General features: G+C 40.3%; 1 protein-coding gene across 3 annotated transcripts; it reads left to right on the forward strand.

The window, feature by feature from the left end:
* On the forward strand, positions 946-49432 carry WDR89 (WD repeat domain 89). Of its 3 annotated transcripts, XM_013967231.2 has the most exons (4): positions 961-1028; positions 15577-15728; positions 19493-19617; positions 47901-49432. In XM_013967231.2, the coding sequence occupies exon 4, from the start codon at positions 47931-47933 to the stop codon at positions 49089-49091; it is 1161 nt and encodes a 386-aa protein (XP_013822685.2). In that variant the 5' UTR covers positions 961-1028; positions 15577-15728; positions 19493-19617; positions 47901-47930; the 3' UTR covers positions 49092-49432. The 3 variants fall into 3 exon arrangements, with proteins under 3 accessions (XP_005686015.2, XP_005686017.2, XP_013822685.2); XM_005685958.3 differs by lacking the exon at positions 15577-15728 and having other exon boundaries at positions 946-1028; XM_005685960.3 differs by lacking the exon at positions 15577-15728 and having other exon boundaries at positions 946-1028; positions 19493-19557.

Here is a 50665-nt window from a genome sequence, read left to right on the forward strand (position 1 = left end):
CCTGGCGGGTTACAGTCCATAGGGTCGCAAAGAGTCAGACACGACTGAAGCAACTAAGCAGCATCAGCAGAGGCACAGTAGTAAAATGTTTTAAATACTAGTATTTACCTTTACATACATGAAGACCTTCTAGTTTTCCTAAGTGTCCTTTGGCTTTAATACTACTGATAAGCGAAAGGATAAGAAAGCACAACGGAAAACAAGAAAACCACAGTAACTATCAGAGGTTGTTAACATGGAAGAAGTAGCAACAACAATCACATTCAAAGCTATGGGACACTTGCCCCCAGGACCACAAATCCCAGGATTGCCTGGGGTGGACGCGGAGCTACGTTCAAACTGATAACTTTTTCAGCCAATGACACAGCCAAGTCAAAGACCGCGAAAAGGCCAGACTCCTCTGCGTTCCAATACTGAAGTCATTATTTAAAAGTTCTGAGTGTATATGGGTGTTTCAGGGCCCGATTCGAAGTACTAAGTATTTCTCACCCGCAGAAACTTAATGGTCAACGTACCAACTGTCTACCCGAGTCTGGCTCGGTGGTAGTTCTAGCGTCTAAACGCTGAAAGGAACTCACGTCGCCTTCTGTCAACGGAAGGACCCAGTCGCCCAAGGAAGAGGCGGAACTCGCTTTCTTCTTGCCCTTTCTTGGACACGCTGCCAGGAGACATACGTCTTCTTTACAACCAATGAGTTATTAAAACTTCCGTTAACGTAACGTACTTCCGTAACGTAAAGGGCGATGTTGCCAGTCCCTATACGGAAGCTGGGTCTACGTCTGCGCAGATGTCTAGCGTTCTTCCAATCCGGAAAGAGGCCAACTCCCGACATTTCTCCTCACCTCCCCGCCCCACCTCTTTCCCCGCCCCTGGGCAATGGCCCGCCTCTCTGCTGTTGACCAATCCTCTGCGAGCTCCTTTGCACGTTTACCCAATCAGAGAGATGGAGGGTGGAGTTCCGGTCGTCGGCTAGGCTACGAGTCTGTGCTCGAGTTCGTTCTCGCACCAGTCGTGGGCTTCCTGGTCAGGTATATTTTTCAGGCTTTGGGTGGGTAAGGTTCTGGGGATGGGCAGCTGTCTTGACGGTCGGGGACAGTGCCAGCTGACTCTAAAAAACCGAAGTCGCTGAGCCTGTAGCACTAGGGGCAGAAGGAAATTAGGGGAGGCGGTGAGAGGAGGGAGCCACGTGTTGGGACTTCTGGTGCAGTGATCCGAGCCCCTGGGTCATACCCGTGCTGTCACTGCTCCGCCGATCTTCTGAGGGTTAGGTTGGTGTCGCCGAAGCCGTCCTGTTTGGGTAAAAAGTAAGCCCCTGTTGGTCAAGTGTTCAAGGAGAGGTAGCTGGGACCTATTTTTCCGCTACCCGCACTCCCTCCCCTCGCATTCTTTCCTACCCACCTCCTGGATTGGTTAATTTTCGGGATCAGAAAAGCAGATTCTCCTCTGGGAAGAGACGTCCTGGAGTATGTAGTACGAACTGTGAGACTAGCTACTCTGATAAGCACTTTACGTGTATTATGTCATTTAATCCACACAGCAACACCTGGAAGGGTAGATACTCATTTTCATGCGGAGAAACACATTACTCGTCTACGTGTTCTCTTCAGCTTCTTTCTAACCACTTGCGTGTGATATTCGGTTTCTATGCACGTAAAATTAAATTATGGTATTGCTTGTAAAATGTTGGCCTTGTTTTCTTTTCTAACTTGAAGTTATTTTAGAAGTTAATACAACATACCTAGACGTAGATCGATTGCTGTTGTCGAGGTAAAATAATCTAGTAGAAAGACATCGGAGTAGGAGCCATCTACTAACCTTTAACTGGGCAAGTCACCCTCTCACGCTGCTGCTTTTTCCACTGCAGAATTGAATTCAGTACCAGATTTGACTGCTTCCTAGAGTTGTGAGGATCAAATGAGATAATGAATATAAATTATTGATGTTAACTACATAGGACTCTCTGATTTTCAGTTTCTTTCCTGTAGAAGCTAGACTACCTTTAATATGCAATATATAATATACTTAAAATATTATACACACACACAATACAGTGGATAACATGCAGCCTATTACCACTTGAGTTGAAATACCTCTTAAGCCTATGTAGCCCACTTAGCTGCTTATCCAGGTTTCAGGATCTTATTCCCTATTAATGCAGAAATGGTACTTGTCTGGTTTGTATTCTTATCTTGCACTGCTGTAGACAGCATAAAGCAAAAATAGTTCAGCTCATTTAACTGCTTTTCTGAGTTCTGATTACTTCTGGAGACTCTGAGAGGAAGTCCCATTTCTTTGCTTTTTTTCAGCTTCTAGTAGCCACTTATATTCCTTGACTTGTGGCTCCTATATTTTAAAAGCACATCTCTGAAATCTCTGGCACCCTCTGCCTTCCTCTTAATGGGCCATTTGTGTTTACAAATAGGTCCCACCTAGATCAGTCAGTTCAGTCACTCAGTCATGTCCAGCTGTTTGCAACCCCATGGACTGCAGCATGCCAGGCTTCCCTGTCCATTACCAACTCCTAGAACTTGCTCAAACTCATGTCCAGCGAATCAGTGATGCCATCCAACCATCTCACCCTCTGTCGTCCCCTTCTCCTCCCATCTTCATTGTTGCCCAGCATCAAGGTCTTTTCCAAGGAAAAAGTTCTTCACATCAAGTAGCCAAAGTATTGGAGTTTCAGCATCAGTCCTTCCAGTGAATATTCAGGACTTATTTCCTTTAGGATGGACTGATTGGATCTCCTTGTAGTCTAAGGGACTCTCAAGAGTCTTTCCAGCAACACAGGTCAAAAGCGTCAATTCCTCGGCACTCAGCTTTCTTTATAGTCCAACTCTTACATCCATACATGACTACTGGAAAAACCATAGCCTTGACTAGATGGACCTTTGTTGGCAAAGTAATGTCTCTGCTTTTTAATATGCTGTCTAGGTTGGTCATAGCTTTTCTTCCAAGGAGCAAGTGTCTTTTAATTTCGTGGCTGCAGTCACCATCTACAGTGATTTTGGAGCCCCCCAAAATAAAGTCTCTCACTGTTTGCATTGTTTCCCCATCTGTTTGCCATGAAGTGATGGGACCGAATGCCATGATCTTAGTTTTTTGGATGTTGAGTTTTAAGCCAACTTTTTCACTCTCCTCTTTCACTTTCATTGAGGCTCTTTAGTTCTTTGCTTTTTGCCATAAGAGTGGTGTCATCTGTGTATCTGAGGTTATTGATGTTTCCCCCGGCAATCTTGATGGCAGCTTATGCTTCATTCAGCCCAACATTTCACATGGTATAATCTGCATACATGTACTACTCTGCATATAAGTTAAATAAGCAGAGTGACAATGTACAGCCTTGATGTACTTCTTTCCCAGTTTGGAACCCGTCTGTTGTTCCATATCCAGTTCTAACTGTTGCTTCTTGACCTAGATTTCTCAAGAGGCAGGTCAGGTTGTCTCGTATTCCCATCTCTTTCAGAATTTTCCACAGTTTGTTGTGATCTACACAATCAAAGACTTTGGCATATTCAATAAAGCAGAAATAGAGGAAGGAAGTTCACGGTTCACGTACAGTTGAAACCTGGCTCAGAGAATTTTGAGCATTCCTTCACTATTATGTGAGTGCAGTTGTGTGGTAGTTTGAATATTCTTTGGCATTGCCTTTCTTTGGGATTGGAATGAAAACTGACCTTTTCCAGTCCAGACCACTGCTGAGTTTTCCAAATTTGCTGGCATATTGAGTGCAGCACTTTGACAGCATCATCTTTCAGGGTTTGAAATAGCTCAACTGGAATTCCATCACCTCTACTAGCTTTGTTCGTAGTGATGCTTCTTAAGGCCCACTTGACTTTGTATTCTGGGATGTCTGGCTCTAGGTGAGTGATCACAGCATCATGGTTATCTGGGTCATGAAGATCGTTTTTGTATAGTTGTTCTGTGTGTTGCTGCCACCTCTTCTTAATATCTTCTGCTTCTGTTAGGTCCATAGCATTTTTGTCCTTTATTGTGCCCATCTTTGCATAAAATGTTCCTTTGGTATCTCTAACTTTCTTGAAGAGATCTCTAGAATTTCCTGTTCTATGGTTTTCCTCTATTTCTTTGCATTGATCACTGTGGAAGCCTTTCTTATCTCTCCTTGCTATTCTTTGGAACTCTGCATTCAAATGGGTATATCTTTCCTTTTCTCCTTTGCCTTTAGCTTCTCTTCTTTTCCCAGCTATTTGTAAGGCCTCCTCAGACAACCATTTTGCCTTTTTGCATTTCTTTTTGTTGGAAATGGTCTTGATCACTGCCTCCTGTACAATGTCACGAACCTCCATAGTTCTTCAGGTACACTTTCAGATCTAATCCCTTGAATTTATTTGTCACTCCCACTGTATAATCGTAACGGATTTGATTTAGCTCATACCTGAATGGTCTAGTGGTTTCCCACTTTCTTCAATTTAAGTCTGAATTTTGCAATAAGGAGTTCATGATCTGAGCCACAGTCAGCTCCTGGTCTTATTTTTGCTGACTGTATAGAGCCTCTCCATCTTTGGCTACAAAGAATATAATCAATCTGATTTCAGTATTGACCATCTGATAATGTCCATGTGCAGAGTCTTCTCTTGTGTTGTTTGAAGAGGGTGTTTGCTATGACCAGTGCATTCTCTTGGCAAAATTCTGTTAGCCTTTGCCGTACTTCATTTTGTACTCCAAGGCCAAATTTGCCGTTATTCCAGGTATGTCTTGACTTCCTACTTTTGCATTCCAGTCCCCTATGATTAGTCAACAAAGGTCCATCTAGTCAAGGCTATGGTTTTTCCAGTGGTCATGTATGGATGTGAGAGTTAGACTGTGAAGAAAGCTGAGCACCAAAGAATTGATGCTTTTGAACTGTGGTGTTGGAGAAGACTCTTGAGGGTCCCTTGAACTGCAAGGAGATCCAACCAGTCCATTCCAAAGGGGATCAGTCCTGGGCGTTCATTGGAAGGACTGATGTTGAAGCTGAAACTCCAATACTTTGGCCACCTCATGCGAAGAGTTGGCTCATTGGAAAAGACCCTGATGTTGGGAGGGATTGTGGGCAGGAGGAGAAGGGGGCGACAGAGGATGAGATGGCCAACTTGATGCACATGAGTTTGGGTGAACTCCAGGAGTTGGTGATGGACAGGGAGGCCTGGCATGCTCCGATTCATAGGGTCGCAAAGAGTCGACACAACTGAGCGACTGAACTGAACTGATGATAAAAAGGACATCTTTTTGGGGTGTTAGTTCTAGAAGGTCTTGTAGGCAGATAATCCACCTAGAGAATTCAGAGTAATCTGTCAATCTCAAGATCCTTAGTTTAATTACAAAATCCCTTTAACTTGTAAGGAAACATTCATAGGTTCCAGGAATTAGAGAAAGGATGTTCTGGGGGTGCATTATTTTCCTTGCCACAAAGGGTATAAAGAAGGGTAAAATAGGTTTTATACTAGCGCAGTGTAAAGACTAGTAGGATACGCTGAAAGAAAAAATATTAAGTGACTTCTGGATTGCTGTGAAAAGTGCTTCAGCTTTTCTACTGTGGAATAGAAGAGGTAAATGAGTATTCCTGTGATAATGTGAATACAAAGCCTGAATTAATCCCTTAGAAAAGTGAAATTTCTTTGAATTCTAATCTGCTGTAAAAGTCAATGTGAGTTTTGCATTCAGTTTCATAATATTTGTGTTTGATACTGTTTTGAACTGTTGCCATATCATAATCTTGCTATTCTAGGGAGAATATAGTTTATTTTGTAACTTCTTATAATAGCCAGTTTACTGTAGTCATAGGTGTGTCCCCTAGTTTAAGAAGCATGACCTCAGAAGATGGAGATGTATTATAAGGAAGTCAGCAAAGACTCAGTCTCATTCCTCCTAAGGCTAGAATATGTGTGAGTCTTCATGGAGACCTGGACTGATAGTCCCTCATCATTAATACCCTCCAGTCCCCTCAGCAAGGAGACAGTAACTCTGATGACTTCAGTTTTTACTCGTATCTTCAGAAGGTAACAATCTGTTGCTCTTATGTCTGGTTGGAATTAATAATTCTCAAGAGACAGAATCTGATGAGTGTGTTACCATCCAAGTATATATATATTGAAATAAGATAATATATGAAAGAACTCAGTTCAGTTCAGTTTAGTTGCTCAGTCATGGACCTCAGGGTCTATAGCATACCAGGCTTCCCTGTCCATCACCAACACCCATTCCCTTCTTCAAGGGATCTTCCTGACCGAGGGATCGAAACTCTGTCTCCTGCATTGCAGGCATATTCGTTACCCTCTGAGCCACCAGGGAAGCCCAAGTCCTTTTTAAGTTGGCTCCCTTCCTGTGCCATCATCAACTCCATAGGAAAAAACCTCACATCCTTTGCCCTGAAAATAATGCATTGCAGTACAGCCATTTATCCTTGTTCTGTTTGAGCAGGTATCTAGCCACAGTCTCTTGGACCTTTCTAGGGATGGCTCTTGTATCAACAGTTAGCAAGGTACCAGATCAAGGTCTGAGCTACTCTCATAAAAGTAGGCATGAAGAAAAAATTCCGCAGTAGTTTTCCACAAATAACTTTTATTCCAAAAAATTATTTTTCATCTTCTTCCGTGCTTTTATTCCTTAAAATGCATGTCATGCTACTGATTACAAAATTAGTTTTAGGCTACCTTCTTCGCAAGTCCAGTGTGAGTGGTCTGCTTCCTAACTTAGGACTGTGAGGGTATAGTACACAGTCTTAGACTCTAATATATTTTTGTACACTTAAGGTACAGTTTATTGGGTATTTTCTTGGTAATTTTAACTTTTTTTTTTTTTTTTAATCTCCCAGTAGTTTGAATTAAAAAAAATCCAAACCTAAGGTATTTCACTTGGGAGAAGGAAACGGCAGCCCACTCCAGTATTCTTGCCTAGAGAATCCCGTGGACAGAGGAGCCCGGTGGGCTGCTGTCCGTAGGGTCGCACAGAGTCAGAAATGAATGATGCAACATAGCACACATGCAACGTATTTCACTTACTAAATGTTTCTCTTTGGTTCACCAGTCTTCTGTTTCTTTGCCCTATAGTAATTCATATGAAATAAATATAGAGGAATGAATATTTTTGAAACTGTCTTTGAAACTGATAATCTCTGGGAAGCTAACATTTAAGTGATTGAGATGAATGATAGAAGTGTTATTTTTTTTTAATCCTAGAAGATAGTATTATTGTAGAGTTACATTATTTCACATTTATGCATTTAAAATTGGATTTATTTAGCTTTATTTTATTTTTTATTTTGTGGCCATGCCACGCAGTATATGAGATCTTAGTTCCCCTGCATTAAAAGTGTAGGGTCTTAACCACTAGATCACCAAGGAAATCCTCGCTTAGCTTTAAATGCAGATTTTTCTTGGATTCCAAGTTTATTTTAGCTGAATTAACTAGTTCATCATTTCAGTTAGATAACTTGTACATCATACAATAATGAGATTTTTAGCAAATAGACCCTAAAACTTCATTATGTTTTCTACTGTACATTTTCCAACTTTTCTTGGCTATAAAGCAACTTGAAAAGTATAAAGCTTAAAATTTTGGCAGCAAAATGTGATAAAAGAAGCACTTGGAGTCAGATCTATCTAGACCGTGTTAACTGTTTAACTTCTGTGAGCTTCTGTTTTCTTATTAAAATGAGGATAATAGTATTTGTCCTATTTCAGGGTTTTGAGAAGTAGATGAAATGACAAATACTGTAGTCCTTAGAAAAATGTGGTTCTTTCATAAAATAGGTTATATTAAGTATCGGTAGTGCCTTGAAAGAGTTCAAATATAACACTGATTCTATTGGGAACTCCACTAGTTCATGTGATTTTTGAAATTTTGCTGTTTCATAAGTTGACTGGACCAAAATACAATAAAAATGCTGTCTGTCAAGTCTTTTAAGTTAATATTAGTGTTAGTTAATATTTGTCTCCAAATTTCATTGTTTTGCTAACAATAGAATTTTGTAGGAAAACTAAGAGCAACCTCTGTGCCATTATAGTTAAAATTGTTTCTCTGGTAGTAGATTAGTTTCTCATATCAGTTAATGTATTTCTTTTACATGGTCCTTTGTATTGGTATATATACTGAGGTAAGTGATGGTGCCATTCTCTCTGTGGACGTTCATTCTGATCATTATTACTTCTTATTGGCTTCTTTAAAAAAGAGTGTCACTATTTCTTTTTTATTATTATTTAATTGGAGGAAAATTGCTTTACAATGTTGTGTTGCCGTACAACAATGCAATATAGCCATAACTATATATATATATCACCTCCTCCTTGAGCCTCCCTCCCGCCCACCCCCATCCCACCTCTGCAGGTCATCACAGAGCAGCAGGCTGGGCTCCCTGTATTACATAGCAGCTTCTCACCAGCTATCTTTCACATATGGTCCTCTGTGTATATTGATGTTAACATTCTCCATTCATCCCACCCTCTCCTTCCCACACTGTGTCCACAAGTCCACTCTCTATGTCTGCATCACCGTTCCTTCACTGCAAATAGGTTCATCAATACCATTTTTGTAGATTCTATGTATATGAGTTAATATACAATATTTTTTTTCTCTTTCTGACTTACTTTACTCTGTATAACAAGCTCTAGGTTCATCTACCTCACTAGAACTGACTCACATGTGTTCCTTTTTATGGCTGAATAATATTCCATTTATATATGTACCACAACTTCTTTATCCATTCACCCTTTGATGAACATCTAGTTTGCTTCCATGTCCTAGCTATTGTAAGTAGTGCTGCCATGAACGTTGGGGTACATGTGTGTTTTTCAATTATGATTTTCTCAGGGCATATGCCCAGTAGTGGGATCAGTGGGTCATATGGTAGTTTGGGGCTTCTCAGGTGATGCAGTTGTTAAAGAATCCACCTTCAGTGCAGGAGACTCAAGAGACTCTTTTCCTGGGCAGGAAAGATCCCCTAGAGAAGGAAGTGAGAACCTACTCCAGTATTCTTTCCTGGAAAATTCCATGGACAGAGGGGGCTGGTGGGCTGCAGTTGATGGGGTGGCATAGCATTGGACACAACTGAGCATGTATGCACATGTGTAGTTCTGTTCCTAGTTTTTTAAGGACTCTCCGTACTGTTCTGCATAGTGACTGTATCGATTTACATTCCTGCCAACAGTGCAAGAGAGTTTCCTTTTCTCCACATCTTCTCCAGCATTTATTCTTTGTAGACTTTTTGATGATGGTCATTCTGACTGGTGTGAGGTGATACCTCATTGTAGTTTTGATTTGCATTTCTCTAATAGTGATGTTGAGCATCTTTTCATGTTTTATTGGCCATCTGTATGTCTCTTTGGAGAAATGTCTGTTTAGGTCTTCTGCTCATGAAGACTCTTGAGAGTCCCTTGGACCGCAAGGAGATCCAACCAGTCCATTCTAAAGGAGATCAGTCCTGGGCGTTCACTGGAAGGACTGATGCTAAAGCTGAAATTCCAATACTTTGGCCACCTCATGAGAAGAGTCGACTCACTGGAAAAGACTCTGATGCTGGGAGGGATTGGGGGCAGGAGGAGAAGGGGACAACAGAGGATGAGATGGTTGGATGGCATCACTGACTCAACGAACATGAGTTTGAGTGAACTCTGGGAGTTGGTGATGGACAGGGAGGCCTGGCATGCTGCAATTCATGGGGTCACAAAGAGTCGGACACGACTGAGCAACTGAACTGAACTGAATAGTGATGTTGAGCATCTTTTCATGTTTTTTTGGCCATCTGTATGTCTCTTTGGAGAAATGTCTGTTTAGGTCTTCTGCTCATTTTTTGATTGGGCTGTTAATTTTTCTGATATTGAGCTGTATGAGCTGCTTATGTATTTTGGAGATTAATCCCTTGTCAGTTGTTTCACTTGCAATTATTTTCTCCCATTCTGAAGGTTGTCTTTTAATTTTGCTTATTGTTTCCTTTGCTGTGCAAATGCTTTCAAGTTTAATTAGGTTTCATTTCTTTATTTTTTATTTCCATTATTGTAATTCAGTTCAGTTCAATTCCTCAGTTGTATCCGACTCTTTGCAACCTCATGAACCTCAGCATGCCAGGCTTCCCTGTCCATCCCCAACTCCCGGAGTTCACCCAAACCCATGTCCATTGAGTTGGTGATGCCATTCAACCTTCTCATCCTCTGTCATCCCATTCTCCTCCTGCCCTCAGTCTTTCCCAGCATTAGGGTCTTTTCAAATGAGTCAGCGCTTTGCATCAGGTGGCCAAAGTGTTGGAGTTTCAGCTTCACCATCAGTCCCTCCAATGAACACACAGGGCTGATCTCCTTTAGGATGGACTGTTTGGATCTCCTTGCAGTCCAAGGGACTCTCAAGAGTCTTCTCCAACACCACAGTTCAAAAGCATCCATTCTTCAGCGCTCAGCTTTCTTAATAATCCATTTCTCACATCCATACATGACCACTGGAAAAACCATAGCCTTGACTAGACAGATCTTTGTTGACAAAGTAATGTCTCTGCTTTTTAATATGCTGTCTAGATTGGTCATAACTTTCCTTCCAAGGAGTAAGCATCTTTTAATTTCATGGATGCAATCACCATCTGCCAGAAGGTGATGACACCCCACTCCAGTACTCTTGCCTGGAAAATCCCATGGACGGAGGACCCTGGTAGGCTTCAGTCCATGGGGTCGCTAAGAGTCAGACACAACTGAATGACTTCACTTTCATTTTTCATCTTCATGCATTGGAGAAGGAAATAGCAACCCACTCCAGTGTTCTTGCCTGGAGAATCCCAGGGATGGGGGAGTCTGGTGGGCTACCGTCTATGGGGTCGCACAGAGTCGGACACAACTGAAGAGACTTAGCAGCAACTGCAGCAGCAGCCATCACCATCTGCAATGATTTTGGAGCCCAGAAAAATAAAGTCAGCCACTGTTTCCACTGTTTCTCCATCTATTTGCCATGAAGAGATGGGACTGGATGTCAAGATCTTAGTTTTCTGAATGTTGAACTTTAAGCCAACTTTTTCACTCTCCTCTTTCACTTTCATCAAGAGGCTCTTTAGTTCTTCTTCACTTTCTGCCATAAGGGTGGTGTCATCTGCATAACTGAGGCTATTGATATTTCTCCTGGCAGTCTTGATTACAGCTTATGCTTCTTCCAACCCAGTGTTTCTCATGATGTACTCTGCATTTAAGTTAAATAAGCAGGGTGACGATATACAGCATTGACATACTCCTTTTCCTGTTTGGAACCAGTCTGTTGTTCCATGTCAAGTTCTAACTGTTGCTTCCTGACCTGCATACTGGTTTCCCAAGAGACAGGTCAGGTGGTCTGGTATTCCCATCTCTTTCAGAATTTTCCACAGTTTATTGTGATCCACACAGGCAAAGGCTTTGGCATAGTCAATAAAGCAGAATTACTGTAGAAGATGAGGCGAAGAGGCTCTTGCTATGATTTATGTCAGAGTGTACTGCCTATGTTTTTCTCTAAGAGCTTTATTGTTTCTGGTTTTACATCTAAGTCTAATCCATTTTGAGTTTATTTTTGTGTATGGTGTTTGGAAGTGTTCTAGTTTCATTCTTTTACATGTAGTTGTCCAGTTTTCTTAGGACCACTTATTGAAGAGGCTATCTTTTCTCCATTGTATTTTCTTGCCTCCTTTGTCAAAGACAGGGTGCCCATAAGTGTGTGGGTTTATCTCTGGGCTTTCTATCTTGTTCCATTGGTCTATATTTGGGTCTATGTTTCTGTTTTTGTCCCAGTACCATACTGTCTTGATGACTATAGCTTTGTAATATAGTCTGAAGTCAGGAAGTTTGAGTCCTCCAGCCCCATTTTTCTTTCTCAAGATTGCTTTGGCTATCTGGGGTGTTTTGTGTTTACGTACAAACTGTGAAATTGTTTGTTCTAGTTCTGTGAAAAATTCCTTTGGTAGTTTGACAAGGATTGTATTGAATCTGTAGGTTGATTTGAGTAGTATAGTCATTTTGACAATATTGATTCTTCCAATCCAAGAACATGGTATATCTCTCCATCTGTTTGTGTCATCTTTTATTTCTTTCAACACTGTCTTATAGTTTTCTGCATACAGGTCTTTTGTCTCTTTGGGTAGGTTTATTCCTAAGTATTCTTTTTGTTGCACTGGTGAATGGGATTGTTTCCTTAATTTCTCTTTCTGATTTTTCACTGTTAGTGTATAGGAATACAAAGCATTTCTGTGTATTATATTTATATCTTGTGACTTTACTGTATTCATTGATTAGCTCTAGTTTTCTGGTGGCATCGTTAGGGTTTTTTACATATAGTATCATGTCATCTGCAAATAACACCATTTCTTAAATTTCAACAGAGCTAGTGAGGTTAAGAGCACAGATTCTTAAACCAAACTACCTAAGTTGAATACTGGCTCCAATTATAACTACTTTGTAGGCTGTTAGGAGAGTTAAATGGGTAAATATTTGTGAAGTGCTTGAAACAGTGCCTGACACACACTATTTTTTTTTAATTTACTTAGTTTAATTAGAGGCTAATTACTTTACAATATTGTAGTGGTTTTGCCATACATTGACATGAATCAGCCATGGATATACATGTGTTCCCCATCTTGAACCTCCCTCCCACGTCCCTCCCCATCCCATCCCTCAGGGTCATCCCAGTGCACCAGCCCTGAGCACCCTGTCGCATGCATTGAACCTGGACTGGCGATCTGTTTCACATATGATAATATACATGTTTCAAGGCTATTCTCTCAAATCATCCCACCCTCACCTTCTCCCACAGAGTCCAAAAGACTGTTCTATACATCTGTGTCTCTTTTGCTGTCTTGCATATAGGGTTATCGTTACCATCTTTCTAAATTCCATATATATGCATTAGTATACTATATTGGCTGACACACACTATTAAGTAAATTCCTTCCTTGAGGATTTTATTCATATATCATTCATCAAGTATTAATGTGAAATAATAGCAAGAAGAGAAGAAGCTCTAGATGATGACATATTTTAAATTATATTTTGTACCTGACATTATTTTAAATCTTTCTTTAAGCCTATAAATACTTGGAAATTTGCACATCTAGGCATCTAAAATTGGCACTGGATTTCACATCATTGATATTGCCACCATCTTTTTAAAAACTTCCTTAGTATGAAGGCTTTCCACATATATATGCTTTAAATATTTTAACTGTATGTCATTTGGTTGTATGAATTCATTTTTGTTAGTGCCAGTAAGAATTATAATAGCACCAGTTTATATTAAACTATTTATTTTTAATTTGGCTACACTGAGTCTTCATTGCAGCATACAAAATCTTTTAGTTGCAGCATGTGGGATCCAGTTCCCTGACCAGGGATCAAATCTGGGCCCCCAAGGAGCACAGAGTCTTAGCCACTGGACTACCAGGGAAATCCTGAATGGCCATTTTAAAATGCTTTGTGAAATATGTTCTTTATATCATTTGAGAGGTAGTATAAGGAAGTATTTAAGACTGTGGACTCTGAAGCCAGGTTTGAGTTCCAATCCCTGTTCTACATTTGTGAGCTGAGTGACCTTTGGCATGTCACCTACCCTTTCAAGCTTTACTTTCTAATTGTAGAATAGGGAAAGTAAGCGTATCTACATTGTAGGGTTGTCTGGGAGGGTAAATGAGATACTCATATAAGGCATTTAGAACAGTGCCTGGATTATAGCATCAGTTCAGTCTATCCTTAGTTACTGTTAATGTCACTGATGTATAAAGAAGAATTGGTAAACACAGTAAGTAGAAATGTGAGGAAACTAAGATTGAGACCGAATCTGTGATTTACTGAGGGTCACATGCAAAAAGAAAAAAGTGAGGGCCCTCACTTCTAGTGCAGATGTTTTCCCATGAAAAGAGTGTCTCCTTTTCTACCGTTAACACCTTTTTGCTCACACATAATGACTAGGTACATCCAAGAGGCATGTTCCTTCATTTTTCATTGTGTTTCCAACTCTTGGCTGCTTGTTAGAATATTTTTATCTTGGTTCTAACTCTGTCAGACTGCTGCTCTTTCTCCATGAATCCGTCAGTCCTGCGGCATGCATGACAGGCATCTGTTTTCAAGAAAGGAGAATAGATATCGAAACGGAATTTTTCATAGTTAGTTTATTTTAAAACATTTGACTTCATTAGCCTATCGTTAATTTGTATTTCATGTAGCACTGAATTATTTTTGCAGAGCTATTTTATTCTCTCTAAACTTACCCTCCCCCACCCTGCCCTGCAATTACAAAGTCGAACTGAAGTTATTTCTTAGGAACTAAGAAAGGAGCTTGAAAATCACACAAATACCCTGAGCCATTCTAAAAATAGGAAGGATGCAATTTGTGAATCATCAGTTTATTTTTTAAAATTTTGAAAGATTATAATTTGGATGTATTTTTTTGGCATCAAAAACATGTTTATATCATATGAGCAAACTAAGTAGTATTTAGTGCTCTACACTGGAACTTTGAAATTTTTTTGATCCTGTAACATGTTTCGTGAAGGAAGAGTTGCATTTTGAACATTTTTGCTCCAAATTTGGGTGTGTAGGACTAGTTATTAAATTACATTCAAATCATCAGGTGTTTGTTTGCTAAATACTTTACACATATAGGGTGTTGTTCCTAAATCCTAGCCCATTCTTCAGTTGTGCTTTCATGGTGCTTTCTAGGAGGTCAAGTGAATTGACCTCAAAACTGTGGTTATGGGTTGTTGTTGTTTAATCATTATTGATAAGATTATTACTATTTTTAATTTCTCTAGAAAGGGGATAGCTACTTCTAAAGGTTGGTCTGTGTGTGTGTGTGTTTCCCGTCTTTGGCTATCATTGTTTTACATCTGTGGGTAGTTCCTTATCTTTGCCACCTTGTCTGCCTCTCTTGAGTGTGTTTCGTATGTGCTTGTATTTTTACACACCTCTCATGGGAAGTAGGATTTCCTGAGGCATGCTGTAGAGTTAGTCTCCAGCTGATAAAAGATTGATATTAGAGGACTGAAAAATATAGTTCCTGTCCTTAAGAAATTTATACTTTATACTGGGGAAAGAAGCGAATATAAATATATAACATATACAACTAGGGATAAATAACATTTTAGTATATTTAGTATGTGATTGCTAAATGAGTAACAGTTGATATTTTGGCATTCAGAGTAAGTAGAAACACTTTAGGTTGAGTTAAGAAGGATTTTGTAGTACTGGTGAACTTTTAGCTAGATCTTAAAGAATGGGTATTATCTAGGTAACTCAAAATGATGTAGGATTCTTGGGAAGAGTAGCAACTCTTTTAGCAGCTGTATTGTGGAGAAAATATTTTGCCTATTAAAATGTTGTTGAGTCTCGGCTTGCTATAAAATAGACTGTGTAATTCACATGTTCAAATGTCTGCAGCCCATGTGAAACAACAATAGAATGTATGTCATACTTTATGAAAGTTATTTAGTTGAACTTAAGAAATGTTCCTGAAATTATATATTTGCTTTTATTTCTGATATACTGAATGTCAATATTTTTTACAAGATGAAGTTGGCATCTAAGAATAAAACGCTTACATGCTGTTTCTCCTGTGAGAAGTAATTTTCCCATTCTTGCCATCTTTGTTCAGGAGTCAGTTAGCTGTTGAATCAAGTGTTTCCTGTCGTGCTCTGTATCAGGCATGAAGGAAGTTATTATAGTTGCAGACGAGAGGTAATGGACAACAGGAAGACAGTGGCAGGACGAACAGTGAGGAGGTGGATGTGAAGGGCGATTTTCAAGGTAGGCTTTATTAGCTGGTGGAATCTTGTCCTTGGCCTCCCTTTAGTCAAAGGTTATTCTGAGATTTTGAGTCTTGGTGACTGAGAAGACTGTGCAGTTAACAGCGATGAAGAATATATGTTCGAGTTACATTTTTCAGTATATTTAATTTCAAGTTTTAGCAGCATGTTCGCCTGGTGGGCTACAGTCCACGGGGTCGCAGAGTCGGACACAACTGAGTGACTTCACTTTCACTTTCACTTTTCAGGGGTAGAGGTCTAGGCAGACATTAGAAAAACAGGATTAGAATTTTGAAGAGAGATCAGCGTTGAGGATAAAAGCTAGGAGTTCACATAGAGGTAGTAATTTATTATTGCCTGGGGAAGAGAGGAAAAGAACAACTAAGAAAGTCTTAGTTGTCCTGGGAACAGTTTAAATTTCTTCTGTTTAGAGACTTTGTAAATGATGTTTTTTGTCATTCTCTAATTTTTGCAGCTGTTGCTTTTTTTCCCTAATAAATTACTTTAATTGGAGGCTAATTACTTTACAATATTGTGATGGGTTTTGCCATACATCGACATGAATCAGCCACAGGTGCACATGTGTCCCCCCATCCTGAACCCCTCTCCTGCCTCCCTTCCCACCCCATCCCTCTGGGTTCTCCCAGAACACCGACTTTGAGTACCCTGCTTCACGCATTGAACCTGCGCTGATCATCTATTTCAAATATGGTAATATACACGTTTCAACGCTATTCTCTCAAGTCATCCCACTGTCGTCTTCTCCCACATAGTCCAAAAGTCCGCTCTTCACATTTGCGTCTCTTTTGCTGTCTTGCATATAGGGTCATCATTATTGTCTTTCTAAATTCCATATATGTGCATTAATATACTGTATTGGTATTTCCCTTTCTGACTTACTTCACTCTGTATAATAGGCTCCAGTTTCATCTACCTCTTTAGAACTGACTCAAATGCATTCTTTTTTTTATAGCTGAGTAGTATTCCATTGTGTATATGTACCACAACTTCTTATCCATTCATGTACTGATGGACATCTAGGCTGCTTCTATGTCCTAGCTATTGTAAACAGTGCTACAGTGAACATTGGGGTTCATGTGTCTCTTTCAATTCTGCTTTCTTTGTGCACCTGTTGCTTAATGGTGCTAGTCATTGGTGCCAAGAGCAAAGTAGGCAAGTATTAAAAAAGAATTTGATAGTTTAAGTCCAAGCTAAATGTTTAGTTAGAATTGACAGTACATTATTTTCAGTCCTTTTTATCCTTCACATCAGATCTATATAGTAAGTGTGGAATTTTTTTTTTCTCTTAATATCCGGCTTTTGCAGGATGGTTCAAGAATTAGGCCTTTTGTTGGTTATTTCTCTGATATCAGGATCTTTCACTATGTTCAGAGAAAAGGAAATGAGTTTAGAACTTAACTATGTTCTTATCTTCCTGTGATATGGCACAGAGTGATTAAGAACACTGGTCTGTCCTATTGAATCTTTACACAAACATAAAACTATAAATATTTATGTTTAAGGGTTTTTACCACTCTTTTGATTTCTATTTCAACAGATCCCTTTTGGCTATTCACCTAGACTTTGAAATGTAAAAGATGTCTTTAACTATCAATTTATAAATATTTAGAAAATATAGCCTTTTGAATGAGAGATATGGTGACATGATTATAAGCTCTCCAGTATCAGGAAGCCTCATTCTGGCTTAATCTTATTTTAAGTACTGATTAACAGTGGAAATTAAAAGAATGTTAAGGTGTTCTTCCTACAGTGTGTATATTCAATTTGATGTCAGTTGTCATGGTTAATCATGGGCTTCCCAGGTGCTGCTAGTGGTCAAGAACCCGCCTGCCAATGCAGGAAACGAGAGACACAGGTTCGATCCCTGGGTCTGGAAGATCCCCTGGAGGAGGGCATGGCAACCCACTCCAGTATTCTTGCCTGTAGAATCCCACAGACAGAGGAACCTGTTAGGCTATGTATGGTCCATTGGGTCACAGAGTCAGACATGACTGAAGTGACTTACCACAAACACATTGTTAATAGCATAGGTATGTGTGTGTGTGTGTGTTTATATATGTGTGTAAAATCTAATAAGTTATCCTGCAAGTTTATCATTTGACACTTGCATTTCTTTGAAATTTTCTATGTTGACACTTACTAGTCTTATGGGCCAGCCATCATTTTGATCACTTAATATGTAGTAGTTAATTTGTATCTTATAACAACCCTAATAGGTTGTCTTATAACAACCCTATTAGGTTGGAACTGTTAATCCCTGTTTAAAGAATAGAAGCTGAAACACATAGCTAGTGAAGTCAAAATTTGAACCTTGACAGTCTGGCAGTGTACTCATCCTCTTAACTATTGTACAGTATCTATTTCTCTAAGTCTCAGTTTCCTCACCTAAAGGGCAGTAATAAAAAGATTATTTTTTAGAGTTACTGACTGGTAGGACTAAATAAAGCAATGCTTGTGAAGAGACTGATTCAGGATCCTAGATATCAATGATCAGTTAATACTTATTTGGCTACTTTTTGGGGGTTCGTCTGTTTCTTTTTTCTTTGTCTCCTTTAGAGTTTTTATTTTTCCTCTGCCCATTTCTTTTAACTGGTGTTTCAGGGTTCCATTCTTGACCTGCTGTTGTATATCATTCTGTATAATTCCCCTTCAGGAGGTTCATCCACTTCCCTAGTTTTTAACTACTGCCTACTTCCTATAGGTCAGTGATCCAATTCTATACTTTCCTCCTGAGTTGTAAGCTAATGTATCCAAATGTCTGCTGTACATCCTCCTTTGCCTACCCCCACATGACCCTCCAGCTTGACGTGGATAAAACTATAAAAGGTTTTAATCTAAAATGAAACTAAAGGATGGAGAAGGCAATGCACCCCACTCCAGTACTCTTCCCTGGAAAATCCCATGGGTGGAGGAGCCTGGTAGGCTGCAGTCCATGAGGTCGCGAAGAGTCGGACATGACTGAGCAACTTCCCTTTCACTTTTCACTTTCATGCATTGGAGAAGGAAATGGCAACCCACTCCAATGTTCTTGCCTGGAGAATCCCAGGGACGGGGGAGCCTGGTGGGCTGCCATCTGTGGGGTCACACAGAGTCGGACACAACTGAAGTGACTTAGCAAAGGATATGAAATGGAGAATGTCACACTTTAGCTCTTAGAACAGCTAAACTTGAAGACTAAGAGACTGATTTTCCATAAATGCCTGATTTATAAAAGATTTAAACTTAACCTCTGACCAATGAATTGCTCCCCATCTTTGAGCCAGTTAACTCTGCATGGCCCCTAATTGGGCTCTCCCCTTTCACACTCTTGCCCATGAATGCAACCCATTCTTAACCTTCTTCAGTGGACTCACCTATAGCTCACTGCAGCTTTGTGTCCTGAATTACAGTATCTCCGCTGCTGCTACTGCTAAGTCGCTTTAGTCATGTCCGATTCTGTACGACCCCATAGACGGCAGCCCACCAGGCTCCCTCGTCCCTGGAATTCTCCAAGCAAGAACACTGGAGTGGGTTGCCATTGCCTTCTCCGAATATCTCTGCTACTCCTGAATGAACTGGATTTTTGGTATCTCGTGTAGAAGGGAATGGCAATCCACTCGTGTTCTGGCCTGGAGAATTCCATGAACGGGGTAGCCTGGCAGGCTACAATCCATGGGATCACAAAGAATCAAAGATGACTGAGCGACTAACATACACACACATTTGGTGTCTTGAGTTTGCCTCAGCTTACCTCTTTTCTTTTAGGTTGACCTTACATGGTGTCATAAGTGGGATCTGAAGGCACCAACCACTTGAACCTCTGGAATCAAGTGAGTTTCCTGTACTTGAGTCCTTTGCACTGTTAGCTTCTGTGAGCCATTCTAACTTTGGTAAGTCTCCTCAGAGCTCAAGCTGCCTTCTTTTGTTTGAGCTCTCCTATTTTATTTAGGATCTAGATAGAGACAGATTGCCCTTCTGGTAAGTACTCTTGTTTCTGATGATTGTATCTAGTCATCTGAATGTGCTAAAGGTACATTTAGTACTGAATGTACTAAAGTATTCCCCCACAACCACCGCCTTGAGGGATCCTAGCTGGTTTTATGTTAAAAAAATTTATGGTCTTTCCTCATGTGCATGTTTGACTAAATAGACCAATTTTACTAAGGATGACACAGAACTCCAATGGCCATTATGTGGATACTTTCATCACTGCAAACTTGTTTTCTTTGAACTAGTTAGAAGACCATGGCTACAATATTAAGCAATCTGAGTAGGATAGTTATTTTAATTGGTATCTAGAGGCTACTAAATGTTCATGATTCTAAAATTGCCTCCTTATTGTTTCTAAATTAACTGAAGCAAATAAACAACCAAAGATGGATTTAAAAAAATCCCAGGTCTCTTCCTCAGGGCTAACTAAGGTCCTTTCTAACCCCACTGTTCTGCCTCCTCCATATCTCCCTTTACCCTTCCTGAGTCTCTTCTCTGAATTTACTTTCCTTACCAAACAGAACCCATTAAGACCTTCTTTTTCAAAATTAGACCTTCTGAGGATCCTACTAAAAACTGCCCTAGATTTCCTACACCCCATGGACAAAGGGCAACATAAGGGCTGTAATAAAGGATTTCCCCTCGGTAACTGAAGATCCCAATATATTTGCTGAAGAATTCAAGGCTATAACCCAAACCCACCAACCTCATCTCTCTAATCTCTGTTAATTAGTCTACTTGCTTGTTGGAGAAGGTCAAGCCCCACAGTAGATTAAAACTGCAGCTTGGGGAAACCCTGAACAATTTCTAGGGTTTAAGTTAAACCAACCATTAGTCCTTTTATATGGTTAACCTCACGACAGAGCCAAACGGCTACACAAAGCCATCCCTGGAGCCTTCCCAAAACCTGTGGACTGGAATTAAAGTCAGGCATGCATCCAAAAGCCTGCTGAATCCTTCCATGACCATTACAACAAACTCCAAACCATTTCCAAAGGAAATTCTGGACTCTCTATAGCTGTTGAGTCCTCTCAGGTAGCTTTTAATTCCATGTGTATAAATGGCCTACATAAGGACTTATCTTTATTTGTCAAAAGAACCTGTATCAAAGGGGAGAGAGTGTTCACCCCTGACCTTGTCAATCTGGCTAATAAATTAGCTCACACCATATAAGATGACTCCAGAAAGAAAAAAAAAATGATAACCAAGATTTTGAATCTACAGCACCAATGGATGGAAACTCCAAAGCAAATCTATCCTACAAGAATGTGTCATTGTAGAAAACCTGACCAGGAGAAAGGATTGCTACAAATTGAACTCCAAATAGTTACAACCTCAGAACCATGGCCAAATCCAGGAAGATGGTGGGGCTTCAAGGACACACGGGGACTGTCCCTGTTCTGCCATTAAATAGACTGGGGAAAACTACTCTCCAGACCAGGGACAAATTCCTTACAGTGTTAACTGACACAGGGGCTGCTCCTGTCAGCGCTCCATCCCACTGCAATTGAACAGTCCTTTCTCTGGAGTACTATATATGTTCAAATAGTGGGAGTCTTAAGTGAACTGCAATGTAAACTGCAATGTGTCCCTATTTCTCAGCCCATATTTTTTGGTCTGGACCTTTTGTAAGGCAAATGTCTGCTTCTTCTCAGTGATTTGGGTCCCAAACATTTATTGGGATGAGATTTTTCTGGAGAAACACAATGCTGCCATTTTTTTCTATCAAAAGGTGTAAGTAAAAAAAAAAAAAAAAAGGTGGAAGTATCTCTTGAGATTAAGTTCAACACTCAGGAAAATTCAACCCCCACTGCCATTATTTGCACTCTACAAACCAAGGCAGTCCAAACTTTGCGCTCATCTGCTCTATTAAACCTAGAATTCCCTGATCTTTGGGTAAAATCCTTAACTGAAGGCACAATTCATAGTGCCCTTCCCATTATGATCCAGGTGGACCCTCCGAAACCGCTCCTAAGAATAAACAAATACCCCATGAATAAGGAAGCTTACAGGTCATAAGGCAAATATAGAGGACCATAAGGCCCAGGCACTTAGTATTCTTTGTACTATCTTTGTGTTAATAATACCCTTATTTTGCCTGTTAAAAGAAAAAACACCAGTGGCTGAGAATGGAGATTTGTGCAAGACCACAGGGCAATAAATAGCATTGTAATTCTCTGCCATCCCGTGTTTTCTAATCCCTGCGTGCTATTAGTATCCATCCATGCTGGAAGCACCTTTTACATTTTAATCAGTTTAGGCAGTGAGTTTTTAGTATCCCTGTTGAAAGGGATAGTCAGTGTCTCTTTGCCTTTACCTGAGAAGGACAACAGTACGTCTGGACAGTCATGCCTCAAGGCTCTAATGAGGCCTTCTTACTTCTCACAATTTTGACAGGCTAATTTAAATGACATAAAATTCTCTAGGGGCTCCACCTTACTACTACATTTGGATGAGCTTCTTTTTTGTTTGCCCTCCTAATACTTCTTGCAATTTGCTGAAAATCTCAGCCCTTAAGGGACACACAGTCTTGAAGGAGAAATTACAATTTGTCCAAACTCAGGTTCAATCTTGAGGACATTTAATCTCAAAACAGGTGCTATACCTAGATGCTGATAGGCTTCAAGACTTTTTAAACTTTTCAAGCCATAAAAGCAAATGTTTCTTGGTTTTGGTCTTTTGGCCATGCCATGCAGTTTGTGGGATATCAGTTCCCCGACCAGGGGCTGAATCTGAACCTTGGCAGGGAAAGCCCAGAATCCTAACCACGAGGCCACCAGGGAACTCCCAAAAGCAAATGTTAATTGTGAGGTTTTCTTGGGCTAGCTGGCCATTGGCATAATTGGATCCCAAATTTCTTTTTGTTAGTTCAGCCCCTGTATACCCTGCTAAAGAACACCAGCCTGACCTCATAGTTTGGGATGATCAAGATAGCTTGGCCTTTAAGATCTTGAAGGAAAGCTTAATAAGTCTACCTGCCCTTGGACACCTAAATTGTCAGCTACCCTTTTCCCTTTTTGTATATGAGAAAGAAGGGAATACCCTCAGATTACTTACCTAAAACCATGGGGCTATCACCAACCTCTAGGTTGCACAGCCAACAATTAGATGCAGTGACCTGAGGATACCTCCCTCCCTCCCATGCCTGAGAGCTATGCCTGCTTCCACTCCTTTAGCAAAAGCTACTGAAGAAATCGTTATAGGATCCTCTTTAATCATCTTTGTACCTTAGCCTGTTGAGCCTCTCTTAAATTTCATGCCACACTAAACATCTTTCAGCGAGCCATCTTACCACCTATGAAATCCTCTTACTTACCTCCCCTTGTGTCACTCTTATTCACTCTAACAGTCTCAACCCTGCTCTCCTTCTTCCCTCTTGCAATGATGAAATTCCCCATGTCTCTTTGACTTTGATGGATCACCTCTTGACCCCTCATGATGACTTACAAGAAAGATGTAAGATGTAAGAAGAAAGAAGAAAGATGTAAGATGTAAGAAGAAAGAAGAAAGATGTAAGATGACTTACAAGATTCATAAGCTCTTACCCTTTGAAATAATTACAGGTCAGTCCCTGCTTCCTTTGACCTACAAATAATAAATAGGGGACATACTTCAGTTTTGCAAAGGTGTAATTAAATCCACTGAGAATAATAATGCTTTGGAAAAATCATCTTTCTATGGCATGCTCCCAGGAGACAAAGATGTGAAATACCACATTTGCAGCCTGGCCTGTGGGAAAAGGCATCTCTATAAAGTTTCCTTCCAACTTTGTTGGAAGGGCCCCTCACAGGTGTTGCTGACTAATGCCTGTGTTACTAAGCTCCGAGGGGTGGACTCCTGAATTCGTGCGTCTCTTCTATAAAAAGTGGATCTGCAACCTAACTGATGATTCAAAGGTAAAATTTTCTAATGACTGAAGCGAATGACATCACAGATAGACAGCCTTCCTGAGATAACCAGACCAGGCCTGTTTCTTGTTGCTTAAAGTTCTAATGGTCCTTTCTCTGGATTTCTTGCTGCCTCCACATTTAGCTTTAGCACATCCTTTGGTTCTCTGCTTAGAAAAACTCCCAGATTCTACCAACCTTACTGATAGTTTGACTTGTGCCAGAGCTAATAACACTTGTGATGAACCTGAACTGGTAGCCTGGGTATTATCCTTAGAAGGATGGCAAGGTCTCTCTGGCAGAGATATAGTATTTTCCTTTGGTCCCTTTGAACTGTTACACATTCTTCCTTCTGGCAAATTCGCACCAGATGTTACAACATTCCACTGGGTTGCCCCCCACCCACAGAGGTATGCCCCTCACTCAAGTCTGGACTCTTACCCATAATCTTCCTTTGTGTTTCAAAAACGTTAATGGGACTTGTAAAAACTCTGTGGTGGGGTAACAAAAATTATAACGGTACTGGGGGATGGACAGCGGATGTCCTTCCATTCAATGGTAATTTGGTTGATATGAAATCTAGTAAGTGGTGGGAACGTACCTTCTCCCTGGAGATTCCCCAGAACTACATCAGAACCTCACCCACAACACTCCAACTCTCCCATTCTTCCAAATATATAGAAATTTAAGATGTTCTTATAGCCATTTCCACCATGCTGACTATCATGAGCTATATGTAAATGACTGTTTTGGGTCATGAGAGCTCTTCTTTTATCAGAGGAAAAAAAAATACCTGGACTAAAGGGCCCACTTATGCCCTTTATTCAGAAACACTGGTTATTTCTTTCTGTGTGGAAGGAATATGCATTCCACATTCCCGCTTGAATGGAAGGGACACTGTGGAGTTGTTTCCCTCACTCCTGACGCCAGAGTCCGGAAAACCCTCCCCTCCACTGGAAGAACCCACTTGGGTTCTTTCTCCTCACAACTTAAAGGAGCATGTGAACCTTTTGTTCAGTTAAAGTTGTAAAGCAGTTGTGGGTTTAAAATATGTCCATAAATTCTTAAATATTCTTCCTTTCAATAGGTGGAACCTAATTGTCCTACCTTAAGTGGGCTGTAGTTAGTGACTCTCATCTATCAAGTAAAATGTGTCAAAAGTGACAGTGTGGTTTTCAGGACCAGATCGTGAAAGGCATAGTGGCTTTGTGTGTGTGTGTGTGTGTGTGTGTGCTTTATCTCTGTCTCTCTCTTGGATCACATCTTCTGGGGAAAGTCAGTTGCTACATCTTGAGGACACTCAAGCAGTTCTGTGAAGAGGTCCATCTGATCTGGAATTTAGGCATCCTACCAATAACCAGTAAAGAGGTGAGGAAGCATCCACAGTGAGGAAGCATTCTGGGGAAGAAAGTCCTCCAGCATCAGTCAGGCCTTCCACTGACCACAGTCTTCGCCACCATCTTGACTGTAGCTTCATGTGAGACCCTGGGTCAGAAAAACTCGTCTAAGCCCCTCTCTTACTCTCAGAAAATGTGTGAAATAACGAATGCTTATTGTTTTAATCTGCAAAGCTTTGAGTAATTCACAATGCAAAAAAATTAACATGCCATATTATCGTTGTCATAGGGGTTTAATTTTAATAAAATGTGAAAACTAAGAAATCAATGTGAAAACAAACAAAAAAACTAGGATGGATATAATTTTGGATGGATGCCCTCTAATAACCCTGTAGTAGTTAGAAAAGGATTTGAGTGTGTCTTTGGCTGTCTTTTCCCCCTTGGGTTAGAGTAATAAACTGTGAAAAACCAAGTCGAAACCTCTCCATAGTCATGGGAACTACCTTCAGTGCTTCTCTTAGAGCTTTTGAATAGCAGCAAACCCAGATAGATAGCCTAGCAAAAGTAGTCTTACAAAACCACAGAGCCCTAAACCTTACTGCACAGTAGGGAGGAACCTGTGCCTTGCTCTGGGAAGAATGCTATTTTTATGTTAACAAATAGGGAAACACAGTGCATGAACTAAAAATTATGGACAGTATCAATCTCTTCTGAATTAGGCCAAGCCCTAGAACTTAAGACATTTTCAAGCTATTAAGTATAGGTAGCTGGGGAAACTGGTTGAGAAGTCTGTTCCAGTCAGTAGCTAAAATTGGACTTCTAGCCCTGGGTATAATCCTTCTAATGAAATTTCTACTGTCTTGTTTCAGTAGGCAAATGCCTTTCTCTCAGATATATGTACAAAATAAAGTTCATAAGGCTTATCCTAAGGCTTAATTGACCATGAAACCAAATTGACTCCCTTAGAGAAGTGTGACTGAAATTCTCCATGTTTAAATGAGGCAAAAAATCTACTTGTCATGCCCTCTTCTGTGGGACAGAGCATCCTAGGTTGGTTCTTTGCAGCTTCAAGGGATACACAGCCCAACATCTAGCAACATCTCAGACTAAACAAATACCCAAGGTTGATCACCAATACTTTTCTATGAAAGATCTTGCTCAAATGAGGAAAAAGTAAAAGGATTTTAATCTAAAATGGAACTAGAGGATATGAAATGGAGACCCATGTATGTGCCCTCAGAAAAGCAAAACTTAAAGACTGAGAGACTAATTTCCCATAAATACCTGACTTAGAGAATTATCAGTTCAGTTCAGTCACTCAGTCATGTCCTGACTCTTTGCGACCCCATGGACTGCAGCACGCCAGGCTTCCCTTTCCATCACCAACTCCCAGGGCTTGCTCAAACTCATGTCCATCAAGTCTGTGATGCCATCCAACCATCTCATCCTCTGTCATCCCCTTCTCCTCCTGCTTTCAGTCTTTCCCAGTATCAGGGTCTTTTCTAGTGAGTCAGTTCTTCACATCAGGTGGCCAAAGTACTGGAGCTTCAGCTTCAGCATCAGTTCTTCCAGTGAATATTTAGGACTGATTTCCTTTAGGATTGACTGGCTGGATCTCCTGGCAGTCCAAGGGACTCTCAAGAGTCTTCTCCAACACCACAGTTCAAAAGCATCAATTCTTCGGAGCTCAGCTTTCTTTATAGTCCAACTCTTACAACCATACATGACTACGTGAAAAACTATAGCTTTGACTAGACGGACCTTTGTTGGCAAAGTAATGTCTCTGCTTTTTAATATGCTGTCTAGGTTGGTCATAGCTTTTCTTCCAAGGAGCAAGCCTCTTTTAATTTCATGGCTGCAGTCACCATCTGCAGTGATCTTGGAGCCCCAAATATAAAGTCTCTCACTGTTTCCATTGTTTCCCTATCTATTTGCCATGAAGTGATGGGACCGGATGCCATAATCTTAGTTTTCTGAATGTTGAGTTTTAAGCCAGTTTTTTCACTCTCTTTCACCTTCATCAAGAGGGTCTTTAGTTCTTCTTTGCTTTCTGCCATTAGGATGGTGTCATCTGTATATCTGAGGTTATTGATGTTTCCCCCGGCAATCTTGATTCCAGCTTATGCTTAATCCAGCCCAGCATTTTGCATGATGTATTACTCTGCATATAAGTTAAATAAGCAGGGTGACAGTATACAGCCTTGACTTACTCCTTTTCCTATTTGGAACCAGTCTGTTGTTCCATGTCCAGTTTTAACTGCTGCTTTTAATCTGCATACACATTTCTCAGGAGGCAGGTCAGGTGGTCTAGTATTCTCATCTCTTTAAGAATTTTCCAGTGCTCACTTCAGCAGCACATATACTAAAAGAATTTTCCACAGTTTATTCTGATCCACACAGTCAAAGGCTTTGGCATAGTCAATAAAGCAGAAATAGGTGTTTTTCTGGAACTTTCTTGCTTTTTCAGTGATCCAGCAGATGTTGGCAATTTGCTCTCTGGTTCCTCTGCCTTTTCTAAAACCAGCTTGAACATCTGGAAGTTCACGGTTCACGTACTGTTGAAGCCTGGCTTGGAGAATTTTGAGCATTCCTTTGCTAGCGTGTGAGATGAGTGCAATTGTGTGGTAGTTTGAACATTTTTTGACATTGCCTTTCTTTGGGATTGGAATGAAAACTGACCTTTTCCAGTCCTGTGGCCACTGCTGAGTTTTCCAAATTTGCTGGCATATTGAGTGCAGCACTTTAACAGCATCATCTTTTAGGATTTGAAAGAGCTCAACTGGAATTCCATCACCCCACTTGCTTTGTTTGTAGTGATGCTTCCTAAGGCCCACTTGACTTTGCATTCCAGAATGTCTGGCTCTAGGTGAGTGATCACAGCATCGTGTTATCTGGGTCATGAAGATCATTTTTCTGTATTTCTTCTGTGTGTTGTTGCCACCTCTTCTTAGTATCTTCTGCTTCTGTTAGGTCCATTTCTGTCCAAAGGACCATTTCTATCCATGCCCATCTTTGCATGAAATGTTCCCTTGGTATCTCTAATTTTCTTGAAGAGATCTCTAGACTTTCCCATTCTATTGTTTTCCCGTATTTCCTTTGCATTGATCACTAAGGAAGGCTTTCTTATCTCTCTTTGCTATTCTTTGAAACTCTGCATTCAGATGGGTCTGTCTTTCCTTTTCTCCTCTGCCTTTAGCTTCTCTTCTTCTCTCAGCTATTTGTAAGGCCTCCTCAGACAACCATTTTGCCTTTTTGCATTTCTTTTTCTTGATAATGGTCTGGATCACTGCCTCCTATAGTGTCATGAACCTCCATCCATAGTTCTTCAGGCCCTCTGTCTATCAGATCTAATCCCTTGAATCTGTTTGTCACTTCCACTGTATGATCGTAAGGGATTTGAGTTAGGTCATACCTGAATGGTCTAGTGGTTTTCCCTACTTTCTTCAATATAAGTCTGAATTTTGCAATAAGGAGTTCATGATCTGAGCCACAGTCAGCTCTCAGTCTTGTTTTTGCTGACTGTATAGAGCTGTATAGAGGATTATCAGATTTACAGATTTATTGAAGCTTAACCTGTGACCTTCCCTTGTAGTTCAGTAGGTAAAGAATCTGCCTGCAGTGCAGGAGATGCGGGTTCGATCCCTGGGTTGGGAAGATCCCCTGGAGAAGGAAATGGCAACCCACTCCAGTATTGTTGCCTGGAAAATCTCAGGGACGGAGGAGCCTGATGGGCTACAGTCCATGAGGTCGCAAAGAGTCGGGCATGACTGAGCGACTAACACTTACTTGCTTAACCTGTGACCAGTGAGCATCCTCCAAAACTTTCTTCCCATCCTTGAGCCAGTGAGCTCTCTGCATATCTCCCAGCTGGACTTGTCCCCTTTTGCACACTTTGTTCATAAAAGCAACCCACCCTAAACCTTAACAGGCTTGTCTGTAATTTGCTACAGCTTGGTGTCCCGAATTGCAGTTTCTCTACTGTCCCCAAATAAACTTGATTTCTGGTAACTTGAGCGTCACTTCTTTTAGATTGACATTTTATTTTCTTAACCAATTTTCAGAAAACAAAAGTTTTAAATTTTAATTAAGTCAAGCTTTTCTTTGCTGGTTTGTGCTTTTGTATTCTAAGAAATCTTCACCTAACCCAGGGTCATAACTTCCCTACTTCTTTCCTAGAAGTTTTGTAGTTCTTGCCCTCACATTTAGGTTTATGACAGTTTTAAATGAATTAATAGTCCTTGTTCAGACCTCTCCTTTATCTGATATTAATAAGCCACTGCAGTGTTGGGTTGTAAGTTAGTATGTTGTTGTTTAGTGGCTAAGTCTTGTCCAGCTCTTTTGCAACCCCATTGACTGTAGCCCACTAGGCTTCTCTGTCCATGGGATTTCCCAGGTGGCTCAGTGGTAAAGAATCTGCCTGCCAAGGTGGGACATGCAGCTTCAATCCCTAGGGTAGAAAGATCCCCTGAAGGAGGGTATGACAATCCACTCCAGTATTCTTGCCTAAAAAATGCTATGGACAGAGGAGCCTGGTGGGCTACAGTCCATGGGGTTGCAAAGAGTCAGACACGACTTAGGGACTGAGCCTGCAGTGTTGGGATGCTGGAGGGCTTTCCTCATTGTCCCTCCTCCACTCATAACTTTAGGCAGGCACTGCTCTGCTGAGCCAGATAGGGGATTTCTCACCTCAACCTTCCTCCACCAGCAGTAGACTTGTTCCTTTTTACTCAGAATGAGAATCTTAATGGAGGCCGAAGGTCATTCTCCTCCATGATGGCTTGTTTTTTCAAATTTGTACACACCTGTGTATAATCACCACTCAAAAGTCCTCTTGCTCTCTTTCTCAGTCTGGATCCCACCAAAAGATAAGCAGTATTCCAGTTGCTACCATTACAGATTTGTTTTTTCTGTTCTTAAACTTTCTATCAGTGAAATCCTGTAGCACCCTGTTGTGCCAGGCTTCTATCATTAAACAGTTCTGAGGTTTATCCACCTTGTTGCATGTACTGGTGGTTTGTGGCTTTCTGGTTTCTTTGCTGTGTATAATTCTATTATATTGATATATCAATACCACAATTTATGAGCTTCCCAGGTGGCGCAGTGATAAAGGACGTGATAAAGAACGTGCCTGTGAATGCAGGAAACATAAGAGATGCAGATTTCCCTGGGTCAGGAAGATCCCCTGGAGGAGGGCATGGCAACCTGCTCTGGTATTCTTGCCTGGAGAATCCCATGGACAGAGGAACCTGGTGGGCTACAGTCCATAGGGTCGCAAAGAGTTCGACACTACTGAAGCAACTTAGCACGCACATAGGCTCCACAGTTTATAAAGACTATTTAAACAACTGGATGATTGATTATCTAATTAATCATCTTTTAATTGTCCTAAATGCTTATAATTATCCTAAAAGTAACATGCCAATGGACTATCCGCCTTGTCCCTGAGGTCAGAAACCTAAGAGCCATCTTTGACTCTTCTCATACTCCTCTTGAAGTCTAATGAGAAAATTCTGTTGATTCCTCTTTCATAATTACAGCCACAATCCAGCCACTTCTCCCTGTTTTTCATATCTCTTGTCCACAGTTGTGCAACAAGGCTTTTCACTGCCTCATTCTTACCCAAAGGTGTGTTCTCCAGGCTAAGCCAGCCAAGGAATCGGTCACAAACGTTTCTCACCTGCTGTCAACCTGCAGTGGCTTGCTTCCTTACCTGAGAGTAAAAGCTGAAGTCCTCACCGTGGCCTGCAAAGCTCTTCTCTGACTCCAGCTACCTCTTCAACCATAATTCCTTACCACTTTCTTTCCCTGACGCAGCTTTAGCTGCTCCGGCGCACCTGCTGTTTTTCTTTGCCCAGGAGGCTCTTGGCTCATATGGTCCAATACTTTGCTTCTGAATTTTATTCTGGTCTTGGCTCAAATGTCACTTCATGAGAGAGGCTTGCCTCTAATGACCAAATCTAAAAGGCTCTTCCTGGGACTCCCCTTACAGTCCAGGGATTAGGACTTCACCTTCTAAGGCAAAGGGTTCAGGTTCCATCCCTGGTCAGGAAGTTAAGATCCCATGTGCCATGTGGCCAAAAAAACAAAACGTAAAGCAGAAGCAATACTGTAACAAGTTCAATAAAGACTTCAAAAATTGTCCACATCAAAAAAAAAAATCTAAAATAAAAGGCACTTCCTGTCTCATGTCTTGACTTACACATAATTTTATATAATATTTATCACTGTTTCCATTAGGACTTCCCAGGGGGCGCTAGTGGTAGAGAACCCACCTGCCAATGCAGGAGACATAAGAGATGCGGGTTCCATACCTGGGTTGGGAAGATCCCCTGGAGGAGGAAATGGCAACCCACTCCAGTATTCTTGCCTGGAAAATCCCATGGACAGGGGAGCCTGGCAGGGTATAGTCCCCAGGGTCTCACAAAGTTTCACAGAGTCGGACATGACTGAGGTGCCTTAGTACGCACGCATGGTTTCTGTTATAATCATCTATATATCTATATATATCTGTCTCTTCACCACCCTCTTTTGAGAGCAGGGACTTTGCCTGTGTTCTTTGCTAAATCCATTGTGTTTTAGGCCTGTCATGTCAGCCATTCGAGAATTATTTCTGAATTACTGAATAAGGATTTAATGATATTGCTTATCGGTTTCTAACTGTAACAGTATTCAAATGACTGATTCTTTGATGTTAACATCATTCTATTATAAGCCATGATTCTTTTTGTTCTCCCTCTTATCTTCCTTTTTCTTTTCACAGTTATTAAAGAGAACGTTTACTTAATTTTTAAAAGCATCTATTGAGAATTATAAGAAGAAGTAGTAAACATAGAGTACCAATTCAAGATTTGAACTCTTCCACGTTGCTACTGTCTGTTCCAAATTAAGACATCTGGTGATTGGGGAAGTTTGGTTCCTCTCTGTTTGGTTCACCAGCTGGTTGTTCTGGAAAGGCAAAAGCAATTTATTGTTCTTCTTGAAAGAAGCTGGGTGTTCGTAGACTTACTATAAAGGATGGATTTGGGGTGGAAGATTTACTTGAGAAGCTGGACACCTCAAGATGTTACTGAGAAAAATGCCTGTTTTTTAAAAGATACTTTGAATGTTATATCTGGGAGCTGAAGGATAATCTCATACTGCTTGAGAGAGTGTATGTGTGTCATTCCTTCCTCCCCCCTCCCCCCTTTCCCTTGGTAACAAATTCCTGCACTTTAAAAACTGTGCTCTCCCTAAGAATTTTAGTGTATTTAATGCATGTAGTACCATATGTTGCTGCAACCAGTTATCTTGAACATTCGTGTAAGAATAGCATATTCAGTCTCACTAAGCAGGATTAATTTACAAAGACATTAAGTCTCAGTCATTAATGAATGTGATATTTGAAATTACACTGAAATTGTAGCAGATGTCAGTTTAGCATACCTTCCATTAAATATGTAGCACTTCTGCCCAATTTAAAACAAATGGGTCTTTGACAACGCAAAGGGTTGGATGGGGTGAGAGTTAGGAGGGAGGTAGGTTCAAGAGGGAGGGACGTATGTATGTCTATGGCTGATTCATGTTGACATGTGGCAGAAACCAGTATTGTAAAGCAATTAGCCTTCAATTAAAAATAAATTAAAAAAAAATAAAACAAATGGTTTCTTGATAAATTGTTTTAAAGCCAATTCTCTGTTAGTTTAAAACATGCACACAAATTTCTCTACATTTGTTATATGAAAGTTTTCTGAGAAACATTCACCTGACACTAAACCAGTGCTTGCTTTTTATCCCAAGATATTCTCTAGGACATATTGGTAATGCATAGGAGTGACTGTTCTTTAATGTCCAGTATAGAACTTTTGTAACTACCATTAGATTTTTCCCATTTGCCATCGACCTTGCCAGTAGCACATGTCATGAGATATCAGCAGTTACTTCTTCCAAATTCTCTGCTAACACCTCTTCCCTTAAAAAATAAGTATAGTGTATGTTGATTATACAGATAACATAGCCTACAGAGAAGGAAATGGCAACCCAGTCTGGTATTCTTGCCCAGGGAATCCTGTGAACCGAGGAGCCTGGTGGGCTGCCGTCTGTGGAGTCACAGAGTCGGACATGACTGAAGCGACTTAGCAGCAGCAGCAGCAGCAACATAGCCTACACCTATTTCTAAAATGCTAAGCGCTTACGATAGAGATAGTATAGTATAGGAGTTCCCCACTCCAGTACTCTTGCCTGGAAAATCCCATGGACGGAGGAGCCTGGAAGGCTGCAGTCCATGGGGCCACTGAGGGTTGGACACAACTGAGCGACTTCCCTTTCACTTTTCACTTTCATGCATTGGAGAAGAAAATGGCAACCCACTCCAGTGTTCTTGCCTGGAGAATCCCAGGGACGGGGGAGCCTGGTGGGCTGCCGTCTGTGGGGTCGCACAGAGTCGGACACGACTGAAGTGATTTAGTAGTAGTAGTAGGGCTCTGGAACAAGAATAGTTGAGTTCAGAAGCCAGCTTTTTCAGAACCTCCCTCCCACCTCCCACCCCATCCCACCCTCTAGGTTAGCTGCATGTTAGCTGTGCTTTTCTTATCAGTTTAATGAACATATAGTAGTTATGGGATTATATCATCGTTAAAAATTTTAACAATATAGAAAAAGTACTGAAAAGGCAACATATTCCCTCCATACACACACACATACATACACACACACACTCCAGATACTTGAAATACATTTTATGAACATTATTCCAAGACCTTTCTTGTGTATATACAGAGAAGATGAACAGAAGCATGCATGAATAGGAATAATTTTATTAAATATAATATTTATATATTTTATATAATATTTATTAGTATATATTTTCTCTGAATAGTATTGCATTTAACTTGGGTTTAATTAACAAAAACATAAAATGAAAGAAATAGCTAGAATTTAGGTGTTTCTTTAATATGAGTTCCTTTGCGAATTCCCTTTGAGTTAACCCAAAGAAAAGATGAATGAGATTAAAAAGTTTCAGGTAGCATCCACATTGGTGATTAATTGATGCAGTCAGATGTAGGTTTTTCTGTGGTGATTGGCAGAATCAGACTCCTTTCATTTTATGACTCAACCATTCTTTTTCTTTGGTTGCACTGAGCCTTCCGTGTAGTGCTCGGGTTTCTCATTGCGGTGGCATCTCTTATTGCAGAGCACAGACTCTCAGTGTGCGGGCTTCAGTAGTTGTGGCACTCAGGCTTAGTTGCTCTGTGGCTTGTGGGATCCTCCTGGACCAGGGATCGAACCCATGATTCCTACACTGGCAAGTGGATTCCTATCCACTGCACCACCAGGGAAGCTTGACTCAACCATTCTTCAGGGCTTTGGAATCCTCTGCATCCAGCCAGCAGGTGGATGAAGAGAAGGTGAAGAAGGCATCACCTTTTGATCACCTGACCCAAATACAACCATTGCTTCACTACTACTGGCAAAAAGTCATCACAGGCTAGGGCTGAGGCAATCTTTGCTGGGGAACCTGGACTCTTTTCCCTTCTGGGACCCCGTGAATGTCCTGTACCAAATCCCAGATATATCTATTCCTGTGGGCTGCTTCTCATGTCTTAAACTCAGTGTGGAGACCTTGGAAATATAGTAGGCAGCCCTCCTTCACCCTTTTGTACCTTTCACATAGCCATGATACATTTGTCAAAACCAGAATTAACACTGGTATAATACTATTAAGTAAAGTACCGAATTTATCTGGATTTAACTGGTTTTCCCACTGATTTCTATTTTTGGTTAAGAATCTAATCAAGAATACCACTAATCTAATCAAGAATACCACCAATCTCTCAGACCTTCCTTCTTTTTCATGGCTTTGAAACTTGAAGAGTACTAGCCACATATTTATAGGTTGTCCCTCAGTTGAGTTTGATGTTTTCCCAAGAACAGACTGAGGTTATGAATTTGGGGGGCTTCCCCAGTGGCTCAGCAGTAAAGAATCTGCCTGCATGTCAATGTATGGTAAAACCACTACAACATTGTGAAGTAATTAGCCTCCAATTGAAAAAAAAAAAAAGAATCTGCCTGCAGTGCAGGAGCTGCAGGAGACACAAGTTCAACCCCGGGCTTGGGAAGATCCCCTGAAGGAGGGCATGGCAACTTACCCCAGTATTCTTGCCTGGAGAATCCCATAGACAGAGAAAACCAGAGGGCTACAGTCCATAGGGTTGCAGAGTCGGACACAACTGAAGTGACTTAGCACTCAGACACGTGAAGTTTTGAGAAGAATGTCACAGAATGTCATCACATCACATCAGGGGGCAAGTGACATCAACATAATTTACCATCAGTGATGTTAACCAAAAGCAGAGAAATTACTTTGCCGACTAAGGTCCGTCTAGTCAAGGCTATGGTTTTTCCTGTGGTCATGTATGGATGTGAGAGTTGGACTGTGAAGAAGGCTGAGCGCCGAAGAATTGATGCTTTTGAACTGTGGTATTGGAGAAGACTCTTGAGAGTCCCAAGGAGACTGCAAGGAGATCCAACCAGTCCATTCTGAAGGAGATCAACCCTGGGATTTCTTTGGAAGGAATGATGCTAAAGCTGAAGCTCCAGTACTTTGGCCACCTCATGCAAAGAGTTGACTCACTGGAAAAGACTCTGATGCTGGGAGGGATTGGGGGCAGGAGGAGAAGGGGACAACTGAGGATGAGATGGCTGGATGGACATGAGTCTGGGTGAACTCCAGGAGATGGTGATGGACAGGGAGGCCTGGCGTGCTGCGATTCATGGGGTCACAAAGAGTCGGACACGACTGAGCAACTGAACTGAACTGACTGAACTGATATTAACCTTGATTGGTTTTTTAAGGCGGTATCTTCTGGTTTTCTCTAGTAAAAGTCTCTTTTTACTCCTTCCTTACTCTGTTCTTTGGAAGCAAATAATTAAGTTCAGCCTATACTCCAGGAGAAGAGAGTCATTTATTTTTATCAATATGGATTCATGGCTATTTATTCTTTTTTATCTTATTCTTTAGGTTATAACCCAGTGTTATTTTGCTGCTCAGATTGGTCTAGAGTGGCCAGTGGGAGATCATAGCTCTTGTGTCTTTTGTTTTTTTAATCACTTCTTTACTTTTGGGCACTATTTGTTGCTTTAGGCTCATCTTCTAGTTTCCCTATCTGAGACCTAGATTCAGGCCATTTTTCCAAGGAGATCAAAGGGTATTTTTAATAGGATAGATATTAAGCCTCTCTAATTGGTACCTAACTTCCCTGGTGGCTCAGCGAGAGACCTGGGTTTGATCCCTGGGTTGGGAAGATTCCCTGGAGAAGGAAATGGCAACCCACTCCAGTACTCTTGCCTTGAAAACCCCATGGACGGAGGAGCTTGGTGCAGGCTACTGCCCATGGGGTCGCAAAGAGTTGGGCACGACTGAGTGACTTTACTTTCACTTAAAGAATCTTGGAGAAGTTGACTGAGAGCTTGAGTTTCACTTCAGTGAAAGTATATTCTCTTCTAAAACATATTGAAGTTCATTTGCTGTTTAGAAATGTATTTTTCATTATGAAATGAAACAATCTTAAAAAAACACTCAATTTGATATGTTTCATATGGGGCTATTTTAGATCTTCAAAAATAGATTAATTTAAAAATACACAGAAACTTAGCAGATAGAGTTTTATATTAAGTTTTAAAATATTGTATCATTTCAGTGGTTCATTTTTTGTTGTTGTTGTTGATGTCTTTAGAATCAAGGATCCTACCAGTATTACTTGGCATAGATTTTTATAGTCTTCTGACAATTCCTTTTTGTATCCTATTATTTCCCTTTTATTTTTGGGAAAAAACAACAAACAAACAAACAAGTAAAAAGATAGGAAAGGGAGAGGATAGAATGTTCTAAAGGGAGCAAATGATCAAAATCCCTCTCTTTAAAATTAGTGAAATTTGACTTTTTAAAATATGTTTCCTAAGTCTTTCTTTTAGAAGCCTCTTACATTAAGTCAGAATAATGAACAATGAAGTCTTGGTAATAAAACCCAAGACTTTATCTCTAATTAGTTTGAGTGGTTCTGACTGCATTAACAAAAACTCTACTGCAAATTGACTTAAATAGTCAGGAAATGCTGAATCTCATAAACATGGAATAAAAGTTCTTTCCATTGGTTGGATTGGGTGCACTTTAGAATTTGTGTTTCACATGTGAACAGATTATAGTTGAGAGGGGGATACATGTGTTGAATTGGCAAAAATGTAAGATTTCTTTACCAATTACAGGTTAAAAGGAATGGCATTGCTACGATTAGGTTAATCAGAATTCAGTTCTGGGCCTGTGGTCAACCCCGAAACCATGTTGATGCCTCATGGAGAGGGAAGAGGGGTAGTTGGAGGGTTTCCCTTGTACTAGATGGCCTCTAGACTTTCCTAATTGCCCTTCAAATAAAATATGATATATAAATGACCCCTCTGCCCTTAATAATAACTTGAGGAGTGTAATTGTGGTGGACAAAGTCTGTGATTAAAAATGGGACCCCCAAAATTAAAAAGTGGTGGTTACTAGGTGGCAGCATTGCTTTTACTTCTCTGCTGTTTTAAGAGAAATTTCAGGAAGAATGACCATTTTCAGTTAATTTTGCATCTTGTGGCATTTGTGCACTTACTTGGTATTATCCTTACGGCATCAAACTCATCCTAGGAGAGAATTATGGGTTTGGTTTTTGTTCAAATTACAAAAGTTTTATGTTTACAAGGAACTTGTGGTGACAAAATAGAAAAATAAAAATCTTTTTTGGGGGCAGAGGGGGCTCCAGTGAGGTTCTGTGCACATGTCTGTGTTGCTCTGTACTTGGCTAACGGAGGATTCACCTGTAACTTAATTTGGAAGAGTCAGAGGGCCCAATAGGAAGAGTGGCAAGGTGAGAAGACATCAGGATGGGCAAGAACACTGGAAAGGCAGGCTTTTAGAATCTCCCTGTGGTGAACTCTTCCTCTCTCCTGTCCACCATATAGTTTCTGTGACTAAACCTGTCTGAATTCAGTCATAAAACAGAAAAACGTATGTGAAATACCTGCCAAAGTTCTTAGTGTGAGCTAATGAATTACTGTATCTGCAGTTCTCAACAAAATCTATACAAATCTCTTTAAAATAAAGGTCCGCTCCCTCTTAAACAGGAATTCTAACTTGGTAGTTAGGGGTGGGGGAGAATGGCCAGTTTTGTGTTTTTGAGCTCCAGAGGATTCTGATGTGTGTCCAGCTGGGATGGAAAAGAGTAAATTTGTCCCCTTCTAAGCTCAGAGCAGCACTTTGTCCACTCTTGATTTTCATGGTGGAAGAATAAGGCTCATGGATTTTAGCCAGTGGTTCAGTATCAGGCTTCCCTGGTGGCTCAGAGCTTAAAGCATCTGCCTGCAATGCAGGAGACCTGGGTTAGGAAGATCCCCTGGAGAAGGAAATGGCAACCCACTCCAGTATTCTTGCCTGGAGAATCCCATGGACGGAGGAGCCTGGTGGGCTACACTCCACGGGGTCGCAAAGAGTCGGACACGACTGAGCGACTTCACTTTCACTTTCACTTACTATAGCCTTTTTCCATGTTGGTGTGTGTGTTTGCAATCATCTTGCTCCCTTTTTCTCTCCATCTGCTTATGCTGATGTGTAATTCCTCCTCTCAAAGCCTAATAGGCATATTCTTTAATTAAAGTCAACACTAATATTTTAGTACTTACACAGAAGAAGAATCGCATAGAATTGAAATGAACACAGGTTCACAGGTTTTGAAGTTACAATTTGAGTTTCAGATCAAACTCTCCCTGTATTTTCTGCTTATTACCTGTGAGAGCATTGGCAAGTTACTCAGTTATTCTGAGCTTCAGTTTCTTCTGTAAAATGGTGATAAAAATGCCTATTTCATAGGGTTAAATGATTAAGATTTTAAAAAAATACTAGATGTAAGTTTTCAGCACACAGTCTAGCATTTGTTGAACGCCAATTATGATTGTTTTCTTTTCTACAAGCCTCTGTCGTCCTAGCCCACCTTGCTAGTTGTTTCAGTATTATTGTCGTTACATTATTAATGTGGACTGTGTTGTTGTTAAAGACCATCTCTGAATGACTTTTCTCATTTAGCTTCTCCCTACATTTAGGACATTAGCTGAATCTCTGCATTTTACCGTCATCAGAGTTCCTTGTGGTCAGTGGGCAATATTAAGTATCAGCTGTGGGGAATTTGGTTTTCTGACCCAAGTCTGATAAATTGTTTCAAAAGAAAATTAGTCCTTTATCCAACATATAGTTTAAATACAACTGTTATTCTTTAGTAGAAAAATGCAATAGTATTTGTTGCTTATGTTGTCAAATCTTTCAAGTATGATGAACATTCATACCAGAAAGATAGAAATTCATCTATTTCTAAACATACTCCTCATTTCTGACTTCCTACACAATAATACATGGCCAAAGATTTTTAGTATAGTGACTTTTGTAATCAATAGTTTCTAAATAGGTATAAAATGTGTGTTTTCTTTTAATACTTTTTTTTCATCTTGTTTAAATGGGAAAGAAAGCTACTTCCTCTTCCATTATCAGCTTCCCTTGTGGCTCAGCTGGTAAAGAATACGCCTGCGATGCAGGAGACCTGGGTTCGATCCCTGGGTTGGGAAGATCCCCTAGAGAAGGGAAAGGCTACCCACTCCAGTATTCTGGCCTGAAGAATTTCATGGACTTTATAGTCCATGGGGTCGCAAAGAGTTGGACACAACTGAGCGACTTTCATTTCCATTATGGAATTACTTAGAAAAGGCAAAATGATAGGATACCAAAAGAGGAACTCCCCAGGTCATTAGGTGCCCAATATGCTACTGGAGATCAGTGGAGAAATAACTCCAGAAAGAATGAAGGGATGGAGCCAAAGCGAAAACAATACCCAGTTGTGGATGTGACTGGTGATAGAAGCAAGGTCTGATGCTGTAAAGAGCAATATTGCATAGGAACCTGGAATGTCAGGTCCATGAATCAAGGCAAATTGGAAGTGGTCAAACAAGAGATGGCAAGGGTGAGCGTCGACATTCTAGGAATCAGCCAACTAAAATGGACTGGAATGGGTGAATTTAACTCAGATGACCATTACATCTACTACTGCGGGCAGGAATCCCTCAGAAGAAATGGAGTAGCCATCATGGTCAACAAAAGAGTCCGAAATGCAATATTTGGATGCAATCTCAAAAACGACAGAATGATCTCTATTCGTCTCCAAGGCAAACCATTCAATATCATAGTTATCCAAGTCTATGCCCCAACCAGTAACGCTGAAGAAACTGAAGTTGAATGGTTTTATAAAGACCTACAAGACCTTTTAGAACTAACACCCCAAAAAGATGTCCTTTTCATTATAGGGGACTGGAATGCAAAAGTAGGAAGTCAAGAAACACCTGGAGTAACAGGCAAATTTGGCCTTGGAATGCGGAATGAAGCAGGGCAAAGACTAATAGAGTTTTGCCAAGAAAATGCACTGGTCATAGAAAACACCCTCTTCCAACAACACAAAAGAAGACTCTACACATGGACATCACCAGATAGTCAACACCGAAATCAGATTGATTATATTCTTTGCAGCCAAAGATGGAGAAGCTCTATACAGTCAGCAAAAACGAGACCGGGGGCTGACTGTGGCTCAGATCATGAACTCCTTATTACCAAGTTCAGACTCAAATTGAAGAAAGTAGGGAAAACCGCTAGACCATTCAGGTATGACCTAAATCAAATCCCTTATGATTATACAGTGGAAGTGAGAAATAGATTTAAGGGCCTAGATCTGATAGATAGAGTGCCTGATGAACTATGGAATGAGGCTCGTGACAGTGTACAGGAGACAGGGATCAAGACCATCCCCATGGAAAAGAAATGCAAAAAAGCAAAATGGCTGTCTGGGGAGGCCTTACAAATAGCTGTGAAAAGAAGAGAGGCGAAAAGCAAAGGAGAAAAGGAAAGATATAAGCATCTGAATGCAGAGTTCCGAAGAATAGCAAGAAGAGATAAGAAAGCCTTCCTCAGCGATCAATGCAAAGAAATAGAGGAAAACAACAGAATGGGAAAGACTAGAGATCTCTTCAAGAAAATTAGGGATACCAAGGGAACATTTCATGCAAAGATGGACTCTATAAAGGACTGAAATGGTATGGACCTAACAGAAGCAGAAGATATTAAGAAGAGGTGGCAGGAATACATGGAAGAACTATACAAAAAAGATCTTCATGACCCAGATAATGATGATGATGTGATCACTAATCTAGAGCCAAACATCTTGGAATGTGAAGTCAAGTGGGCCTTAGAAAGCATCACTACGACCAAAGCTAGTGGAGGTGATGGAATTTCAGTTGAGCTGTTTCAGATCCTGAAAGATGATGCTGTGAAAGTGCTGCACTCAATATGCCAGCAAATTTGGAAAACTCAGCAGTGGCCACAGGACTGGAAAAGGTCAGTTTTCATCCCAATCCCAAATAAAGGCAATGCCAAAGAATGCTCAAACTACCGCACAGTTGCACTCATCTCACATGCTAGTAAAGTAATGCTCAAAATTCTCCAAGCCAGGCTTCAGCAATACGTGAACCGTGAACTCCCTGATGTTCAAGCTGGTTTTAGAAAAGGCAGAGGAACCAGAGATCAAATTGCCAACATCCACTGGATCATGGAAAAAGCAAGAGAGTTCCAGAAAAACATCTATTTCTGCTTTATTGACTATGCCAAAGCCTTTGACTATGTGGATCACAATCAACTGTGGAAAATTCTGAAAGAGATGGGAATACCAGACCACCTGACCTGCCTCTTGAGAAATCTGTATGCAGGTCAGGAAGAAACAGTTAGAATTGGACATGGAACAACAGACTGGTTCCAAATAGGAAAAGGAGTACGTCAAGGCTGTATATTGTCACCCTGCTTATTTAACTCCTATGCAGAGTACATCATGAGAAACGCTGGACTGGAAGAAAAACAGCTAGAATCAAGATTGCCAGGAGAAATATCAATCACCTCAGATATGCAGATGACACCACCCTTATGGCAGAAAGTGAAGAGGAGCTAAAAAGCCTCTTGATGAAAGTGAAAGAGGAGAGTGAAGAAGTTGGCTTAAAGCTCAACATTCAGAAAACGAAGATCATGGCATCCGGTCCCATCACTTCATGGGAAATAGATGGGGAAACAGTGGAAACAGTGTCAGACTTTATTTTTGGGGGCTCCAAAGTCACTGCAGATGGTGACTGCAGCCATGAAATTAAAAGACGCTTACTCCTTGGAAGAAAAGTTATGACCAATCTAGATAGTATATTCAAAAGCAGAGACATTATTTTGCCAACTAAGGTCCGTCTAGTCAAGGCTATGGTTTTTCCTATGGTCATGTATGGATGTGAGAGTTGGACTGTGAAGAAGGCTGAGTGCTGAAGAATTGATGCTTTTGAGCTATGATGTTGGAGAAGACTCTTGTGATTCCCTTGGACTGCAAGGAAATCCAACCAGTCCATTCTGAAGGGGATCAACCCTGGGCTTTCTTTGGAAGAATGATGCTAAAGCTGCAACTCCAGTACTTGGCCACCTCATGTGAAGAGTTGACTCATTGGAAAAGACTCTGATGCTGGGAGGGATTGGGGGCAGGAGGAGAAGTGGACGACAGAGGATGAGATGGCTGGATGGCATCACGGACTCCATGGGCGTGAGTCTGAGTGAACTCCGAGAGATGGTGACGGACAGGGAGGCCTGGCGTGCTGCGATTCATGGGGTCACAAAGAGTTGGACACGACTGAGCGACTGAACTGAACTGAACTGAAGTGAGGCTGTCCTTCAGATTTCATATTCAAACTTGGTCAATTCAAGAATAAGAGGAATGCCTAGTTGCAGTTTGATGTATTTTGAATGTACTTTATATATAGAAATAACACTTTGTTGGGTTTATTTTAATAGGAAGTAAAATAAAAGAACATTTTGATTGATAAAGATAACTTAAATCTTACTAAGGCAAAAGCCCCAGAAGAAATACTTAATGTTTAGGGATGTTGTTAACAAGTAAATCAGCTCTCTATTATCTAAGGACTGTTCCTCAGATTAGAGATTAATGAGCATTTTCTATCTGATGTGTTTCAAGATGGCTTAGTGAAAACTTTTTAGCCAACGCGCTTTAGACTCTGCTGAACTTCCTTTATCTGGACTTTTCCTCCTTGTCTCATCTCAGTATTGGGAAAGTACAAAGTGCAGTGTGAATTAAGAGGTAGTGGCAGTAACTGCCTTCCCTTCTCTTTTCTGTTCTGTTCTCTTTGGGCTTATCTTCATTTCTCTTCTTTTCTCCTCCCTATTCTTTGCTTCAGTATTCTTTTCTGTTCTTTTCTATTTGTGCCCTTTTTCATGTGTGTGTGCATTAGTATAAGAAAGGCGTCCTCAGCTCTCACTAGCCTGTTGAGATCTAAAATGCTAACTTAGCTTCCTTTTATGTATCTAACAGAAACAAATAGACAAAATATTAAAATTATGGTTAATCTTATTTGTTCTCTTTATACATTTTTGTTAGGTTGAACCGTGTGAAGTTGTCAATATTGTTTTGATCTCCAGAAATAGATTGAACCTTATACTTCAGTTAGTAGCCTGCAGCAAAAGATTTGAAAAGGGATTGGATGAGAGCCTGAGTAGGAGAACTGGATATTCCCCAGAGATTCTGGCTTAGGTAACTGAGTAGATGAGAGTGTTGTCATGGTGCCAATACCATCGACCAACATAGAGAACATCGAAAAGCATAATTTGGTTTTATTTTTACGGAGAATGTTTCACAGAGGGGAAGCATAAATAATCAGTTTAACTTGGAGTTGTAGTGGGATTCAAGGAGAGATGGCTAGTTGACACTTGGAAAAATGGACTTGTAAATAGATGAGCTTATTGGCATGTAGGTGGCGCTTGAAAACATGAATTTCAATGAGGTTACTGAGTGAGAAGAAAAGAGAGACTATGGCTTATCTTGAGAGTGGGAAGAGGATCATGCCAAAAAAAAAAAACCCAAACCTTCAGATAAGGGCATACATAGAAGTAAAAAGGTTTATTTATCATTTTACAATGATTCATTAGTATGTAAAATTAAGATTAACTGTGTAACCTTGGAAGCTATATTTCAAATATGGCTCATTTGCATAGGCATATTAATGTGTTAAAACTAAGTCAGAGGTTTTCATCTTTTCCCAAGGAGATTAAAGTAATATATTACTATTTGTGCCTGTGGACAAATGAATATAAACTCTATAATATTGAGAGCATTGTGGGATCTACCTGTCTTCTAATATCTTTCTCTTTTTTTGAAGCACTATACTGCATTTAAACAGTGTGTCAGGTGGAACACTAGTTAGATTGTTACCATCACTGCTGTCTTAAAATGTTGGTTTGCTGTAGCATTCCATCTGGGGCCCACTCTGCCTGCATCGATCCCAGAATCCTTTGGATTGAAGCCTTGCAGGGGACTGTTCCAATGCGAAACAGACTCTGGGCAACACTGTTGGGGGAGGAGTACAGCACGGCTGTATTGCTTGGGAGTAGCAGTGCACAGCCATAGTGCTATAACTTACTGTTAACTTAAAAGTCGCATTCAACCTCCTTATTGTTTAAAATTCTCATCAATCTGATATTTCATATGCAGAGATCAATATGAAACAGTAGCAAAGAATTGTTTCTTTTGTAATCTTATTAACACTTTGATTATTTCAAGAATGGGTAGTTGTTTTTTATCTGGAATTTAAAAGGATTTTTTACTTGAAGTCTGTAGGCAGTATACTCTTAACATGAACACACATTTTAGGACGTAGTTGAATAGCTCGTAGTAAAAAAAAAATATTATGTTAAATAATGTTTCTTTCACAAATATAAAGTCTTTTTATTTCCTTTTTGTGCTTTATTTAAAGTACTGCTAAAGAATGCCATTATGTTACTAATTTCCATAAGCAGAGCTCTCCCTGCAAACATACAGACATATGACATATCATTTTAGGTTTATTCTGCTTCTCCTGGAGCTCTTCAGCTCTTTATGCATGAAAGCTGAATCAATTATTCATTCATTGATTCAGCAACCATATTGATAACAAAAAAGCAAGAAAGTCAGGTAAAATCAAGTTTTTCAAAAATATTGAGTGAAAAGAGCAAATTGTAGCAAAGATACATATAAATGTGATGCCATTTTTAGAATTTCTTAATCATAGAAGTTGTATCTGTCGTTTCATTTCTTTAAATAAAAAACTGAGGCAAATGTGGCAAAATGTTAACATCTGTTAAATCTAGGTAATACAGTATTTGAGTATGTTTCCTTTTTTCTACACTTCTTTGTACATTTGAAATAGTTCATAATTAAAGCATTTTTAATTTTTTATATAACAAAATGGGCAATATGATAGGGAGTGACCGGCCACTTTAGGTTGGTTGATCAGGGAAGTTCTCTCTAGGGAGGTAACATATTGAGACCTGAATAACAGACAGGAGTGACTCACACAAAAAATGTATAGATAGTATTCCAGACAGAGAAGCAGCTACTGCCGCAGTCCTGAGACAGAAGCATGACGCGTTCAAGGAGAGAAGGCCATTTAACCTATCTGGTTTTAAAACCAACAGTTATGCTCTGGAGGTAAATGGTCTTCTAGTCTCTGAATACTTAAAGGAAGCTCACCATTTTCAGACTTAGCTTATTCTTATACAGAGTTGTTCCGTGTAGGGACTTACAGCCTAATTGTGATAATGACATATCAAAAGCACACAGAAGCTGGCCTAAGGAGTTTCTCAGTGCTCAGGTCAGAGATAGTTTGAGCACCAACAACTTAAGGAAGTGATCAAAGTTGTTATTATGAGCCTCTGTGATGTGATGCAATAAGAAGTCCCCAGCATCACATAACGGAGAAGGCAATGGCCCCCCACTCCAGTACTCTTGCCTGGAAAATCCATGGACGGAGGAGCCTGGTAGGCTGCAGTCCACGGGATCGCTAAGAGTTGGACACGACTGAGCAACTTCACTTTCACTTTTCACTTTCATGCATTGGAGAAGGAAATGGCAACCCACTCCAGTGTTCTTGCCTGGAGAATCCCAGGGACGGGGGAGCCTGGTGGGCTGCCGTCCATGGGGTCGCATAGAGTCAGACACGACTGAAGTGACTTAGCAGCAGCAGTAGCAGCAGGATCACATAAATTGTATCCCTGATAACAATGTTAAACTGGAATCTAATCTCAAAGAGGAGACAATTAGAAAAATCTAGAATATAGGACATTTTATGAGACAACTGGCCGGACTTTTCAAAAAATTCAGTGTTAAGAAACCAGAAGATTGGGGAGGTTCTCTGTATCAAAGTATTTAGAAGTGAAATGATATTTTGTCTGCAGTTCACTTTCAAATAGCTCATCAAAAATGCGTGTGTTTGTGTTTATAGAGATAGAAGAAAGCAAGTTGGTGATCCTCAGAGGTGAAAGACTGTGTGTATGTGTGTGGGTGTCCATTGTACTATTCTTTCAACTTTTGTAAGTTTTAAAGTATTCAAAATTTAAAGTTGGAGAAGATGCTTATTCTTTTGAACCTCAATCCAACTTTTAATATATTTTGCCTGTTGGTTTAATTGTGCTGTTTGGAGCCACTCTGATGGTTTGAATTCTCCAACATGTGGTGTTAGTGTCATTGGTAATGGTAATCCTGGTCATTTTTATGTAACATTTGTTGAATGTGCACCATGATCTGCCAGACACATTATTTCAGTTAATCTTTCTAACCACTCTTGAGTTCATATTCATTTCTCCTTGTAAAGATGAAAAGACAGCTAAAAAGCTATCACTAAAGCAACAGGAAAAAAAAGCATTTCACCTTAAGAATGAAAATGTGAATTTGTGAGGCTGGCAAGAATATTCATTTGGTGAAACCAAGATAGAAAAACTTGGGATAAAGTCACTAGACTTTATGCATATTTTTCTGGCCTGAAACTTGTTCTATATACAACCTACCATTGAGAAGCAATCTAGTGTGGTGGTAAAGGTCACCGTTCCTGAAGCCAAAATGCCTGAGTTCAAATTCCAGCTCCACCATTTGCAAGCTGCTCCTGCCTGAGAAGCACATCTCTGCAATTCCTACTGGGTACCTCTATTAGTTTTTTTTTTTTTAATCACTGCTGTAACAAATTATTGCAAAATTGGTGGCTTGAAATGACATAAATTTTTTTATAGCTCTGGAAGTCAAAAGTTCAAAGTGGGTCTCACTGGGCTAAAATCAAGGATCAGCAGAGCTGCACTTTCACGTGGAGGCTCTAAAGGAAGCTATTTCCTTCCCTCTTCCACTCTCTAGAGGCCACCCAATTATTGGCTTCCCTCGCCCAAATCAGTAATGTATCTCTCTGAACCTTTCTTCCACAGGAACATCTCCCATTGATTCTCATATTCTGCCTGCTTCTACTTTTAAGGGCACTGGTGATTACTTTGGGATCACCCAGATAGTCCTCAATAATCTATTTTAATATCAACTAATTAGCAACCTTAATTCCATTTACAACCTCAATTCATCTTTGCCATGTAACCTAACATATTCATAGGTTCCTGGGATGAAGGCATGAACATCGTTGAGGGACTATTTTTCTGCCAACGCATCTGTGTTAGATTCTATAATTGTATAAGGTAGCTGGGGCCAGGAGAAGATGATCCCAAAGTAGAGATCCTGGCTAAGGCTGAGGACCATGAGTAGGACCAATAATTAGGTTTGAGCTGAAAGGAATTACTAAGCAATGTATGTACATGTACATACATTTTTATAATCTCTTACTCGCAGTAGATTCAGTATATAAAAAGTGGTTGAATTAGAAGGAAGCAGCTGAGTTTTAGTTACATCATGGTAGGGGAATGATTAAAATATTAGATTTTATTTCTGTTTTCTTGTGCCAGCTCTCAGAGGGAAATGTTCTTGATTTAATTACAATGTAGAGACACTTTGGGTTTAATTTCAATTTTTGTTTTTATTACAGATTTTTACTACCCTTGGATGCACTCCTGATATGGAGAAGATTGAAGAACAATTTGCCAACTTGAACATTGTTAAACGTTCCTCAGAAACTAAAGAGCCTACTTACCTGCTTGGCATAGACACATCAAAGACTGTACAAACAGAAAAAGGAAGCTTGGTTGCTGTTTTATGTTCTAATGGATCAATCAGAATATATGATAAAGAAAGGTTAAATGTAATACGAGAATTTAGAGGATATCCTGGACTTAATGGAGTCAAGTTTGCAAATTCCCATGACAGTGTGTATTCCTCATGCACTGATGGCACTGTGAAGTGTTGGGATGCTCGACTGGCCAGTGGAAAGCCTGTCCAGCTGTTCAAGGGTTACCCTTCCAATATTTTTATCAGTTTTGATATAAGTTCTAATGATCATGTCATTTGTGCTGGTACAGAAAAAGTTGATGATGATGCATTGTTGGTATTTTGGGATGCCAGAATTAATTCTCAGGACTTGTCTACTACCAAAGAGCCACTTGGTGCATATTCAGAGACACATAGTGATGATATCACTCAAGTATGTTTCCATCCCAGTAATCCAAACATGGTAGTCTCAGGTTCAACTGATGGCCTGGTAAATGTATTTGATATTAGCGCAGATACTGAAGACGATGCACTGGTCACAACCTGTAACTCAGTTTCATCAGTAAGCTTTATTGGTTGGTCTGGGAAAGATTATAAACAGATTTACTGCATGACACATGATGAGGGATTTTGTTGGTGGGATCTTAATCATCTGGATACAGATGAACCAATTACATGTTTGAACATTCCAGATGTCAGAGAAGTAATTAACGTGAAAGAAGGGATTTTGGACTATTTGATTGGTGGCCTATATCATGAAAAGACAGACAAATTATTTGTTGTTGGAGGGACAAACACAGGAATCATTCACATAATGAGCTGTATGACATCAGGATTGGTCCATGTGACCAGCCTTCAAGGAGGGCATGCTGCTACAGTCCGGTCCTTCTGTTGGAATATGCAGGATGATTCTTTGCTAACTGGAGGAGAAGACGCACAGTTGTTACTTTGGAAACCTGGAGCAGTAGAGAAGACATTTACAAAGAAAGACAGCATGAAAATAGCATCCTCTGTATACCAGCGAGTTCGCGTTCACAGTAATGATTCTTATAAGAGAAGGAAAAACCAATGATGTTACATTGGGCGTTTACATTGGTTTTATAGTTGCAAATAATTATTTCTGTGTACTACCTGTGGTAGACATATAAAAGCTCATATATAAATAAAAACAAGCCAGTTAGCAAACAATCCTGGGAAAATGCTGAGAATGGTTTAATTCAAGTCTTCGTGTATTCTAAAATTATTTTTTTAAAGCTGCCAGTTGAGTATATAATCAGTGAGTTGAAAGTAAAATTACATTCCTCATTTTAAAAACCCATCTGTTGAATTAGTAAATGTTGGGTTTGAAGAAATAGCTTTGATAAGGGTTTTTTAGAAGTAGACGGCTGGTGTGACTTTTAAAAACAGGTGGTTTGGGTTGTGTTTTTTAAGCTCAATTTTTAACTTTTTAAATCATCTTTATTATTTATAAAACCAAATAAGACTGTTTTTTCTTTATTTGAGAAGCCCCTACTTGCTTAATACATGTGGATTACACTAGCATTGTAGTTGAGTCGCAAAATCATGTTCAACTCTCTGCGACCTCATGGACTGCAGCACGCCAGCCTTCCCTGTCCTTCACTGTCTCCCAGGGTTTGCTCAAATTCATGTTCATTGAGTCAGTGATGCCATCCAACCATCTCATCCTTTCTCATCTTCTTCTCCTTTTGCCTTCAGTCTTTCCAGCATCAGGGTCTATTCCAGTGAGTCGGCTCTTTACATCAGGTAGCCAAAGTATTAGAACTTCAGCTTCAGCATCAGTCCTTCCAGTGACTATTCAGGTTGATTTTCCCTAGAGTTGACTGGTTTGATCTCCCTGTAGTCCAAGGGACTCTCCAGAGTCTTCTCCAACACCACAGTTCAAAAGCGTCAGTTCTTTGGTGCTCAGCCTCCTTTATGGTCCAACTGTCACATCCATACATGACTACTGGAAAAACCATAGCTTTGACTATACAGAGCTTTGTTGGCAAAGTGATATCTCTGCTTTTTAATATGCTGTCTAGATTTGTCATAGCTTTTCTTCCAAGAAGCAAGTGTCTTCTAATTTCATGGCTGCAGTTACCATCTGCAGTGATTTTGGAGCCCAAGAAAATAAAGTCTGTCACTGTTTCCACTTTTGCCCCTTCTATTTGCCTTGAAGTGATGGGACTGGATGCCATGATCTTAGTGTTTTGAATGTTGAATTTTAAGCCAGCTTTTTCATTCTCCTTTGTCCAGCCTGGCATTTCACATGATGTACTCTATATATGGGCTTCCCTTATAGTTCAGTCTGTAAGAAACCTGCCTGCAGTGCAGGAGACCTGGGTTCAATTACTGGGTTGGGAAGATCCCCTGGAGAAGGAAATGGCAACCCACTTCAGTATCCTTGCCTGGAAATCTCATGGACACAGGAGCCTGGTGGGCTGCAGTCTATGGGATAGCAATGAGTCGGGCACGACTGAGCGACTAACACTTACTTATTCTATATATAAGTTAAATAAGCAGGGTGACAATATACAGCCTCGTCTTACTCCTTTCCCAATTTTGAACCAGTCATTTGTTCCATGTAGGATTCTAGCTGTTTCTTCTTGACCTGCATACAGATTTCTCAGGAAACAAGGTGGTCTG

Source organism: Capra hircus, chromosome 10 (assembly GCF_001704415.2).
Source record: "Capra hircus breed San Clemente chromosome 10, ASM170441v1, whole genome shotgun sequence".
Classification (NCBI taxonomy): Eukaryota; Metazoa; Chordata; class Mammalia; order Artiodactyla; family Bovidae; genus Capra; species Capra hircus.

Bases quoted from the DNA above. Each gene is read 5' to 3' on its own strand.
- WDR89 (XM_005685958.3), top strand. From the start codon at position 47,931: ATGGAGAAGATTGAAGAACAATTTGCCAACTTGAACATTGTTAAACGT.